Consider the following 72,089-nt stretch of genomic DNA (forward strand, 5'->3'; position numbering starts at 1 on the left):
CAACAGGGTAGCAAATACTTAATTATAACTTAAAAGAAGAAGGGAAGGAAGGCATCAAAAGTAACTATAAACACTTCAACTTAGTCACAAATGCACAACACAAAAATGAATAACTTGTGACAACAATAACTCAGAAGGAGAAGAGGAAAGGGATGGAACCTGCTTAGGCTAATGGAGATAAGAGGCTATCAGAAGATGGACTGTCTCATCTATGAGATCTTCATACAAATCTCAGAGTAACCAGCAAACAAAAAATCAGAGCAGAGCCTTGGATCATAAAAATAGAGAAAACTGCCACAGAAAACCCCCAAAATGAAATGGTAGTCAGAAACACAAAGGAAGAGGAACAATGGAAATATAGATTAGGTGGGATTAAGCCCTCATGTATCAATAATCACTCTAAATGTAAATCGATTGAATTCTCCAATCAACAGACACAGAGTGGTGGGGTGGATTAGAAAAGAAGACCCAACGATATGCTGCTGCCAGGAAACACATATCAGCTCTAAAAACAAACAGGCTCAGAATGAATGGATGGGAGACAATACTCCAAGAAAATGGCAAATAAAGGAAAGTAGGTGTTGCCATACTTATATCAGACAAAGCAGACTTCAAGATAAAAAAGACTATGAGAGACAAAGAGGGGCAGTATATAATGATAAAGGGGACTTTCCACCAAGAGGACATATCCCATTCAACATAGTACTGGAGGTTTTGTCCAGAGCAATTAGGATGGAAAAAGAAATAAAAGGAATCCCAATTGGAAAGGAAGAAATGAAACTCTTGCTGTTTGCAGATGACATGATTGTAAATAGAAAAAACCATAAAGAATCCATCAGAAAACTATTAGAAATAATCAACTACTACAGCAAAGTTGCAGCGTACAAAATCAACTTACCACAATCAGTTGCATTTCTACTCTAATAATGAACTAACAGAAAGAGAACTCAAGAATACAATCCCATTTACAATTGCAACAAAAAGAAAAAAGTCTCTAGGGATAAATTTAACCAAAGAGGTTAAAGACCTATACAATGAAAACTATAAGACATTAGTGAAAGAAATCAATGATGACCTGAAGTAATGGGAAGATATTCCATGCACATGGATTGGAAAAATAAACACAGTTAAAAAGTCCATATTACCTAAAGTAATCTACAGATTCAATGCAATGCCAATCAGAATTCCAATGACATTCTTCACAGAAATAGAACACAGAATCCTAAAATATATATGGAATAACAAAAGACCTCGAACAGCCAAAGCAATCCTGAGAAGAAAGAACAAAGCTGGAGGCATCACAATCCTAACTTGAAAATATATTACATAGCTATAGTAATCAAAATGGCATGGTACTGGCACAAAAGCAGACTCATAGATCAATGGAGCAGAACTGAAAGCCCAGAAAGAAAACTAGACATCTGTGGTCAGTTAACCTCTGACGAAGGAGCCAAGATCATACAATGGAGAAAGGAAAGTCTCTTCAATAAATGCTGTTGGGAAAACTGGACAGCCACATGCAAAAGAATGAAAGTAGATCATTATCTTCCACCATACACAAAAATTAACTCGAAATGGATAAAAGACTTGAATCTAACACTTGAAACCATAAAACTCCTAGAAGAAAATATACGCAGTACAGTCTTTGACATCGATCTTAGCAGCATCTTTTCCAATACCATGTCTACTCACGCAAGGGAAAGAAAAGAAAAAATATACAAATGGGACTACATGAGACTAAAAGGCTTCTGCAAGGCAAAGGAAACGATGAACAAAACGAAAAGACAGGGCCGGGCCCGAGCTTTAGTGGTTAAGTGTGCGCGCTCTGCTACTGGCGGCCCAGGTTCGGATCCCAGACGCGCACAAACGCACCACTTTTCCCACCATGCTGCGGCCGCGTCCCACATACAGCAACTAGAAGGATGTGCAACTATGACATACAACTGTCAACTGGTATGTTGGGGGGAAAAAAAAGGAGGAGGATTGGCAATAGATGTTAGCTCAGAGCCAGTCTTCCTCAGAAAAAAAGAGGAGGATTACCATGGATGTTAGCTCAGGGCTGATCTTCTTCACCAAAAAAAAAAAAAAAAAGGAAAGACAACCCACCAACTGGGAGAAAATATTTGCAAATCATATATCTGACAAGGGGTTAATCTCCAAAATATATAAACAACTCATACAACCCAACAACAAAAAAAAACAGATAATCCAATCTAAAAATGGGCAGAGGATACAAACAGATACTTTTCCAAAGAAGATATACAGAAGGCCAACAGACAAATGAGAAGATGTAAAACATCACTAATTATTAGGGATATTCAAATCAAAACTACAATGAGAGATCACCTTATACCTGTCACAATAACTAAAATTCCCAAGACAAAAAGTACCAAATGTTGGAGAGGATAAGGAGAAAAGGGCACGCTCACACATTGCTGGTGGGAATGCAAACTGGCGCAGCCACCAGGGAAAACACTATGGAGATTTCTCAAAAAATTAAAAATAGAAATAGCATACCTTCCAGTTATCCCACCACTGGGTATTTATCCAAAGAAATTGAAATCAACAATTCAAAGAGATTTATGCACCCCTGTGTTCACTGCGGCATTATTCACAATAGCCAAAACATGGAAGCAATCCAAGCGCCCTGCTACAGATGAATGCTTAAAGAAGACGTGGTATGTATTATATACAATGGAATACTACTCAGCCAGAAAAAAAAGACAAGATCATCATGTTTGCAACAACCTGGATGGACCTTGAGGGTAGGATGTTAAATGAAATAAGCCAGACAAAATCAAATATGCATGATTTCACTCATACGCAGAAGATAAACATACACAGGGATAAAGAGAACAGATTAGTGGTTACCAGAGGGGACGGGGGCTGGGCATTGAGTGAAAGAGTTAAAGGGGCACATATGCATGGTGATGGATAATAGTTAGACTACTGGTGGTGAGCATGATGCAGTCTATACAGAAATTCACAAATAATAATGAACACCCGATATTACACAATGTTAACACCCTTTATAATTTCAATAAAATAATTAAAAAAGAAAAAAAATAATTCATTCTTTTTTATGGTTGAACAGTATTGCACCGTGGGGATATACCACACTTTGTGTATCTGTTCACCAGTAGATGGACATTTTGGTTGTTTTCCGTTTTTGTCTAGAATAAATAGGTTGTTATCAACATGTATGTAGAAGTCTGTGTATAGACATATGAGTTTATTTCCCTTGGATGGATTCCTAGGAGAGGAATGGCTGGATAGACGTATGTAATTATTAAAGACGCATCCAAGCTATTTTTCACCAGCACTCGATGAGAGTTTCAGTGACTTGACATCTTCAACAACACTTGCTATAGTCAGTCTTTTTAATTTTAGCCATTCTCAAGTGTGGTAGAATCTCATGATGACTGTCACTTATATTTCCCCAATGACTCATGTTGTGAAGGAGAAGGCAAGCCACGCACAGACTGGGAGAAAACATCTGCAAAACATATCCCTAGAAAAGGACGTGTACTTATAATATATAAAGAGCGATTACAACCCAATGGTAAGAAGACAATCAACACGTCATGGCTTACCAGGAGACAGCAGATCAGGCCTGTGATGAGCACAAGGAGGCCTGTCGAGCAGATGAGGATGAGGGTCCAGAAGGGGAGGTCTGGGGAGACAAGTGGTGGGGTGAGCCACCTCCTGTCATCGCCCCAGGGCTCCTGCTGACCCCACTGTGCCTCAACCGTCCTTGACAAGGGTTGGCCAACTTTCCTCATCATCCAAGACCCTGTGCGCATGGTTCTCTTCAATGAGGCACAGCATCAAGATACTCGCCCCCTACCATGGGCTGGGGTTTCCCGCAGGTTTACTATGCTTCTCAGTCAAGGTGTCATCTCTGTTGGGAGAATATTCTGGAAGTGAATGAAATGAAGAATGCATGTGAGTGTGTTTCACTCTTTTTAATAAAACTTTTTAGACACAGAAAAATAGAAAAATAAAGGGAACAGTCTCATAAACATCCATCATCTAGATTTAACAATGTACATTCCATCCAATTAAAACAATATTTCATCAATGTATAAATTATTAACACTTGCCACCCTTGATTCATCCCATGTTTTCAATGAAATATTAAAGTCAAGTATACATCATGATGTTTCACCCCATTTTACTTTCCATCTCTAAAAAGTGAGCACACTTTGCTACAAAATCCAAGGCCATTATCACAGAACAAAAGTGTAATAAATTAAACCAAATTAATACCTCTGGGCACAGAGGACTGAATTTGGGTTGGACTATCTTATGACGGCCGGGGAGAGAATGGGTCATCACAGTTGGCAAGCCTATGTGATCTCTCTAAATTCGTAAATTCCCACTCAAAATTGTTCTTCCGTGCCTAGAAACACATCATCCCCTTCTCCTTTACCTATTTGCTTAATATTCATTTCCTAGGATTAACCTACAATGTAATTTCCTGCAGGAAGTCTTCTCTGGTTACCCCCTAAAAATATGAGTTTGTTCAGATCAAATAATTGATAAGTTTCAATTCTCTATTCTTGTTATTGCCAGCTACAACATAAACTCCAGGAGGGAGTGGGCATGGGGAGAGGGGTGCAGGTCACCCTACTTGTGCCTCTACCCAGACAACCTCTTAGAGGTGTGCTGTCTGATATGCAGCAGCAACAAGTCTCTTTTTGAATTAAAATTAATTTTAGTTAAATAAAATAAAAATTCTAACCTCAGTAACATTAAAAATCAGTAACAATAAAGACCAGTCACAATACCATCTTTCGAGCACTCAACAGCCACATGCAGCTATGCACTGGACAGCACAGATATAGAACATTCCACCACTGCAGAAAGTTCTAGTGCATTGGTGCTCACCTAGAGCGGGACTTGGCAAACTATAGCCTGTGGATCAGAAACCACATCCACCCCCAAACCTGTAAGTCTGCTTCACACACAGCTGGAGGCCCTCACTGACCATCTGGCCCAGTGGCTCTCAGTGCAGAGATAAGGAAACAAAAGTCCATAGAGGGAAGGTGACTAGCTTGAGGTCACTGAGCTGTCTAGGAGAAGGTGAGGGCCTCCCATACTACACTGGTGTCCTTTTCTCTCTCTCAATGGTGGGTAAAGACTGGGGGACTATGCCACCTCCTGCCAGCCTGAGCAAGTTCAGTGTTCTCTCAGCCCCAGGCCTCCAGAGTCCCTAGAAAGGCCTCACTTTCTTCCCCAATGACCAGGGAGCCTTACCATCCCCAAGGGCATTCTTTCCGTCCAGGGTAAAGTTCTGCAGCTGGGTACCCTTCTGGTCAGCCGCAGGAATTCCTCATAGATGGCAACTCTGTCCAGTCTCTGTGCCAAGGCGGCTGGGTACACAGTGAGTCCACCCAGTGTGGTTACCATGGGAGACCGAGCTGGAAGGACACAAGGGATGAACAAGGGTGTCTGGAATTCTACCCTGATTCTAGATTCCCTGCTTCTGGGTCCTGTCCAAGAGAACTTTCAGCAATAATGTCAACATTTGCCTGCACTACCAAATACACTCATTATTAGCCCCATGTTGTTATCAAGCACTTAAAATGTGGCTAGTGTGTGTGAGTGAGGAACTGAATTTCTCATGTAATTTCATTTAAAGCTTGGTGACCTAGAACAAACACAAGGGAGAGTGGGTGAGAAAATGGAGGTCTCCTGGAGATGCAGGGGGCCACTGGAGCCAGTGAAAGATCACAGACCTTGGGGCAAGGGAGACCTGACTTCAACTCTTGGCTCTGCCCCTAACTCACTGTGTGAACTTAGGCACAATAATCCCCTTTCTGAGCTTCAGTTTACCCATGTGAGAAATGGGGAAGGCAGCTAGGACATCACCTCTGGACACTGAGAGAACCCAGGCACGCAGGGAAAGTGAAGGGTTGAAACAATCACGTAACAGATGTAAGTCAGACGGAGGAATGACGGTGCCCTCAGGGCAAGGAGAGACGGGACAGGGGAGACCCCACCTGGTCCTGGGTGTCCCTCAGCAGGGCGGTGTATTCCGAGGATGTGGGCTCCGGGTTGCTGAGGTTCCAGCTGATGATGTGGAAATGTAGCTGGTGCTCTCTCTGGATGGATAAACTCTGGGCTGCAGAGCCTGGAGCCACCGAGAGGAAGAGCAGACAGGTGGAGACTCTCCGTTCCCAGCACAGAGGCATGGTGGCCCACGGGGTCAGGATGGTAGGTGCAGACAGCGTCCACACTGCTGGCTTCCCCATCCTTTTCAGGCCTGGGGAGAGAGGGACGTGGGGACTCTAGAGAGAGGTCCTGAAACCTCTGGGGTGGGGGTCAGAACAGGAAGGAGGAAATGGGAGGACAGGGGCGAGACAGAGAGGGGTGGTGGCAAAAGTGGTCATTAGGGGCAACTAATCAGGGGAGGGTCTCACCTGAGGGAGATCAGTCTGCAACTCAAGGAGAAGAGGCCCAGGCTGCTCTTCTTGAACAAGGATCCAGCTGGGGAGGAAGGAGGAGGAGGAGGAGCAGGAGGGACAGGGATTGGGGTAGGGGCTGGGTGGGATTTAACCCACCAGGAGCTGCTGGGACCAGGGTCTCACCAGGCTCTGCAGGACCATCTCAGTGGAGTGGAACGTGGCTGAGCCGTTGCTCCTGTCTGATGAATACTTGAGGGTGGAGATGGGGAAGGTGACTGTGAGGGACTTCAGGTTGTGCCCCAAAGCTGTAAGACGAGAGGGAGAGCGATGGCCATCACTGAGAGCTGGCCTGAGACCACACCAGAGTCCTGCACTCATTATCATCTGTCGTCTTCTCTCCCAGTGGCACCACCACCCACCCGTGTGGTCACCCAAGTCAGAACCAGCACATCTGCTCAGCTCCTCCTCCCTCCCAGTAACACCAATTCCAGTTGCACACTGGTCCTCACATACACTCCCTCTCTCCATGCCTGTCCCAGCTTAGGTGTTAACTTCCTTCACCCGGACCAACACCCCAGCAGGCTCACTGGATGCTCTGTCTAAAGAATGTTCTACATGCACCACTAGAAGAATCTTTCTGAAATGAATACCTCACTAGGGCCACCACTGCTCTAGTACCACCCGTGGCTCCCTATGGCCTTCAGTGTTTAGTTCAACCTTCTTGACCTGGCACTCAAGGCTCTACTCAATCTGGCTCCTGCTGACCTTTCAGTCTCATTTTATCCATCTACTGCGGGTTAAACATTATGCTTCACGCAACCCAAATTCATTTCAATTCTCCCCATAGGGCATGTTGTTTCTGGCCGGAGCCTTTGATCATGGAATCCTCTGGGCCAGGAAAACCCTTCATCCTCTAGTTGCCAGGGTCCCTACTACTTATTCTTAAAGACTCCATTCTGGTGAAACTTTCTCTAGCAAGCTCTTCCCCTCCAAATGATGCCAGGCGCGTCTCCCCGAAACCTCCCACATTGTACTATAATGGTGTGTTAATTTCACAAGACTCGGGGCTCTCTGAGGGCTGGCCTTAGACTGAACCGTCGGTATAATCTTTGTGATCAGCATGATTGCCCTAAAACCAGAATTTCACACCCTGGCTTCCCAGCTCCTGGATCACAACCGGCTGGTGGAGGAGTGGGGCCGGAGAGCTTCTCTTGGGAAGGAAAAGGGGCCCCCAGATACCTGTGGTGGCTTCTGGTGGCACAGGTGATGATCAAGTATGCAGGGACGTGGTGGCCGGCTCGGGAGCTGTGGCGAGGGCTGTCTCAGGGAGGGACAGAGTGGGAGGAGCCCCCAGGCTCACCCGGGCTCCAGCAGTGGCTGTGCCAGGACCACCATTCACAGGTGAAGCATAAATGAGAGTGAGGGGACGGGTGACTGTGTGAGTAGAGGGATGAGCAAGCCTGTGGATGAGAGGAGCCCAAGAGAGAGAGATAGGTGAACAAGAGAGACTGAACTCGGAGGAGAGGCAGATGGACGGGCAGAAAACTGGACAGACGGATGGGACACCTGGAAAAGGAGGACCAAGGGCGGGGCTTTAGGAGAATTAAAGTGAAAACCACGTGGGGTCAGAATGTGGTGGAGAACATGTCTGTGTCTAAGGCTTTCTCACCCTGGGCTGGGACTCTCCACCAGAACCCGGGAGGGAGAGAAGGGATGAATTAGGGCCCTTCCAGGTGCTTCCCTCACCAAGGACAGCGGGTGAAGGAGAACAAGTGCTCCCCAACCCCAAATGCGGACGGGACCCAGGAGATGAGGGCCAGGAATACTCACTGGTGGTAGTCGGGGCTGCGGCTCCATAGGTGTAATCTGTGGAGAGAAGGCGAGAGGAGCTGAGCAAGAGCTGGGGTGAACATAAAGGATTAAGGGAGAGGGTGGATGTAGGGAGCTTTGTGGGGAAAGCAGAGGGGAAAGCAGAGGGGAAGAGGGGAGGGGTGATCAGGGGGTAGGCAACGAGATGGAAGGTGGCTGGACCCAGTGATCACACAGTGATGAGAAGACTGATCCCAGACCAGGAGCATAGAGAGATGGATCATAGCTCACTTTAGAGCAACGGAGGCAACACAGAACTCTGACTGGGAGAGAGAGTGTGGCTGTAGCCCAGCCCCTCACCACTGACGTAGAGGCTGTCCCCGTCCAGGGTGAGGGAGCCCAGGTGGGTGACGCCCTGGGTCTCAGGGCTCAGCTCACAGTAGAGTCACTCTCTGTTCAGCCCGGGACCAGTGGGGGTCAGAATGGAAGGTGCAGACGATGTCCTCCCTAGTGGCTGCCCCACCCTTCTCAAGCCTGGGGGAGGGAGAACCTGGGGACATGGAATACTGAGCAGGGGTCCTTCTGGGTGTGGAAAGCGAGAGAGGGGAAGGGAGGAGGCTGAGGGAGAGGCTGAAGGGGCTGCTCTGATGTCTGGAGAGGCTCTCCTCGGTGTCTCCCATGTGAGACAACCCCCTCACAAATAAGGCCTGACTTCCTTTAGGATGTGGAGGGGGGCCTGTGAGTGACAAAGATGGGTGAACACACAGACCTGGGTGAGGGGGCGCCTGCAGGTCTGCACGGACAGCAGCGAGGAGCACAGTCACTGCCCTGTGCCATCTGACACATCCAGGCAAGAAAGTACCGTTACGTTCTCTCGGTTCTCCACTCCGAGGTCTTTTCTTTCTACTTCTTTCCTACTCCACAGCCATCACCCAGGCCTAGGGAACAATCATCTTATTCCTAATCTTATTCCCAGCACCTCCCATCTTGCCTCTTAAGTCTACATTCTTAACCATGAAGTCCATTTGAACCAACGTGCTTAGACCAAACGCTAATCACATCCTCCTTCTACTCGCATCTCTCCAGAGTCTTCCCACTGGTCTTAGAACAGAATCCCAAGTCACCCCTGATCTGGTCCTGCCTGTCCCCCCTCGCCGGCGTGGCTCACACCCCTCCCCCTGTGTTGACTCGGCTCAGCCATCCCTCTTCTCAGTTCATGGACACACCAGGCTCTCTGCTTCAAGGGTGTCCTCATGCGGGTCCCTCTGTCTGAAACGCTCTCTTGAACACACTCCCACACCCTCACTCCAGTCTAACCCTCCAGACGCGGATAAGACCCCTGGGGACAAAATCACACGGAGGACGGTGACGGAGACTCTGAGGAGGGGCCGGCGGCGCCCGGAGCCGGGAGGAACAGCAGCCTCGGGCGCCCTGACGAACAGCCCGGGGGACACGGGGCTCCGGGGGGACAGAGGGACGCCGGGCCGTGACGGGGCTGCCCGCGGCCCAGGCCCCTCCCTGGACCGCGACCGGAGACGGGACCGCCCGCAACTCACCGCGCCTCGCCCCTTCGGCCGAAGGGCCACGGGAATGCGGTCGGCGCCGAGAAGACTGGACACACCGCGCAGACCTCCCGCTCCATCCACGGCGCCGCCCGCGCTTCCGCTTCCGGTCTCGGGTGGGCGTTCTGGGAGGAGGGAAGTTCGGGGAGGACGGACGTTTGGGGGCTCCGGGTTGAGGCGGCGTGAGGGGCGGGGCAGGGCGGGGCCGCGCACCCCAGCCTCGGGGGAGGTGTCTAGTTTCTAGAGTTAATGTGAGGCCGGGCCTCGGGCTGGGTCAGCACCAGGGACAGGGACCAGGTCTAGGGGCGGGGCTGTGGGTGGAAACCAGTTAAAGAGGCGGGGCTGTGGGCGGGACCAGGCTGTGGGCGGAGCCCGGGACCTGGCGGGGAGAGACGGAAAGAGCCGAACTGTGGCCGCGAAATCGGAGAGAGACGAACCCGAACCGCTGAGCCGAGGAGCGGCTGAAGATAATGTCAGTTTTATTTCATCCTTTCCAATAAATCATTCCTTTTGTATCATTTCCTGCCAATATTGCATCAAGCAGGGCCTCCAGTGTGTGTTTCGTAGTAGCAATGATAATGAACGTTCTTCTCTTATCCTTGATTTCAACACTGCACCATAAAGTTTGACTCTGTAAATACTCTTTATGAGATTGACAGAGTTCCCTTCTATTCCTGATTTTGTAAGAGTTGTTTTTGTTGTTGCTGTTTATTTTTTAATACACGAATGGTGTTGAATTTAATTAAATGTCCTTTTCTGCAGTTATCGAGGTTATTATTTCTCCCTTTTCAGGGACTAGAGTACTGAATTACATGGCATGACCCAAGCTTAGTCATGATATGGCCTTCTTATAAAATATATCTGGATTTGGAATGCTGATTTGATTTTTATTTAGGATACATGAACTTAATTCAAGAAGGAGAGTGGCCTGTTATAATAGTCAATTACTAAATTGACTAAGGAAGCATTTCAACTCTGCAGTTCTCATCCAGAATATTTCCTCGGATGAATAACGGACATAACAGAGAGGTAGAGAAAGTCTCTGTAAGGCATATACTCACCTGTCTCATTGGAAATCTCATTCTCTGGGCAGGGAGTGCAGTGAAAACAACAGAAAGCCTCTCTCTCCTGAGGGCTCTTCCTAAATCCAGGACTACAATTCTCCCTGCATAAGGAGCATGAAGTCTGGAGATAATCAGATACCTGTTGGTAACAGCTGTGACTTTTAACTAATTTTCTAATAACTAGAATGTTTTAGATTATTGGGCATTTAACAAATATATATATATATATTTTCATTTTCTGAGGAAGATTCACCCTGAGCTAACATCTGTTGCCAATCTTCCTGTATTTTGTTTGTGGATTGCTTCACTCCTTTCCATGGCTGCATAATATTCAAATATATAGCTATGTCACATTTTGATTATTCATTCATCCATTGATAGACATCTAGGCTCTGTTTACCTTTTGGCTATTGGGAATAGTGCTTCTGTGAATGGTTTTTACATTTTTAAATGGTGAAAGAAAGTCAAAAGAAAAATAATATTCCATGACACATGAGAAGTGTATGAAATTCAAATTTTGTTGTCCACAGATAAAGTTTTATTGGCACCCAGCCACATCCATTCACAACATCTATGGCTGCTTTCACATTATAACACTGGAGTTGCAACAGTGACCCTATGGCTTGCAAAGCTGAAAATATTTACTACCTGGCCCTTTACAGAAACAGTTGCTGAACCTTCGGTGAAGGAATCAGAAGGTTCATTATTAGTCACCTCCTTTGCAAGCTCTGCTTGGATGAAATATTAATGCTCTCTTGTTTCCTCTTATTATGTTCTCCCACATTTGCGGGCTGCAGACAAATTAAGAGAGAGCCTCATTGTAATATCCTGTAAAAATAATATATGTACATATTTGTATGCAGTGTATAGTAATAGTGATAGTAGCTGATAGATATTTACTGTGTACATCCTACTCTGCCAAATGCTTTCCGTGCATTGTTTCATTTAGTCCTCAAGATAACTGTGTGAAGTAGACAAATATTTTTTAGTAGATGAGAAAACTGAGGGTCAAAGAGACTGTCAATTGTTAAGGTCACATATTACATGGTTGGATCTGGAATGCGGATGTTATGGCTGAATTGCATCTCCCCAAATTGGTATGTTGCCGCCCTAACCCCCCGGGACCTTAGAATGTGACTGCATTTGGAGACAAGGCATTTAAAGTGGTGATTAAGGTAAAATGAGGTCATTAGGGTGGGTCCTAATCCAATATGAGTGGTGTCCTCATAAGAAGAGGAGATTAGGACACAGACATGCACAGAAGGGAGACCATATGAGGACACAGGGAGAAGGTGACCGTCTGTAAGCCAAGAAGAGAGGCCTCGGGAGAAACCAACCCCACTGACACCTTATCTCAGAATTCCAGACTCCAGCACGGTGAGACGATAAATGTCTGTTGTTTAAACCACGTAGACTGTCATATTTTGTTACAGCAGCCCTAGCAAACTAATACTGTGAAACTCATGCTATCTGCCAGAAAAGCCAGTCCTCTAAGCTCACAGAATTTATTGTCCCTGATTTGGGCTGTACCCTTCAGACGTCCCTCTCCTTCTAGAAGTTCTTCCTTCTCAGAGGCTTAGGCCTGGAGGCTCATGTTTTTTCTTCTCTAGATTCTTGCAGATCCACTTCCCTGAAATTCTGGCCCATGGGCCCTGTGCTTGGGGAGCAAATGTGATGATGTATTATTTTCCTCTCCAAGCTTCTGCACTTTCACATCTTCCTCTGGTTCTACTTCTGGGAGTGTCTGAAGGTCTAGGGTGACAGTTCTTCTAGCTGTTCCTTCTGCCTTTGAGATGGAATGATAAGTAAGAGCATTCGTGGATCTGAGTTTCTGCAGTAATCTGCAGAGGGAGCGTGTGTGTCCAGCAGGGCTTGCAAACACCAGGAATCTGCTCCAAGGGGGTGGGAAAGCAAATTGTGACACATTCACAGAACAGCACACAATGTAGATTGAAAAGAGTGTGGCCGAGCTCTAATTATTGCTAAGGAAGGGGTTTCCAAGAAATATTTCTTATCAGTCAGTGTGCAATTAGGAAATAGAAACTGTACACATTTTTATTGTTTTATCTTGATTTTTAAGGAAGTATAGCTAGAGGTTGTATCTTAGCTTTCTAAGGTCAAATGTATTTATCTTTGTGAAATGAGATCAAGCCCCATATGAAAACAAATTTAAGAGACCGCGATTCTCTGGAGAAACTCAAAACTCATGTCTTTTGGTCCCTTTGTATAGCATAAAATAATTTTGTCCCTTTATATAGAATGGGCAATAAAATAACTTGGCAGAATGGTGGGCACTCTTTATTTTGGAGCCAATCTTATCAACTTTTGGAGGGATGATTCACATACAACACACGGCTTCCTTTCACAATGTAAAATTTGCTGTGTTTTGACAACCTCTGTCACAATCAAGATAACATTTCCATCATCCCCCTCACTTTCCTCGAGGCTTTTTCTGATACATCCCTCCCTCTGCTTCACCCTAGGCCACCATTGATTTGTTCCTCCTCTCTCCCCTATATATGGTTTGCAACCTCTAAAATTTCCTATTGTTGGACTGTGTGATGGCTAACTTTATGTGTCAGTTTGGCTAGACTGTGGGGACTAGTTGTTTGGTCAAACACCAGTCTAGGTGTTGCCGTGAAGGTATCTTTCAGATGTGATTAACACTTAAATCAGTAGATTTTGAGAAAACCAGATGGCCCTCCATAATGTGGGTGGGCCTCATCCAGTCAGTTGAAGGACTTAAGAGCAAAGATTGAGGTTTCCCAGAGTGGAAGGAATTCTTCTTCCAGACAGTAATGTAGAAATATAGAAATTCTGCCTGAGTGTCTGGCCTTCAGCCTCAAGACTAGAGCATCAACTCTCACCTGAGTCTCCAGCCTGCTGGCTTGTCCTACAGATTTTGGACTTGCCAACCCCCACAACTGCATGAGCCAATTCCTTAAGATCTCTCTCTCTCTCTTCTATTGGTTTTGTTTCTCTGGAGAACCCTGACTAGTACAGAACTATTCCAGCATTTACTCTTTTGTGTCTTTTACGTCAGATTTCTTTTCCTCAGCATAATGTCTTAGAGATTCATCCACATCATTGAGCAAGTCAGCGCTTCATAGTGTAGATATATCACCTATCAATGGACGTTTGGGTTCTTTCCAGTGTTCAGTGATTGTGAATAAAGCTGCTGTGAACATTTGTGTGTGAGTCATTCTGTGGAGGTATGTTTTTATTTCTCTTGGATAAATACCATATGATCCAGTAATCCAACTTCTGGGTACATATGCAAAGGAAATGAGAACAGGATATTGAAAAGATATCTGCACCCCCATGTTTATTGCATCATTATTCACAATAGCCAAGATGTGGGGACAACCTGTCTGTCAACAGAAGAATGGATAAGGCAGATGTGACATATATATGATGGAATATTATTCAACCATGAGAAAGAAGGAAATCCTGCAATTTGTGACAATATGGATGGACCTTGAGGGCATTATGCTAAGTGAGATAAGTCAGACAGAGAAAGACAAGTACTGTATGACCTCACTTATAGGTGGAATCTAAGAAAAGCTGAACTTGTAAAAACAGAGAGTAGAATGGTGGTTTCCAGGTGCTGGGGTGTTGGTGCAATGGGGAGATGTTGTCCAAAGGGTACAAACTTGCAGTTATAAGATGAATAAGTTCTTGGGATCTCAAGCACAGCATAGTGATTATAGTCAACAATACCGTATTGTTTACTTTAATGTTGCAAAGAGACTAGATTTTAAATGTTCTCACCACAAAAAAGGATTGATAATCATGTGACATGATGGAGATGTTAACTGATGCTGCAGTGGTAATCATGTTACAATATGTAAATATATCAAATCAACCCATTGTACATCTTAAACTTAAAAAAGTGTATGGATATATTTCCATTCTAGTTGGTAAATCACGACTTCAGTCCAGCTGCATATCTAGCCTTTACCATAAGATATCCCACAATCCAGCTACTGATGAGTTAGTGGCTGGCACCAGGGGTGGCCCCTAGGATCTTGTCTGAGGCTCATAGCCAGTGTCCGTTCTGTATGGTCAGTGCCCTGCCCAGACCAGGAATCCTATACTTTGAATATCACCTGTGCAGAAAAATATTAACATAATTGGCCATTGGTTGGGGTCTGGGAACTTGGACCCTGCCATGAGGATTCTTGTGCACTGGGTTTATTGAGGGAGGACATTTAGCAGAGGAGGAGTGAGGGGAGCAGGTAGGACAGAGGGAGGAGCTGAGCAAGGAGGTGGTCTCAGTTGGAATCTAGCCTCAGCCTAATCCCATGGAGAGCCCTGTAGCCTGAACAACACCACCGAATTGATCTCACCTTGGGGCGAGGGCTGGCTTTTTGTACTTCTGTGACCACCAGTTATTGGCTGTGGGCTGGGTCAGAGGGCTTGTGCAGCTGTTGGACTGGAAAGCAGTCCTCTGGGGAAGCGGAAGCTGTGAGCTGTGAGCAGGCGACACCCCCGGAAGCTGGGGGATGGGTGCACCAGCTGCTCAAGGGTGGCTGGACAGGGAGGCATCAACAGTGTCTGCTACAGGGGGCTTCAATTAGTTTAAGATGACTGGGGTTTTGGGGGAGTGGGGAGGCTAGAGGGGGAGACCAGTGTAAGATGAGGGAGGGTCTCGAGTGCCATATTAATGAGCATGGACTTCATCCTGAAGGTAATAGGGAGCCATGGGAGGGTTTAGAACACAGAAGGAGCATAGTCAAGGTGGGCAGGGCTTCCCTGGAGCCCCCCACACACAGTGTGAGGATGAGTGACATCTCTGGCGCCCCTCCAGGCTGACCTCTTCCGTCTTGAGTGTCCTTAGATTTCCCCTTTGCTGGGAAAGTCACAAGGGGTTAGGTTTCTGCAATCGCTTGACTAGAATGGTTCATTTCCTCCATCCCATCTTTCCCCTTTTTCTCCCCTTATGACTTCCCTCATCCTTGCAGGACCTCTGTGGTCCAGCTATTATAGCCTTGGTCACCTCTTTTGGGTTTGAAGGGTGAATGGCATCTTGTGTGCTCAATCACTCACTAAGACCCCAGACCCCATCTGTGGTAGGTAGAATAATGTGGCTCCCCACCCCAAGTTGCCCACATCCTAATCCCTAGAATCTGTGAATATATGACCTTACACAGAAAAAGGGACTTTGCAGATGTGATTAAGTGAAGGATCTTGAGATGGGGAGATTTTTCTGGATTATCCAGGCGGGTCCAACGTAATCACAAGGGTCCTTTTAAGAGGGAGGCACAAGGGTCAGAGAGAGAGAATAAGAGAAGGAGATGGAGGGGGAGAGAGAGAGAGAGAGAGAGAGAGAGATTGGGATCTATGTGTCTGTGTATCTATATATGTATCTATGTTTCTATGTATTTATGTATCTATATATGTATGTACGTATGTATGTATGTGTGTATCTATCTATCTGTCTATCTATCGAGAGGGTGAGAGAGAGAAAGAGGAAAAGGTAGAAGAAGAAGAGAGAGAGAGAGATTTGAAGCGAGAGATTTGAGGAGGCTACACTGCTGGCTTTGAAGCTGGAGGAAGGGGTCTTGAGCCAAAGAATGCAGGTGGCCTCCAGAAGCTGGAAAAGGCAAGGAATGGATTCTCCTCTGGAGCTTCCAGAAGGAGCACAGACCAGCTGCCATCTTGATTTCGGCCTCATAAGACTCATGTGGGACTCTGACTTCCAGCCCTGTGACATAATAAATTTGTGTTGTGTCAAGCCTCTAAGTTTGTGGTGATTCATTATGGCAGCAGCAGAAGACTCATTCATCACCTCATCCCATTCCCATCCCCAGGAGGAATCTGGGCTTGATCAGAAAACCTTCCAATTCCTTAATGCAACCTCCAAAAGTCAACTCTTCCTTCTGTCTCAGACTCCCCACCCACATCCTGATGTTACCCCAATTCTCTTCCTACTTCCCAAATTCCTCTCCATCTCCACAGCCCCTGTCCTAGACCAGACCACCACCACTCTTTTCTCTCTCTTGGATCAGCCTCACTTTCTCCCTGTCTCCCCACCCATGACCACATCCTGTGCAACACCCACTCTACACAGCACAAGTGTTGTAAAACACCAACCTGCCCATTACTCCCTTCCTGAACTTCCTTAAATTGTCCTGAGGATAAAGCCTCAACCCTTTCACCCACTTCAGAAGATACTGGATGAAATGATCTTTGGCGACCTCTTCAATTCAATTGTGGCTGGTACCATGCCTCCTATGAGTAGCTGTAGCCATTTGGCATAGTGGGATAATGATATTGACAACAGTAACTAATACTCTTGAGCATTTAATCTGTCACGCAGGATTTTTTGATTTTATCACATGAAACCTCAAACCTTATGAAGTTATTATCGTCATTTTACTGATGGGGAAACGTTGCTTCTCAGTGTGTTAGTTACTTCTTGCTGTGTAACAAATTACTCCAAAACTTAACAGCTTTAAACAACATATTTTTATTTTCTTATACTGTATCAGGGTCAGGTATCTGGAGGTGGCCTAGCTCGGTGGTTCTAGATTGGGGTCTCTAATGAGGTGGCAGTCAAACAGATGGCTGGAGATCTCAGTTCCTCCTCACAGGGGCTTCGCCACTGCGCTGCTTGAGTGTCATAACAGCATGGTGACTGGCTCCCCCTCAGTGAGTGATCCTGGAAAGAGAGAGCACGGAGGAAGCCACAATGACTCTTACAACCTCAGGTGTCTCAGATGTCACACCATGTCACATCCTCCTTTTCCTGTTCATTAGAAGCAAGTCACTAAATCCAGCTCACACTCAAGGAGAGAGGAATTAGGCTCCCCCTCTTGAACGCAGGAGTATCAAAGAATTTGTGGACATCTGTTAAAGCTACCCCGTTGGTCTTTTTGCCTCTAGGGTCCACACTCCTGGATGCATTGAACAAGGATTATAGAAGAAAGTGCAAGTCCCAGCATCCCCTCCCAGGTAGCAATGTTACCAGACATTACTGCATCCCTTCCACAGCGATCCTTTGGGACAGGGCCTATTGCTATTCCTATTCTCCAGATGAAGAAACTGAGGCCCAGACAGGCAAGTCATCTCCCAAGGTCACTTTGGGAATATCTTGCAGAGTCAGCATTTGATCCCAGGTCTGTCTGACCTCAGACCCTATCACTGTGATAGCCAACGCTGGGGGATTTCCTGTGTGCCAGGCTCTGTTCCAGGCACGTCACATATGACCACTCCTCGGATGTTCATGTCAGCCACATGGAGTAGATCCTACCATTACTGGGCCCATCTCATAGATGGGAATGTTGGGGCATAGAGAGATTGAGAAGTTGCCCAGGACAACACATGACTGGCAAGCGGTGGAAATGGGATTTGAACCCCCCAGCAAGCTGGTTCCAGAGCCTGCTTTTACCCTCCAGTGCTTCTCAAACACAACACAGCTCTGTTTATCCTCCTTCTTGGTGGAATTTGCTGCATTTTCATGCTGGCTCTTAACTGCAGCCTCACTGGGGCAGGGTCCCTTGATGAATCTGCTTCAGTGATCATAACTCCAGGATGGGTATCTTGCCTTGCACAGATCAAAAGGGAGAATGCAAAGACAAGTGGGGCTTTTCTTCCCAAGAACTTGGGGCTGGTCTTTCCATCTCATTTTTTAGCTTGTAGCAGATACTCTTGGTGCCTGCCCACCCCCGTGACCCTCAACCCCTCAGGACACACTAGAGTGACATCTGCCAGCCACTGCATTTTGTTATCAAGAGGGTTACACTCTGGAGCCTCAATCTGTGAGTGACAGGAGCTGGTGGATAAACACCCCAGTTCCCTCGCCCCTCAGTTGGGATAACTCTGAAGAGTGCACTCTATGCTGCCTTCCAGAGGTGCCAGGGAGATTAAGATCCAGTTTCTCACTGTGTAACCTGCTTGATAACACACCTACTGTGGGCTCTTTCCCTTCCGTATCTCACTTCCCCCCTCACTAGCTAGAGTTTTGGTGGCCCTCTTTGCAGAACTACCCTTACCAGAATTCTTGTCTCAGCTTCTGCTTCTGGAGGACCCGAACTAAGGTGGTACTAGACCTCCATATTTATGAGATTGTGCATGTGTGTGTGTTGGGTTGGCTTGGGGAGCTGGGAATGGGATGGGAGCGTTGTTGTGCATTGAGGTGATGATGGATATGATCAGATATAGTGGAGAGCTGAAGGCAGATGAAATGAGTAAACTCTAGACTTTGGATTCAGAGGGTCCTGGATTCAAATCTCAGGTCCAAGTAATCTTGGACAAGTCACATCTCTTCTCCAACCCTCAGTTTCCTTTTGTAATTTTTGGTAAAATAGGAGGGGGTGGGAATCCCTACTTTACGATGTTGACATGATGATGAAATTAAATTTTGTTGGCAATGTGTCTACACAGTGCCTGGTACATGATGGCTATGGTGCTTATTTTTATGGAGCAGGCTGGGAAGAGTCACTTGAGTTGGGACTTGCCTCATTGGAGTCAAGTGGTGGAAGCCCATTTATCATTGGGTGCAATGGAGGAAGGTGATGAGAGATGGGAGGTAAATGTTGGTGGGGAAAGGAAAAAGAGAGCAGGAGGGAAGGAGAGAGAGAACATGGTGACACAGCAGCCAGACCAATTTTTCTTCACGGTGATGAGAGGAGAATATAAGGGGTTTGCCACACTGTCCTCATTTAGTGGGAGCAACTCAGCAAAAAGGGTCATGATATTCTCACAGTGTTGAGCAATTCCAGCTCCACCCCTGCAGTCTTCCCACACTTCCTGTAATTGAAAACTCGGAGAACAGAGAAAAGTTTCCCCTCTTTGAGTGACAGAAACGCAGCACGATGTGGACCTTCAGCTTGCTCCTCTTCTGGGGTGAGTGTGAGGCTGAATGGGGTACTCAGGGAAGCCTGGGCTGGAAACAGGCTGTAGGAAAAAGGGAGGGCCATGGACTGTCCAGCCAAGAGGTCATAAATGTAGGTTGGACACTGCAAACACCTTTATTGGGGGACCGTCGACAAAAATCACTCTAGCTCAGGGAATTCTATCCGTCAGAGCAGAATTCCTTTATAGCCATTCACTTGACATGTATTTCCTGAGTACCTACTATGTATCAGGAGCTGTTCTAGGTAGTGAGGATAGAGAAGTGAATAAACAGACGAGGTTCCTACTCTCGTGGGGCTAACATCCTAGTGAGAGGGGGTGGGCAGAAAAGAATCTACTAACAGTAACAGCAACCACCCACTTACCATCATTCTAAGTTCCTCAAATATAGAATGCATTCAACCTCCACAGAATTTCTCTGATATTGGGTCATCAATAGCTCCATTTTACAAAGGAGAAAACTGAGGCAAAAGAGATTAAATATCTTGCCCAAGACCACTTAGCTGGTAAGGGGTGGAGCCAGGATTTAAAACCAGGCAGTCTGGTCCAGAGTCTGTATGCTTTATCGCTACACTATGCTACCCCAAATAATAAACAAAAGCATTTCAGGTAATAATAAGTGCTATGAAAGAAGTTGTTATAGAGTGTGACTGGGGGTTGTATTGAAGGCGGAAGTCAGGAAAGACATTTCTGAGGGGGTGATATTTGTGCTGAGATCAGAACAATGAGATGGAGACTTTCTGTCTGTCCTCTTATTGCTTCTTCTTTAGGCGTCAGTTTTTCTTGGTATTGTTTATCTTCTATGTTGTGGTTTCCTTGACATGTCTTGTGAGTTTGGGTCATGGGTTCAAATCTAAGAATGAGGGATCTTTTCTAAGTGACAAGTGTGGGTTTCCTCTGCTGTTGTAGAGTTTCTCCTATTTTATGAAGGAGGAAACTTAGGTATGATGATATTAAATAACTTCCCTGAGGCCACATGGTCTGTAATTGGTTAAGCCAGATTTTTAAACCCGCATATTTTGATGCCAGATTTGGTATGCTTAAATACGATACTCGGTTGCCTCTAAGATAATTCATGAGCAAGAGAATTTCAGTTAGTGATGGTGAGTTGGAGTGTTGGGAGTTTGGGTCTGTGGAACTGGTTGACTGGAAGGCTTCATCAGAAGAAGCAGATAAGTCATGGACTCCAAACGCAGGAATGCAGAGTTGTTGCTTTGGGGTGTCAGCACTGGTATTAGCCATTAGCACCCCTCGTTATGCTCTGAAGTCAACCAGCAAAGAGTAGTTATGATGACTTTGATGATGTTGATGGTGAGGGTGATGATAATGGTGGTGGTGGTGGTGGTGGTGATGACGGTGATGGTGATGATGAAGATGATGGTGGTGGTGATGATGATGATGGTGGTGGTGGTGGTGATGATGAAGAGGATGATGATGGTAGTGATGGTGGTGGCAGTGGTGCTGATGAAGATGATGATGGTGGTGGTGATGAAGGTGATGATGGTGGTGATGATAGCGATGATGATGGTGGTGAGGGATAATGATGATGATGATGATGATGATGTTGGAGAAGAGCTAAATGCTGGAGGACTACACTGCCTTTTAGATATTTAAAAAAACTAATTGCCCTACCATTTCATGAAATTTTAATACCACAGATAGACTGTACATCTATTTGTGTATTATATGTATATCTATATGTGTATTATACATAAAAGAGTAAGATTTTTTTCATCTTTCCCAAAAGAACCAAGTTTTGCCCTTTTGGGGGAGATGTCATTCCTTTTGAGAATGTGTGTTTTATTGTACATCTTTGAAAACCGCTTGGAGCTATTTTTGTAATTGAGAAGAAAATGAATACAATCAAAATGAAAAACCAAAATAAAGTGCAGAAAGGCAGGAATGGTGGCTGTGAAGATTATGTGCAATAATGTATGTTTCTCACTCAATTGGGTCTCTCATGTAAGCTCATCAAACCTGAGGCCATGCCAGGAGTAATTTTTAAGGTTGAGCCCAAAAAGCTTCTTGCTGCTTCACGGTATTTTTCTTTTCTTTCTACACAGGGTGTTGTGGTATATGTAGCTGCGAAACAGTCACATTAACCCCACCGGAATCAGTGGCATGGCGTAAGTTGGTCCAAGAGAATCCATATGTCCAATGTGGTGGGAGGACGTCTTCTGGAGAGGAGATTCTTTTGTTCAGAGGCTGACAGCTGGTCACTTGCTGAGAGCTAGTTAGTGGCAGAACAAGGGATAACTTCCAGGTCTCCTGGTTCCCACTCCAGGCTCTTTCCTTTGTGCCTTGGACTTGCTGTGTGACCTCAGGCAAGTCACATTACCTCTCTGATCTTCAGTTTCCTCAGCTATGAAGTACAGATAACAAGGTTCCTATCCCACAGGGATGTTGTGAAGCTTGAGTCAAAAGGGGTAACTTTCTAAACCACCTGGTGTGTGTGACAAGAGCTTCATAAATGGTAGCGTGGTGGGAATGGGCATGAAATTTACTCAAACTACAACTCAATGTGGAAAAAAATGCATTTTTTTAATGTTTCATTAAGTATTCTCATCTTCCATATAAGCTCCTACTGGATAGAGGAGGAAAACAGTGTTAGTTTTCTCAGTGTTCTCAGTGTCTCAGTTTCTTCGTTTAGTCTTATTTGGGAAACCCCGTTTATATTGTATGAAGACTTAATCTTTCAAAATTTCTCACCCTACCCTTGTTCCTCCCAAGATGGTGTCTGGGTATTGGCATAGGGGCAGCTTATGGGATCTTGTAGCTGTGAAGTGTGGACTCCAGGTGCGGTGTTTTGTCTACAGATGGAGCATGGCCCCATCTTGGTTCTTGCTTGTCCATCAATCCTCTCAGAAGCTCAGCATCTCCAAGGGGTCCATGCAGTAGCTCCTGGTTTCCATGTCCAGGCTACAGAAACCATAAGAGTTTTCTTGGGTCACCTACCAGCTCTCTCCATCTGCTTGTTCTAATCCTTGGCTCCCACACCGCGTTGGATGTGGCAACAGCAGAAAGAAAGCTTTTGTTGGGAGAAGTTAACCTTTAGCCTTGATGCCTCTAAATTCACCCACTCCTATCTGGAAATCTCTCAGGTGACCCATCACCACTTACATTTAGCCTTGAGGGGAGATGGCAGAGAAGCAGGAATCCTGGTGAGTCTTCTTCGTCTTAGCTCTCTTTTAGCTTCCTTCAGTTTTCACCCTTCCTATATAATAGGTATTTCCCTTACATCATATCCTGAGTCCTCTCTACGCCACAGCTTAATGAAATCTCTATCTTCCAGTCCTCCAAGCCTGGCTATTGAAAAAAACATTTATTGACATAGAATTGAGATATAACATTGTGCAAGTGTAAGGCATGCAACATGTTGATTTGATACACTTATATATTGCACAATGGTTACCACCATAACATTAGCTAACACCTTCATCACCTCACATAACTACCATTTTTTTTTTTTTGTGGTGAGAACATTCAAGATCTACTCTTAGCAACTTTCAAGTATATAGTACACTATTGTTAACTATAGTTACCATTTTGTACATTAGACTCCCAAAATATATGCATCTTGTAAGGCTTTGCTTTCAAGACTATTGTCTTCTTGGGAACCCAAAAACCCAATTTGATAATGAAAATCTGAACATTACCTTTGGCTGTCATTGTGTGTCTGCAGCTAAGACATCTTAAATTTTCCTGAATGAGATGAAATCTTTTGGCAGGATGGGTTTGAGCGGGGGTGGGGGGGTTCACATCCCTATAAGTGGAAAAGAGAAAGTTACATCAATATATGCCCAAAAAGGTCATCCTTGATTTAAAAAAACTATTGTTTTTTAAATAATAAAAAATATTTAATAAAATTTTTTAATAAACCTGAGCCCAGAAAGCCTTTGCTTGGTGAGAAAGAGATTGTATTAATCTCCATAGCTCTGGGACCCAGTCCAAGCCTGGCAGAGTGTGGGCAAGTTAGATGGATAAATGAAGAATATGTGCGCCACATAGAGAGTGTGAGAAATGTATGGTAGAGGGTTGTACAAGGAATTTATAAATGGGAATTCAAAAGGCTTAACGTTTGAGAAAATTCTGTACTATCAGGATTAAAAATGCATAAACACAGGTGTGTTAACTTTGTGAGAGTTCATCCAAGTGTACACTTATGATACTTGCACTTTTCTATATATATTACACTTAATAAAATGTTATAAAAATGGACATACACTTGACACAGCAACCGCTCATCCAGAAATTTACTCCAAAGAGATAGTCATATAACATACAGAGATACCTTGCTATATACTCAAGAATGGGCACTCAGGGACTGATTGGGTAAATTGTTGTGTTTGTTAGAGTAACTCCAGCTACTGTAACAAATAAACCCAAAACTGTCAGTGGCTTAATAAAAAGAAATTTAATTCTTGTTTGTTTAAGAGTCCAACGCAGATATTTCTGGCTAGTGAGTGGCTTTCCTCCATGGGATGATTCAGGGACCCAGATCCTTCTGTATTGGGGCTCAGCCAAGCTAGGGTCTCAGAGACTTCTGCAGACAGTGGCAGAAGGGGAAAGAAACAGTGGAGAAGGCACACCCACTTGATAAAAGCCTAGGCCTGGCCTAGGCCGTGACACGTCACTTCTGCTCACGGTCACATGACCATACCTGGATGCAAGGTGAGCTGGGAAATGTAGTCCATGGTTGGGCGGCTGCCTCCTAGTGACAATTCCACACCACGGAAAGGGGAGTGTGGAGTTTTTGTTTGATCTTTGGCTACCTAGCTATTTCTGGCGCAGCTATAGCTCATGGATACAATGGAATACTATGCAGCTGTTAAAAAGCATGAGTTAGGTCTATATGGACTGACATGGAAAGTCGCCCAAAATGTATTATTTTCTTAAATTTCTATTACAGAAATATTTAAACACTCAGAGGCAGCAAAGACAGTATAACAAACACCCATGTGCCCATTGTACAGCTTCAATGCCTGACAAATTTTGCTCCTCTTGGTTTGCAAGACATACTGTTGAGTGAAAAAGCAAGTAGAAATAGAACAGAGCTGTCCAACAGAACTTTCCATGATGATGGAATGTTCTAGATCCACAGCAGCCACTAGTCACATGTGGTTATTGAGTAGCTGAAAAATGGCTGATATACTGAGGAATGGCATGTTTCATTTTATTTAATTTTAATAGATTTAAGTGTAAATAGTAGCTACTGTATTAGAGAGCACAGCGGATTGTAGATTGCACGATCCTATTTGTGTTAAGAAAATTGTGTGAATTTATAAATTCATTTCTATTTGATAGTATATTTGCACAGTTGAGTTGTGAATAGGACCCAGCCTTGAAGGATTCACTCAAGCTTTTGACAATTGTTACCTCTGGGTATGAGGATGGGGGACGGGGAGACCTTCACTTTTAATTTTATACACTTCTGCGTTGTTCGAATTTTTTTTACAACAAGCAATTATTACCTTCTTAAAAAAAGATAAAAACAAAAGAAACAAAAATAAGGATTACCATCTGCTTTTGGTTAGTTTCCGTCGAAGCAGAGCCTGAGATGAGGATTCTGGTGTGAGTAATTCATGAAGAGAGGGCTCTCAGGAGGCACTTGCAGACTCTTGCAGGATTGAGGGAAGCAGGATAGGGCAGGGGGAGAAACCAGCCACTCAGAAGGCATTTCAGGAAAGGCTTAGCCACAGCCCATCCCGCCGGAGCTCTAGAGTGTGAATTGCACCAGAGACGTTCACCTGCTCAGAGGCAAGGCGATGGCTGCGCTGTTACACTCCTGCATCTGTCTGTCATCGCTTCTGGAGCAGTGAAACAGCTGTCAGACGAGTGTGCCAACCTGGTACAGGGGATGGGGGTGGTGCCAAGAGTGGCTACTGTCCCACCCGTCTCACCTGGCTGGGTGTGAAGAACTCCTGAGCTGATGCAGGTAAATCTCCAGGAAGAGACTGGGTTTTCTTCATCACATACCAACGCCTGCTTCCAGAACTTGCCACCGTGACCTTGGCCCCCAGGGAAATACGGAGCCTGGCTGGGTGAGCGGGTGGCTCATGGCCAGATCTCCAAGGCAGCTAATCACTTCTCTGTCCTCTGCTTGCAGGTCGGCTGCTGAATCTGACAGGGACGGCTTTTGGTAAGAAACTCCCCCAGATTGAAGGCAATCAGGCCTTGGGCAAGCACTTCCATCTCTCGGTGTCATCATCTGATTAGTGGGTATTGGGACGACCCCTACCTAATGGGATAGTTGTGAGGACTCCCCTCCATGTGGAGTTGCTAAGAGGGGGGCTCTGGAGTCACTCTTCCTGGGTTCAAATCTTGGTTCTGGTGCTCATTGCCTTGGGGACCTCAGGCATTTCAATAAATTCCCCACGACTTCAGTTTCCTTGAAAATGAGGGTAAGAGGAGTTAATTCCACAGGGTTTTGATGAGGATTAAATGAGGTGTGTACGGGCAGTGCTTAGAGTGGTACGTGGAACATGGTAAGCGCTCCATTATGTTAACACTCCCCCTCTCCTCCTCTCCTCCTCCCTCCCCTCCTCCCTCCCCCTCCTTGTCTCTCCCCTCCTCCTCCCTCCCCTCCTCCCTCCCCTCCTCCCCTCCTCCTCCCTCCCCTCCTCCCCTCCTCCTCCCTCCCCTCCTCCCTCCCCCTCCTTGTCACTCCACTCCTCCTCCCTCCCCTCCTCCTCCCTCCCCTCCTTCCCTCCTCCTCCCTCCTCTTCTCCTCCCTCCCCTCCTCCCTCCCCCCTCCCTCCCCCTCCTCCTCCCCCTCCTTTTCCCTCCCCTCCTCCCTCCCCTCCTCCTCCCTCCCCTCCTTCCCCCTCCTCCTCCCTCCCCTCCTCCCTCCCTTCCTCCCCCTCCTCCTCCCTCCCCTCCTCCCTCCCCCTCCTCCTCCCTCCCTTCCTCCCCCTCTTCCTCCCTCCCCTCTTCCCTCCTCCCTCTCCCCCTTCCTCTTCTTCCACTCCTCTTGCCTCTCTTCCTCCTCTTCCCCCTCCTCCTCTTCTCCCTCCTCCCCTCCTTCTCCCTTTTCTTCCCCCTCCTCCTCCCCCCTCCTCCCACTCCTCCCTCCTTCCCCTCCTTCTCCTCCTGCTCCTCTGCCTCCTCCTTCTCCTCCGCTCCTCCCCCACCCCCTCAGCCTCCCCCTCCCCTTCTTCCCCTCCTCCCCCTCCTCCTCTCCTCCTTCTGTTCCTCCTCCTCCTCCTTGGAGAAACGCGTATTATCTGGTTGTTAGTGGCTGGGCTGCGGCTGGGCTGAAGCTGGGAGCCAGTGAGGGGCAGAGTCAGGACCATGGCGGGTCCCCTGGACTCCCTCCCTGCACTCATCCCCTCTACTTTGCTCTCCTCTTGCGTTCGGACTTGTGGTGTGGCCTGGGGCAGGCTACGGGAACTCTCTTGGGCATCCGTTTCCACATTTGTAAAATGGAGTTGTAACGTTTACCTTGAAGCAGGGTGACTGACCATCCTGACTTGCCCCAGACTGGGATGGGGGGGGTGGATCCCAGGAATTTGGACTTTGAGGGCTAACAACAGGAAAATCCTGGGAAAGCCAGGATGACTTGGTCAACTACCTTGACACATTACTGTGGGGACTGCAGAAAATGCATGGAAGGGGCCTGGTGCACGGAAGTCACTTAGGAAATGAAAGCTCTATTTGTATTTTAATAAGTTCCTTTGTCTCTCTGAGTCTCATTTTCTGCTTAGGTCAGTTAAATGACCATTAAATTGTTTTGAAGATCATGTGTGTGTCTCAGTTGGGGTGTTGAAGTGGCCTGTGCCTTGGTATCCCCACTCCTTGCCCTTCCAAGAGCGGCCAGAGGGCACCTGTGAACCCCAGAGTCAGGGGCCATCCCTCCTCGGCCCACAGCCCTTCAGGGCTCCCACCTCCCTCTGGGTAAACTCTCAAGTCCTCCTCGTGGCTCACAAGGCCCTGCACAATCTTCCCCTATCCCCTTCCTGCCCTCCCCTCCTCCCTCTCTCCCCTTCGCTTCCTCTGCTCCAGCCACGCGGGCCTCCTCACTCTTCCTCCAACATGCCAGGCACAGTCCTGTCCCAGGGTCTTTGCACACACAGTTCCTTCTGCCCGGAAAGCTCTTGCCCTACATATACACGTGGCTCCCTCCCTCACCTTCTTTATGTTTTAGCTCATGTGTCGTCTTCTTAGTGACCTCTCTATTTTTGACATTGTATCCCTCACCCCCACATCTCCAGATTATCAGCTCTGTGAAGGTGGAGAATTTTGTGTGTCTTGTTCCGCCGCTGAATCCACAGTGCCTAGAATAGGGCCTGGTGTATAGTAGGTGTTTGTATTTGTCAAGGTTGTTCAGAGAAACAGAACTAATAGGATGGATATCTATATATCTGTATACACACACACACACACATACGTAAAGATTCATTATAGAGAATTGGCTCACACAATTATGGAGGCTGGCAAGTCTCAAGATCTGCGGGCTGAGACTGGAAGGAATTTGGAGAACTGAGTGAAAGTGAGCATGGCTGATGGGACAGGATAGGAAACGAGCTGGAGAGGTTGACAAGTGCCCAGTCAGACATGACTGGGTTGCTAGTCTGGTTTGGGGTGGATTTGAGTTGTGAGAAATTGAGTTGTGAGTAATGGGAAGCTCAGAGTTGAGAGACCACAAGTGATAACGTGCCGGAAGTCTGCAAAGAGAAATGTTGCCTTCCTAGCTGAAAGAGGAAGCTGGAAACGAGAAGCAAGATGTTATCTGAGGCATCATGCAGGGAAGGGAAATAAACAAATCATGCTGTAGGGAGCAAAGAGCCTGGGTCTCAAGACCCTAATAATGATAATCCATCTCTTACGTTTTTTTTTTTAAGATTTTATTTATTTATTTTTTTCCCTGAAAGCCCCAGTAGATAGTTGTATGTCATAGCTGCACGTCCTTCTAGTTGCTGTATGTGGGACGCGGCCTCAGCATGGCCGGAGAAGCGGTGCCTCAGTGCGCGCCCGGGATCTGAACCCGGGCCGCCAGCAGCGGAGTGCGCCCACTTAACCGCTAAGCCACGGGGCTGGCCCCATCTCTTACATTTTCGTGGCACTTTATAAAGAGTTTTCCTATGATGTCCTAGCCTACCAATTGATGCTGGCATTCTCGCTGTGTCCCTCTCTTTGTTTCACGCCCCACATCCCATCCACTGGCAAATCCTGTTAACGTTACCTTCAAAATAAATCCAGAATCCTAGCTTTCCATAGCTCCCACCTGGGTTGTGTCCACCATCATCGCTCGCCTCGACAAGTGTGGTCACCTCCTCCCTGGTCATCCGGCCTCTGTCCCTCTACAGTGCATCTTCCAACCAACGGCCAGAAGGATCATGTTAAAGTCATGCTCTGTCCTTCCTCTGCTCAAAACTCCCCCATGCTCCCCTCTTGCTCTGATAAAATGCTGAAGTCTTACAGTGGTCCAGCAGATCCTGCATGATCTGGCCATGTCACCTCCTCCCACTCTCCCTTTATCCACTGTACTCCAATGACACCGGCCTCCTTGTAGTTCCCCAAAGTCACAAGGTGTGGTCCTGCCAATGGGCCTTTGCACTTGCTGTTTCCTCTGCTTTAAATAGCTTCATAGCTCACTCACCTCCTTCAGATCTTTGCTCAAATGTTACCTTCTCAGTGAGGTCTTTATCATTGAGCACCGACTATGCACCAGGCGCTATTCTATGCACTTGGGATGCAGTAGTAAGTAAGATGGTCACACATCTCTTCTGGGGGCTCACAGTCCGTCAGGGAGAGAAACTTGAAACAACCAATTACTAAAGTTTTTATGTAGAATTATCTTAGATATTGCCTGAAAATTTACTCCATTTCCAGCCAGACCTACCTCTTGTCGTGTAGAAGTAATGAAAATCATGCACTTAGGGTTTTCACCGGCCTGATGCTGCCATTCACCAGCTGTGTGCCCTTGGGCAAGTTACTTAACCTCTCTGAGCCTCAGTTTTCCACATCCATATAATGGAAGTTGTATTAGTTTCCTATTGCTGCTGTAACAAGTCACCGAAAACTTGGTGGCTTGAAACAACAGAAGCGTATTCTTACAGTTCTGGAGGTCAGAAGTTTGAAACGGGTCCCACTGGGCTGAAATCCAGGTGTCAGCAGGGCTGCATTCCTCGCTGGAAGTTCTAGGGGAGAATCTGTTTTCTTGCCTTTTCTGGCTTCTAGAAGCCAACTGTATCCCTTTACACGTGTCCCTCTTCTTCCATCTCCAGAACCAACAGGGGCTGGTCAAGTTTTTCTCCGATTGCTTCACTCTGCCTCTGCCTCTCCTGGTTTCACTTTTCTCTTATGAAGATGCTTGTGATTGTGTTGGTCCCACCTGGATAACCCAGGCTAATCTCTCCATCTCAGGGTCAGCTGATTAACAGTCTTAATTCCATCTGCAACCTTAATATCCCTGTGCCATGTAGCATAGCATATTTGCAGGTTCCAGGGATTTGGACGTGGTCATCTTTGGGGGGGCCATTATTCTGCCAAACACAGAAATGATAGTGTCAAGTGAGTCCCTTCCCTAGCACCTGGAAGCCTGCCCCCACCTGTGGCTTTGTCCTCCTGGAACTCACAGTGTAGTAGAGGAGATGATCACTAAAAAGCTAACCACTCAAATAATCCACCAATTATAATTTTGATAAGTGCCATAAACAGGGAGCACAGGGAGCTATGGGGAAGTCAGGGAAGGCTTCTTGGAGGAAGTGACATTTAAGCAAGAACTGGAGAATGAATAGAAGCTGGCCAGGCAAAGCAGAGGAAAACAGAACAGCATGTGCAAAGGCCCTGTGGTGGGGAGGCTAGAAATGGAGAGTGAAGAGAGATGTGGTTCGGTCTGGTCACTGGGGACTTTCCAGGTCATATTAAGTAACTTGCATTTTCATTCTGAGTGCAACAGGGAGTGTTGTAGGCAGGAGTGGGGGTGGGTGATCAGATTTGCATTCAGAGATGATTGCAGGGAACAGTGGAGGGTGTAGGGGATGTAGGGGATGCAGCATCCAGAGGAAGATCCGTACCAAGCATAGCCATGGAAATGGAGAGATGTGGGTAGATGTCGAATATTTGGGAGGAAGAATCAATGGGGCTTGGGAACTCACTGGACGTGAGTTGAGGGCCAAAGAAGTAAACGGAGGTACAGAGATGTGAACTCCACTCGTCCCAGGGCTGGGGTGGCTAGGATGTAGTTTTGACTGTTTCCATAGAAACCAAATGACAACAACTTAAAATGTTTATCTCTTAGAAGTTTATTCTTCACCCTCTCATAAATCTCCACTTTGAGGATGGAACAAGGTGACAAGGCTACCTCGTCTGAGATCTTCTCAGCTCCCAGGTGCCTTCCATCTTGTTGTTTCTCCGTCCCTCGGTGTGGAGGTTTTCCAAAGCATCATCCCCACGGTTATGGACAGATCACCTCATTCTGTCCATGTTCCAGCCCAGGTGAAAGGGAAAGGAGAAGTGAAGACCATGCTCCTTCTTTTTAAGGGTGTGGCCAAAAGGTGCACATATCACTTCTGCTCATTTCCATTGGCTGGAACTTAGCCACATGGCCACATGTAGCTGCAAGAGAAGCTGAGATTGAAGCTTAAATGGGTGGTCATTTTAATAAAAGGAAGAGGGGGAGATGGGTGTGGGGGAATAGCCACCATTCCCTGCTTTGATGTTTCCTGTGGGAGCTTCAACCCAGGTGGTCCTTGCTCCAAAGGCTGCAGCTTTGACTTGCATACTCTTCTGTCTGGAGCTCTGATGCTCACAGAGTGGTCGATGGACCAGCATCATCAGCATCAGTCACAGGCTTGTTAGAAATGCAGAGACTCAGGTGCCCCAGACCAGCTTAATCAGCATCTGATTTTCCAAGGTCTCCCGGGGATCCCAGGTGAGGCAGATGTTGCTGGTCTGCGGACCACACTTGGAGAAGCAAGAGTCCAGGTCAGTACTTCTCACACTTCCTGTGCACACACATCACCTGAGGATCTTGCTAAAATGCAGATTCTCATTCAGTAGATCTGGGGCAGGGCCTGGGGTTTTCTGTTTCCATCAAAATGCCAGGCGATGCTGATGCTGCCCACCCACGGACCACACTTTGAGTGGCAAAGTCTAGGGTCTGTAAGGTCCTTGACTAACCAGTTTCCTAGGGCTGCTGTAACAAGTTATCACAAACCATGTGGCTTAAGACAACAGAAATTTGTTCTCTCACAGTTCTGGAGGCCAGAGGTCTGAAATTAAGGTGTCAGCAGGGCCATGCTTTCTCTGAAGGCTCTGGGAGAGAATCTGCTCTGTGTCTCTCTCAGCTTCTGGTGTTGCCAGCAATTCTCGGTGTCTCTTGACTTGTAGATGCATCACTCCCATCTCTGCCTCTGGTATCACATGGTGTTCTCCCCAAGCCTGTCTCTGTGCCTCTTCTCCTCTTCTCATAAGGACACTAATTATATCAGATTAAGGGACCATCCTTCTCCAGCATGATCCCACATTAACTTACATCTTAATTGCATCTACAAGGACCCTATTTCCAAATAAGTTCACATTCTCAGGGACCAGGTTTAGGGCCTCAACATATCTTTTTGGAGGACACAATTCAACCCACAACGGTCGCCTTTACTCTCGAACGCTGGCTTCCCTTGCAGCCCCGCTCTGGTGCACTAACCCGAACTCTTCCTTCTGTGCTGCCCAGAAACGAATGAGTGTGTGGATACCACCATCTGCCCAGCTTATGCAACCTGCACCGACACTCCAGAAAGTTACTACTGCACTTGCAGACAAGGATTCCTGTCCAGCACCGGAGAGACAGAGTTCAGGGGCTCAGGTGTGGAATGCAAAGGTGAGTTCATACCCCCTCAAAGGTGGTAGGAAAAGCAAATAGAAGCTAGCTGGGTAGTAGATGTGGGTGCTTTTTGTTTTTTCCCCAAATATGATTTCCTCCATCCCTCCCTGCCTCTCTCTCTTTCTTCCTTCCTTCCTTCCTTCCTTCCTTCCTTCCTTCCTTCCTTCCTCCCTCCCTCCCTCCCTCCCTCCCCCCCCTTCTCTCTTTCTTTCTTTTCATTCTTCATTTCTCTCTCTCTCTCTCTTTTTCTTTCTTTCTTTCATCATGAGAATTATTCCTGGTCACAAAAATTTCCAATGGTTAGAGGCTAGCACTAGGACGAAAATGAAAATAAAAATCCTACTATCTGTCAACATCCAGAAATAACCACTGATTTCATTTTTGGGGTGTGCCTTCAGTCACCTCTCCAGTAGATAATAAGAATTTTTAACATTTATTGAGTGCCAGCCTGCGTGAGAAAGGCTTTATGTGCATCGTCACATAAAATTGACTGTAAGCATTGTGATGATCTCCAATGTCCAGATGAGAAATCTGAGGCTTGGAGAGCTGAAGTGATTTGTTTAGGGTCATGCAGTTGAACTAGGATTCAAACCCAGGTCTTTCTGACTTTACTGAGGGTCTCTCAAACACGTGGCTTAGTTGCCACACTCTAGTTAAGGGGTGTTGGGGAAGCATGTTTAATCACTCTAAACCTCAATGTTTCCATGTGTAAAACGGGTGTATAAAAGTATGTATCTCACAGGATAGTTGGGAAGATTAAATGCAACAATGTATGCAGTGTGCTAGGCACATGTCCAGTATCAGGGCTATGTTAACGTAAATAATATAAACTGACATAATTCCCAGAAAGAGCTAAGTTCTTTGTCTGCATTCCTTATATTTAGACCCTTATTCTCTTGATAGTAAAGATCTGATTATGCCTCTGAATAAGACCAGATGTTGGCAAAATTTTCTGTAAGGGAACAGAAAGTAAATATTTTGGAGACTGCAAGGCTTATGATCTCTGTTATGACTACTCAGTGCTCCAGTTGTGGTGCAAAAGCAGCCATAGATGATACAAAAATGAATGGATGTGGCTGTGTGCCAATAAAACTTTATTTACACGAACAAGTGATGGGCCGGATTTGACCTATGGGATGTAGTTTGCTGAGCTCTGAAGAAGAGAATGCATTTCTATCACTGTGGTTTCCAGGGAGCCCCAAATGTCCTTCTTTATCTTTGAGCTACAGTTCATGGGTTATTCAGTCAGCTCAGTAGTGCTGGTGGGCCCTGGTGTTTAAATTTGGTGTGAAATCAATGTTCCCCATCTAGAAAGTGATGGATACTATAGCAACGATTTTGTCCACTGTATGTCTTTGACCTCCAGCATGGTACCTGATACATTGTGAGTTAAATAGATATTTGTTGAATGAAGGAACACGAACTTTAATCTTTACTAAACTCCAATCATCCTTCTATTGACAGGCACTTAGGTTTTTCTAATGTTTTACGACTTGAAACGAAGCTGAATGAACGTCCCTGTGATCTTATGTTGATGTACAGTGGCAGCTCCAGATATCTCTCTAGGAGAGGTGCAATGATGGGGAGCGAGCTATAGGAGACTTGTCTTGAAGGTGTGCTTGCGTGACAAGTACATAGCAAGTGTTTATTTGGGGTGACTTGGCAGAGCAGGGCTGAAGGAAATTAGGGGAGGGCCCCCCACGATGGTACCATGACTGCACAATTCTGTGAGTGCTTCAGGAAGTAAATTCCTAGAATTGGCTTTGCAAGGTGTTGAACCTATGTATTGTTGGGTAACAGACCACCGGCAAACTTAGTTGCAAACAACAATCATTTATATTGCTCATGAATGAATCTGCTATTAGGGCTGAGTTTGGAGAGGATGGCTTGTCTCTCTTCCATACAGTGTCAGTTGAGCCTCAACTGGAGGCTAGAGGATCCACTTTGAAGAGGGTCTACTCACAAGGCTGGCGAGGTGGTGCTGGCTGTTGACTGGCTCCTCCCCCAGGGCTGTGGGCTGGATGTCTTAGTTCTGCCCCATGTGAGCTGCATTTTCATGGCTGGTTGGGCTTCCTCAAAGTATGGCAGCTGATTTCCAAGAATGAGCATCTCAAGAGAAGAAGGAATTACATTATATTTCTACGACCTATCATGACATTCTTCTGACTCAGCATGGTATTTTTATGACCTGGTGTCACTTCCACCATAGTCACAAGCATGCTCAGATTCCAGGGGAGGGAATATAGACCCCACTGCTTATGGATGGAGTACCAAGGTCTCACTGAAAGAAGGGCTTATGGGAGGGAAACATTGTTTCAACCATCTTTGGAAAATACAATCGGTAGCACAAGATGAAGCAACTTTGTAACTCTGACTCTTTCTCTATCCAGATATAGATGAGTGTTCTCAAAACCCGCGACAATGTGGTCACAACTCAATCTGCAAAAACCTGCCAGGGAGGTACAAGTGCAGCTGTTTGCGCGGTTTTTCATCTCCTACTGGAAACAACTGGAACCCTGGAAAGCCAGGTCGTTTCGCCTGTACAGGTAATGCTCTCAGGATCTCAGGCATGGTCTTTGGTGGAAAGCTATCACTGAGTTGGGTACATGTGTTTCTCACTGTAGACACCCAATCTTTTGTCTGCTCACTCTCCTCCACTGCTCCTCAGACATCAATGAATGCCTCTCCAGTGGAATCTGCCCAGAGCATTCTGAGTGTTCCAACTCCTTGGGAAGCTACAGGTGCAGCTGTCGTGCTGGGCTCTTCTCTAACAACTCCGCCTGTGAAGGCACTGAGGGCCTGCCCTTCTTTATTTACCTACTTTAAGAATCACCTCATTTGATGGTCCTTTCAGGCAGGGATCATGATCCTCACTTTAGGAATGAGAAAACTGAGGCTCAGAGAGGTGAAGTGACTTGCCCAAGGATGCATAGCTGTTAAGTGGAAGAACCAGGGTTTGAACTCCTGTTGAGGCGCTACTGTGACTTAAGCAGTGGGTCAGGCAGTACTTGAGAGTAACAGGGGGCTCTGTCCCTACAGCGATTTTATCCTCAGGGGACATTGGCAATATCTAGAGACATTTTTGATTGTTGCAGCTGCTGGTGGTGTTGGGGTTGTGTGTGCTATTGTCATCTAGTGGGTAGAAGCCAGAGATGCTGTTAAATACTCTACAATGCACAGAACAGCCTCCCGGCAAATGAAAATGATCCAGTCCCAAATTTCAGTAGTGCTGAGGTAGAGAAACTCTGTCCTAGGGAGAGCTCAGATCCAAACCTCATCACTTTTTCCTAAAAGATATTTGAATTAAGACCTGAGAGTTACCCTCACCCCCCTTCCCCTTCCATATTAAATCAGTCATCATGTCTTGGGGTATCTACCTGCTAAACATGTCTTGAATCTCTCCACTCTTCTCCATCCTTGGATCAGGATTCATCCGTATTGCAGCAGCATCCCCTCTGGTCTCTCCCTTTCTGCAGTCTTGTCACCTCTATCTATCCTCCACACTGCAGCCAGAATGTTCTCACCAAGACATCAAGGCTCCATCTTCCGGAGTCTAGTGTGGTTCTATTGTTCTCCACATTCATTTATAGGAAGGGTGACTCCATCCAGCAGGGCATGGAGTGATCCAGCCCTCATCACATCCCCTTGACTTGGAGTCACAGATATTTGAAGTCATCTCTGATTTGTCTAGTCCATTTTTAGCAGTTAGCTATTGCTGAGTAACAAATCACCCTGAATGACAATGGCTGAAAAAACCTAACATTTATTTACCTCTTGATTCCATGCATTGGTGGTTTAGGTTGGGCTCTGCTGGTCAGTTCTTTGGGTCTCAAACATTCTTCGTGTGTCTGTGGTCAGCTGTGGTTGGGCTGGGCTGTCGCACATGACTGGGGCTCATCTGGGATGATCCATGTCTTCCATCCTTCATTAGGCTAGTTTAGGGCTTGTTCATGTGGCAGAATCAGGAGGCCCAAAGCATGAACAGAAGCAAAGAAGCCTCTAGAGGTCAAAGTTAGGAACTGCGCCACATCACTTCTGCTGCATTCAATTGGCCAATGGAAGTCATAGGGCCAGCTGGATTCAGCGGTGGGAAACAAACTCCACATTTAAAGAGAGGAGTGTCAAAGTTACATCATACTGCATAACCTGCATCCTGAGGTGTGGATACAGGGGTATATATGGGGCCATTGAAGTATCACACTCGTGGCAGATATCTTTTGGATGGATGAATAGACGGAAAGCTGGATGCATAGATAGATGGATAGCTGCTTGGATAGATGGATGGATGGGTGGATGGATGGATGGATGGATGGATGGATGGATGGATGGATGGATGAATAGATGGATGAATAGACGGATGAACAGATGGATAGAAAGATGGATGAAAAGATGGAAAGCTGGATGGATAGATAGGTGGACAGCTGCTTGGATAGATGGCTGGATGGCTGGCTGGCTGGCTGGCTGGCTGGATGGATGGATGGATGGATGGATGGAAGGATGGAAGGATGGATGGATGGATGGATGGATGGATGGATGGATGGATGGATGGAAGGATGGATGGATGGATGGATGGATGGATGGATGGATGGATGGATGGATGGGTGGATGGATGTATGTATGACACAAATAAATGAACAACAACAAAGAAATAAACAGTGTACTTTTTTTGTCTATGCTAAAAAAGAAAGACTACAGCCTTTCTGCAAGCTATGATCATTATGTTTGACATTATTGTCATCCTTTTGCTTACATACCACTGGCCAGAATTTATTTTAACCACGACACCTACCTGCAAGGGAGGTTAGGAAGAAGGGGAGAATGTGGGTATTGGGGAGCCTCAGCACTGCGTGCCACGAGCTAAGAACACGTAGAGCGAATCTCCACTTGCAGTCTCCTGTCTTCATTTCCTCCTCTGCCTTGATCTGGGTTTTCTCTTCCACTCTCTAGATGTGGATGAATGTGTGGATCCCAGAGCCTGCCCAGAGCATGCGACTTGCCACAACAGCCCTGGAAACTACTATTGTTTCTGCAACCCAGGATTTGTTTCTAGAAGTGGAAACACGAGATTCCTCGGTCCTGGAGGGACATGTGAAGGTAGGTGGAGGGATCTGTTGGGGAATCAGGTCCAATTCTGTTTGCAAAGACAGCAGTGGTGGGAGAGGAGTCGGGGGAGGTCTTGGCTGAATCATTCATTCATACATTCATTCATTGATGCACGCTTTGACCAATACTTCTTGAGCATCCACAATACACCAGGTTCTATTCTAGGGATGGCGGACACAGCAGTGACTAACATAGGCAATAATATTTGTTCTCCTGGAACTTATCATCTAGTGTGGAGGGAGATAGATAACAAAAAAAAGATGCATGAACATCTTGTGTGTTAGGAATAGTTAAAGGAGATGAAGACAAATAAGGCAGGAAAGGCAGATAAAGGGTTCTGGGGATGGGATTCTACCACTTTTAACAGAGTGGTAAGGAAAGGCCATGCTGAGAAGTTGATATTTGAGATAAGATTGAAGGAGTGAGGGAGTGAGAGATTGGGTGTCTGGGGAAGGATGTTCCAGGAGGAGGGAACAGCAGGTACAAAGGCCTGGAGGCAGGATCCCAGCTAATGCGTTAAGCTCTCTCATACATGTGCTCATTCAGTCCTCCCAGCAACCTGATGGTATTGGTTGTACTCTACACCAATTTCACAGACGAGGAAACTGAGCCTCCATTGTGGTGGAATCACCATCCCAAGGCCAAATAGAGAGGATGTAGGAGAGTCAGGATCTGAGTGTGCCTAGATGTGACTTCACACCCCATGCTCCCAACCACCATTGCCCTTCTGCCTCCAAATGAGGCTGCAACCTCTGGCAGCTCAAGGTGGGCTTGCGTAGGACACACATTGATTTAATCCGCAAGTTCACAGACTCTGAGACTCAAGACAGCCTGGGAAGCTGTCATGCAAACATTCCAGAGCCAGACAGAACCTGGATTCCAATCCTCGTTGTGCCTTTCACAAGCTATGTGACAGTGCAGAATTGTGAAGCCCCAGTTTCCTCCTCTGAAAAGTGGAAATATTAGTTTATAGCTCATAGGGGTGCTAGGAGGATTCGTGGAGCTAATGCATGTAAGAGATCTCTGTCAATGCCTGCCACAAAGAAAGCTCAACATATTAGTAGTTAATTTTTATTTTAGTTAACGTTTGCTTGCATAGTACTTACTGTGCTCCAGGCTTTGTGGTAGGTGCTTTACAGAGGTCACCTTATTTAGTCCTCTGAATGACCCTATGGGGTGGGTACTATTATCCTCATCTGACAGATGGGGAAACTGAGACACACAGAGATGAATTGTCTTGCACATTGTGTTAGGCAGCTTGGGCTGCATCACCAAGTATTATAGACTGGCGGCCTTAAACAGCAGAGATTTATTTTCTCACATCTCTGGAGGTCAGAGGTCTGAAATCGAGGTGTCAGCAGGGCCGTGGTTTCTCTGAAGGCTCTAGGAGAGAATCTGCTCTGTGTCTCTCTCCCAGCACCTGGTGTTGCCGTCAATCCTTGGGATTCCTTGAGCTGTAGACGCATCACTCCAATCTCTGCCTTTGTCATCACATGGTGTTCTCCCCAAGCCTGCCTCTGTGCCCCTTCTCCTCTACTTATAAAGACACCAATCAGATAAGATTAAGATTAACCATCCTACTCCAGCATGATCCCATGTTAACTTACATCTTAATTGCAACTAGAAAGACCCTGTTTCCAAATAAGGTCACATTCTCAGAGACCCGGTTTCGCACTTCAACATATCTTTTTTCTCTATGCCAAGAAAAAAAGAATACGGCCATTTGTGCAATCTGTGATCATTACGTTTTGAAATTATTCATCACCCTTTTCCTTACATATTATTGGCCAGAATTTATTCTCATGGTCCCACCTAACAGCAAGGGAGGTTAGGGAGAAGGGGAGAATGTGGGTAGTGGGGAGCCTCAGTGCTGTGTGCCACAAGATAAGAACATGTAGAGCAAGTCTGCACTTGCAGTCTCCTGCTCTCATTTCCTCGTCTGCCTCAACCCGGGTTTTCTCTTTCACTCTCTAGATGTGGATGAATGTGTGGATTCCAGAGCCTGCCCAGAGCATGCGACTTGCCACAACAGTCCTGGAAGCTACTATTGTGTCTGCAACCCAGGATTTGTTTCTAGCAGTGGAAACATGAGATTCCGCGGTCCAGGAGAGACGTGTGAAAGTAGGTGGAGGGATCTGTTGGGGAATCAGGTCCAATTCTGTTTGCAAATTCAGCAGTGGTGGGTGATGAGTAGGGGCATGTCTCGGCTGAGTTCAAAGACTTTTCTGCAAAGCTGATGCTAATAATCATTCATTCATACATTCACTCATTGATTCATTCATTCCTGCACCTTTCGACCAATACTACTTGAGCATCTACAATACAGCAGCTTCTATTCTAGGAATGGTGAATACAGCAGTGAATAACACAGGCAATAATATTTGTCCCCCTGGAAATTATCATCTTGTTTGCAGGGAGATAGATAAAAAATAGAAGCACGAACATATTGTGTGTTAGGGATACCTAAAGGAGATGAAGACAAATAAGGCAGGAAATGTAGATATAAAGTTCCGGAGGTGGGTTTCTAATTTTAACACGGTGGTAAGAAGAGGCCGTGCTGAGAAGCTGATATTTGAGACAATATCTAAAGGAAGTGAGGGAGTGAGAGATTGGGTATCTGGGGAAGGATGTTCCAGGAGGAGGGAACACCAGGTACAAAAGGCTGGAGGCAGGATCCCAGTCAAGGCACTAAGCTCTCTGTTTCGTGTGCTCATTCAGTCCTCCCAACAACCTGACGGTATTGGTCATATTCTACACCCATTTCACAGACAAGGACTGTGAGCCTCCACTGTGGTGGAATCACCCTCCCAAGGCCATATAATAGATAGGAGGTAGGAGAGTCAGGATCTGAGTGTGCCCAAGAGTGACTTCACACCCCATGCTCACAACCACCATGACATTCTGCCTCCAAATGAGGCTGCAACCTCTGGCAGCTCAAGGAGGGCTTGCGTAGGACAGACATTGATTTAATCACCAAATTTCCAGACTCTGGCACTCAAGACAGCCTGAGAAGCTGTCATGCAAATATTCCAGAGACAGACAGAACCCGGATTCCAATCCTCGTGCCTTTCACAATCTATGCGACGTTGCACAATTTTTGAGTTTCAGTTTCCTCCTCTGAAAAGTGGAAATATTAGTTTATAGCTCATAGGGCTGCTATGAGCATTCATGGAGCTAACACATGTAAGGGGTCTATGGCAATACCTGCCACAAAGAAAGCTCGACATGTTAGTGGTTAATTTTTATTTTAGTTAAGATTTGCTTGCCTAGTACTTACTGTGTTCCAGGCTCTGTGGTGAGCGCTTTCCAGAGGTCACCTTATTTAATCCTCTGAATGACCTTGTGGGGTGGGTATTATTATCCTCGTCTGACAGATGGGGAAATTGAGACACACAGAGATGAATTCTCTTGTCCATTGTGTTAGGAAGCTCGGGCTGCATAACAGAATATTGTAGACTGGCGGCCTTAAATAACAGAGAATTATTGTCCCACATTCTGGAGGCCAGAGGTCTGGAATCAAGGTGTCAGCAGGGCCGTGCTTTCTTTGAAGGCTCTGGGAGAGAATCTGCTCTGTCTCTCTCTCCTAGCTTCTGGTGTTGCCCGCAATCTTAGGTGTTCCTTGACTTGTAAATGCATCACTCCCATCTCTGCCTCTGTCATCACATGGTGTTCTCCCCAAGCCTGTCTCTGTGCCTCTTGTCCTCTTCTTATATGGACACCAATTATATCAGATTAAGGGACCATCCTTCTCCAGCATGATCCCACATTAACTTGCATCTTAATTGCATCTACAAGGACCCTATTTCCAAATAAGGTCACATTCTAAGGGACCAGGTTTAGGAACTCAACACTTCTTTTTGGAGGACACAATTCAACCCACAGTGGTCTCCTTCACTCTCAAATGCTGCCTTCCCTTGCAGCCCTGCTCTGGGGCGCTAACGCAACCTTTTCCTTCTACGCTGCCTAGATGTGAATGAGTGTGCGAGTTCCACCATCTGCCCAGCTCATGCAACCTGCACCAACACTTTGGACAGTTACTACTGCACTTGTGAACAAGGCTTCCTGTCCAGCACCGGAGAGACACAGTTCGTGGGCCCAGGAGTGGAATGCAAGGGTGAGTTCACATCCCCTCAAAGGTGGTCGGAAAAGCAGGTGGAATCTAGCTGGGTAGCAGATACAGATGCTTTTTGTTTTTGCCCCAAATATTAATTATTTATTTCCTTCCTTCCTTCCTGCTTTCCTTCCTCCCTCGCTTCTCTCTCTTTCTTTCTTTCTCTCTCTCTCTTTCCCTTTCTTTTCTTTCTTTCTTTCTCTTCTTTCTTTCTTCCTTCCTTCCTTCCTCCCTTCCTTTCTTTCCTTCCTTCCTTCCTTCCTTCCTCCCTCCCTCCCTCCCTCCTCCCTTCCTTTCTTTCTTTCTTCTTTGCATTCTTCCTTTCTCTCTCTCTCGCTCTTACTTTCTATTTCTTTCATCATGAGAATTATTCCTGGCCACTAAAATTTCCAATGATTATAGACTAGCATTAGGAAGAAAATTAAAATTAAAATCATGCTCCCTGTCAATATCCAGAAATACCCACTGATTTCATTGTGAGGGCCCACTGTTTGGCCGCCTTTCCATGGAGATAGATAGAATTTCCAACATTTACAGAGTGCCAGGTCCTGTGTGAAGTGCTTTATGTGCAATGTCACATTAAACGGACTATAGGCATTTTGATGATCTCCATTGTCCAGATGAGAAAACTGAGGCTTGGAGAGCTGAAATGACTTTTTTAGGGTCATGCAGTTGAACTGGGATTCAAACCCAGGTCTTTCTGACTCTACTGAGGGTGTCTCAACCATGTTACTTAGCTGCCACACTCTAGTTAAGAGATGTTGGTGAAATATATTTCATCTCTATAAGCCTCAATGGTTCCATTTGTAAAACGGGCGTATAAGAGTATCCAACTCCAAGGATAGTTGGGAAGATTAAATGCAATAATGTATGCAGTGTGCTAGGCACATGTGCAGTATTAAGAGCTATATTAACATAAATAATATAAAGTAACATAATTCCCAGAAGGAGCTAAGTTCTCTGTCAGCATTCCTTATATTTAAACCCCAGTTCTCCTCTTGACAGTAAAAATCTGATTATTCCTCTGAAAAAGACCATAGGTTGGCAATTTTTCTGTAAGGGGCCACATAATAAACATTCTGGAAGTTGCAAGTCGTATGATCTCTGTCATGACCACTCAGTGGTGGTGCAAACACAGCCAGAGATGATACAAAAATGAATGGATGTGTCTGTGTGCCAATAAAGCTTTATGTACACAAACAGATGGTGGGCTGGATTTGACCCATGGGATGTAGTTTGCTGAGCTCTGAAGAAGATGATGCATTTCTATCACTTTTGCAGTTAGTTTCCAGGGATCCCCAAACATCGTTCTTTATCTTTGGCCTACAGTTCATGGGTTATTCAGTCAGCTCAGTAGTGCTGATGAACCCTGGTGTTTAAATTTGGGGTGAAATCAATATTAACCATATAGAAAATGATGGATACTACAGCAACTATTTTGTCTACTCTATGTCTTTGACCCCCAGTATGGTGACTGATACATTGTGAGTATTTAATATGTATTTGTTGAATGAAGGAATATGTACCTTATTCTTTATGTCAACTCCAAATTGAGTCATCCTTCTATTGGCAGGCACTTAGGTTTTTCTAATGTTTTACAACTTGAAACAAAGCTGAATGAGCATCCCTGTGATCTGGGAGGGAGCTATAGGAGACTTGCCTTGAAGTTGTGCTTCTATAACAAGTACCTAGCAAGGGTTTATTTCGAGTAACTTGTCAGAGCAGGGTTGAAATAGATTTGTGGAGAGCCACCCCATGGTTCCACGACTGCACGATTCCATGGGTCCTTCAATGAGTAAATTCCTAGAATTTGCTTTGCAAGTGTCCGAGTTATCTGTTGCCGGGTAACAGACCACCTGCAAATTTAGTTGCAAATAGTAATCATTCATTATGCTCATGAATGAATCTGCTATTAGGGCTGAGTTTGGAGAGGATGGCTTGTCCCTATTCCACACAGTGTCAGTTGAGTTGGCTCAACTGGAGGCTAGAGGATCCACTTTGAAGAGGGTCTACTCACAAGGCTGGCAAGGTGGTGCTGGCTGTTTGACTGGCTGCTCCCCCAGGGCTGCGGGCTGGATGTCTTAGTTCTTCCCCATTGAGCTGCATTTTCATGGCTGGTTGGGCTTCCTCAAAGTATGGCAGCTGATTTCCAAGAATGAGCATCTCAAGAGAAGAAGGAATTACATTATATTTCTACGACCTATCATGACATTCTTCTGACTCAGCATGGTATTTTTATGACCTGGTGTCACTTCCACCATAGTCACAAGCATGCTCAGATTCCAGGGGAGGGAATATAGACCCCAATACTTGATGGGTGGAGTACCAAGGTCTCACTGAATGAAGGACATATGGGAGGGAAACACTGTTTCAACCATCTTTGGAAAATACAATGGGCTTCACAAGATGAGGCAACTTTGTAACTCTGACTCTTTCTCTATCCAGATATAGATGAGTGTTCTCAAAACCCGCGACAATGTGGTCTTAACTCAATCTGCCAAAACCTGCCAGGGAGGTACAAGTGCAGCTGTTTGCGCGGTTTCTCTTCTCCTACTGGAACCAACTGGAACCTGGGAAATCCAGGTCATTTTGCCTGTACACGTAATGCTCTCAGGCTCTCAGGCATGGTCTTTGGTGGAAAGCTATCATTGAGTTGGGTACGTGTTTCTCACTGTAGACACCCAATCTTTTGTCTGCTCACTCTCCTCCACTGCTCCTAGACATCAATGAATGCCTCTCCAGTGGGATCTTCGCAGAGCGTTCTGAGTGTTCCTACTCCTTAGGAAGCTATAGGTGCAGCTGTCGAGATGGGCTCTTCTCTAACAACTCCACCTGTGAAGGCACAGAGGGCCTGCCCTTCTTTATTTACCTACTTAATTAAGAAAAACCTCATTTCATGATCCTATTAGGTAGTGATCATGATCCTTATTTTAGGAATGAGAACACGGAGGCTCAGAGAGGTGAAGTGACTTGCCAAGGGATGCACAGCTATTCGGTGGAAGAATCATGATTTGAACTCCCGTTGAGGGCCTACTGTGACTTAAGCAGTGGGTCAGGCAGTTCCTGCGAATAATGCGGGGGCTCCATCTCTATAGCGATTTTCTCTCCAGTGGACATTGGCAATGTCTAGAGACATTTTTGATTGCCACAGCTGTTGTTATTGGATTGTGTGTGCTACTGTCCTCTAGTGGGTAGAGGCCAGAGATGTTGTTAACCATCTTACAATGCACAGAACAGCCTCCCCACGACCAAATGTGATCCAGTCCCAAATGCCAGTAATGCTGAGGTAGAGATACTGTGTTATAGGGAGAGCTCAGACTCAAACTTCAGCACTTTTTCCTAAAAGGTATTTGAATTAAGACCTGAGAGTTACCCTCATCCTCCCTCCCCTTCCATATTAAATCGGTCATCAAGTCTCAGAGAATCTAACTGCTAGATATGTCTTGAATCTCTCCACTCTTCTCCATCCTTTATTCAGGCTGCATCCGTACCGTAACAGCATCCTCACTGGTCTCTCCCTTTCTCCAGTCTTCCCCTCTCAAATCCATCCTCCACACTGCAGCCAGGATATTCTCACAAAGACACCATGGCTCCATCTTCCTAAGTCTAGGGTGGTTCTATTGTTTTCCTCCTTCATTTATAGGGAGGATGACTTCATTCAGCAGGGCATGGAGTGATCAAGCCCTTATCACATTCCCTTGGCTTGGAGTCAGAGATATTCGAAGTCATCTCTGATTTTTCTGGTCCATTTGTAGCAGTTAGCTATTGCTGAGTAACAAATCACCCTGAAAGTCAATGGGTAAAAACTAGCACCATTCATTTAGCTCTTGATTTCATGCATTGGTGGTTTAGGTTGGGCTCTGCTGGTCAGTTCTTTGGGTCTCAACCATTCTTCTTCATGTGAGGAGATAATGAGCCTTCATGAATTCACAGGTAATCAATGAATCTGGATCGTGAATTATGAAGGGTTTAGAGGCAAAAGATGAGCGTAGGTGAGAACAAACTCTCAGGGTCTTGCCTGTTCTAATGAGGAGTTTGGATTTTATCCTGAGCTGCGAGGACCCTCATCAGAAGATTTGCCTGGGTCATAAACTTGCCTCTAAATGCTTCCTTTCTGTAACAACAAAAATGTGTTTAAGAAGGTGGGACCAGAGCCAGGGAAACCCATTGGCTTCAGTCAGTGGTGGGGCTGTGCACTGCAGCTGCAGCCTCAGCATCCTTCATCCTTTTGACTTAGACCAGTTTTCTGCTTAGATATGGATGAATGTTCCAGGAGCTTGACTCTTTGTGGTCCCAATTCCACCTGCACCAATATCCCGGGAGAACACAGTTGCTCCTGCCTGCCTGGGTTCTTTTTGCCTGATGTTTGGACCCCTGAGAAACCAGAGGCTTTCAAATGTACCAGTCATTCTCCCAGCCATGCTGAGGACTTCTCAATGCATGTCAAACTACTCTGAAATGCAGCAGCTTATAACAACAACCATCTGTTCTTGCTCATGATTCCATGGGTTGACCACATGGTTTTTCTGGGGCACTAAGATGGCTGGCCGGTCCAAAGTAGGCTCGCTTACGTGACTGGTAGTTGGTGCTGATCTCTGGCAGGGCCCTCAGTGGGCCTTTCCACATGGCTTCTTGGGCTTCCTCAGAGCATGGCAGTTGGTTTCCAAGAAGGAAAGTTCCAAGAAGAAGAAAGCAGAAACTGCCAGTTCTCATAAGGCCTGGGCTTGGAAGTCCCCAAGTGTTACTTCTACCACATTCTATTGGTCACAGTCACAGGGCCAGCCTAGATCCAAAAGGAGGGGAAATAAACTCTCCATCTCACTGGGACAGCAACATGTGCATACAGGAAATGGAAGAACTGATGGCTCCATCTTCGGAGGGTCTACCATACAGCAGAACACATTTTATAGTCTTCAATCCCCGGGGAAATGCATGCTTCTTTTCATTAGAAATATTATATTTCTTCTCATTCGTTGATCTTTACTAGCTGCTGACATTGTTAGAAGCAGAACAATAGAGGCATAAAGAGGAAAGGGATCTTAGAGAGATTAACACAGCTCTAAGGGCTCTAGGAACCTTTCAGAATCCCCATCTAGGGCCAGAAAACAAGGCCATGGTCTTCCACTCTCCTTTCAGTCAAATTATCACCTCTTTTATTTGTCTTACCTATTCGGGTTTCACTTCACAAGAAGGAAGGTTTCTTGGGCCAAAAAGTTTTGAAAGCCATGCCCCTAGTCCAGCTCTATATGCAAAATATAAATTGCACCTGTGGTATGTCTGACAAGAGCTCACTTAGTCAATGCTTAAATATTTCTGGAAGTGGGCAGCCTGCGGTGAAAAGAAACCCACTCCTTGGTTAGAGATGTTTTCTGTGATACCAAGAAAAAAACCACTTCCCCATGCCTTCCAACCATGTCGTTTGAGACCTCCAAATTAGTCTACGTTCCTATCACAAAGACTTCTCGTACCAACTCTCCATGGTATCGCCTGGTGCAATATACCATATACTTGTGTAAGCCCCTAGTGTGGACAGTGCCTATTTATCCCTCATGTTTTTTGAGATGACATAGAAATATGAAAGGTTTTGTCCTTACCTCCCTCCTATTCATTTTTTTATTACTTTTATTTCTCTCTTTTTTTTTTTTTGGTGAGGAAGATTGGCTCAGAGCTAATGTCTGTTGCCAATCTTCCTCGTTTTGCTGGAGGAAGAGTGGTCCTGAGCTAACATTTATGCCCATCTTCCTCTACTTTATATGTGGGATGCTGACCTAGCATGGCTTGATGAGCGGCGTGTAGGTCCACGCCTGGGATCTGAACCCACCAGCCCTGGGCTGCTGAAGCAGAGTGTGTGAACTTACACCACAGGGCCAGACCCCTCCTATTTATTTTTTTCTGAGACATTCTATTCCATATATCCTCTGTGGATCAGAAACCTTCAGAGGGAGAAGTAACCTCTTGTTGCCACAGTGACCATACATCACCCTGTATTGGTTAAGCTGGGGTTTCTCAACTTTTGCACTATTAACATTTTGGGCTGGATAGTTCTTTGTTGTGTGTAGGGCTATTCTGTGCATTAGTGGATTGGCAGTATGTTTGGCATCTACCCCCAGATCCCAGTGACCACGAAAAATGTCTCCAGACATTGCCCAACGTCCCCTGGAGGGGCAAATTGCCCTCAGTTGAGAACCACTAGCTTAACGTAATAGAAATTTCTTACTCCCTTAACCATCCAGTATGGATATCCTTGGTCAATAGGCAGCTTTCCTCCACAAGGTGATACAGGGATCCAGTCCTCTTGCATCTCTGGTTTTCCTATGGTTAGGAACTTGGAATCCTTGGTTTCAGCCAGTGGCAGGGAAAGAGGGAGAAGACACACTCACTTCTTAACCACGTGGGCCCAGGAGTGATATGCCATACCCTCTCCCATTCTATGAGTGAAAGCTAACCACATGGCCCCACCTAGATGCAGGGGGCTCTGGGAAATGTAGTCCCTTGTTGTGCCGCCATTTTTCAGTGACAAGGCTATGCTTTGGAAGGGGAAGCATGACTTTGTTGGATTGTTGGCCAACTCTGCCTCACTCCACAGATATTGATGAGTGCCTTGATATGTAACCTTTCGGCCAAAGGCAGTGAAAAGTGCCTTTTCAATGCAACGTGCACCAACACGCACCAGGAGCTACTTTTGTACCTGCCACCATGGCTTTGCACCAAGCAATGGACAGCTGAACTTCACAGACCAAGCAGTGGGATGCAGAGGAGAGCAGAGGGTTTGCTGGTCAACCCTGGAAAGAAGGCTATCCCTGTTCCTCTGGGTTTTTTGATCTTTTTGAGTTCTTTGCAGATATTGATGAGTGCTCCCAAGATCCATCACGGTGTGGTCCCGATTCTGTCTGCACCAACGCCCCAGGCTCCTACAGCTGTAGCTGCGTTGTGGGCTTCCGTCCCAATCCAGAAGGCTCCTGGAAACATGGCAACTTCAGCTGCGAAAGTAATCCTCTCCTTATGTGTCTTGGCAATGGAATCTGTGTCTTTCTTTGGTTGTAAAATCCTCACTCTACCCAAGCTCTGGATCCTCTTCTTACTTTCATTCATTCTCCCTTTTTATATTCTTTCACTAATACATTAATTTGATAAATTATTTTTGAAGCATTAATTAATTAACTAATTAGTCAAACAGGCCCCTGCACTAGGTACTGGGGATTCAATCCTGGATGTGATGGACATGATATTTGCCCTCATGTAGCTTATAGTCTAGGGAAGGAAGTAGAGAGCACACACATAATTATTTAATAATTGAAAAACTGTCACGCCCTTTGGCATATTATATACCCCATTAGTGAGATATATAATATGCTCCAGGCAAGTGACATTTAAGCTGAAGCTTGAAGGAAGAGTAGGGATTATGCAGATGAAGAGTGGAGATCACAGCGTGACAGGTTATAGCATGTGCAAAGGCCCTGAGGCTAACAAAGACTGAGGACAAAGAGAATGGCATTAGCTGCATCTGAGCAGGTGGGCAGAGGTCAGATTCTGCAGGACCTTGTGTGCTGTGTGAAGAACTTTAGTCTTTCTGCTGAGAACAGTGGGGAACCGTGAAAGGTTTATGTTTTTAAAATTATGGATTATTTGATACATTAAAAATATAAGTAATTTATATGGAGGCAATGAAGTATAATAATAAAATGGATATATCCGAGGCCCTTGCCAACATAAGAACCAGAATATCATCAATGCCATTGCATTTTCTGCATGCTTCTTCTCCACTCCGTATATCCTTGTCTTCTCCCCAGAGGGAACCACTCGGAATTTTGTGTTTATAATTCCCCTACTTAAAAAAAACCCTGCCATTTACGTATCCCTAAACAATATCTTGCTTAGTTTTGTTTGCTTTGGAGCTTTACAAAAATGGTATCATACCACATATGATCTTTTTTTATTGAGATATAATTGACATATAACATTCTATTAGTTTCAGGTGTACAACATAATGATTGATATTTGGATATATTGCAAAATAATCACAATAAGTCTAGTTAACATTCGTCACCCTACATAGTTACAAAATTTCTTTTGCTTGTGATGAGAACTTTTAAGATCTACTCTCTTAGCAACTTTCAAATATGCAATACAGTATTATTCACTATTGTCCCCATGCTGTATATTACATCCCCAGGACTTATTTATTTTATAACTGGAAGTTTGTTCCTCCTGACGACCGTCATCCATTTTGCCCACCCTCCACCCCCACCTCTGGCAACCACCAATCTGTTCTCTTATCTATGAGCTTGGCTTTTTTTTTTTTTTTAATATTCCACATATAAGTGAGATCATATGATATTTTCCAGAGTTGCTCTTTTTCACTCAATAATCACACTTCCCAAAGCCCCTGATGTTGTAGCGTGTAGCTGTAGCTTGTTCACTTCCACTGTTGTATAACATGGCAATGGATGCATTTACAGCATGGGGTATGATTGTGTAAATAATAATATCTTTCTGTGGTTGACATTTGATTTGCTTGCTTTTGTTTTCGTCCTAGTGGTTCCCTTCAAGTGTAAAGAAGATATGTTACCCAACAATGAGCAGGTCCAGCTATGCCAAGAGAGAGCAGCGGTGGAGCCTGAATATGTAAGTATTTTTGAAGGTTCCTAGCTCTTGAAGTTGTCCTAGAAGCCACTTAGGTAGGATGTTGCTTTGCAGTTTTAACGAAGACAAAAATATACAATGGCTTAAACCAGATAACAGTTTATTTCTCTCTTTGTAACAGTCTGAGTGTAAGCTGCTGAGAGCCGATGTGATGGCTCCATAATGCTCTGTCATCATGAACACAAGACTCCCTTGTTGTGGTCGAACATGGCTGCTCCAGCCCCTGCCATCACATCTGCATTTCAGCTTGTGGGCAAGGGAGAAGGGGAGGTGACAGGCACTGTCCTTCCCTTCAAGAGTATGACCCAGTATCACTTCTGCTTATACCTCATTGGCCAGAAATTAGTCATGTGGTCACACCTAGCTACAAGGAAAGCTGGGAAGGGAGGACATTTGCTCATCTAAAACTTGGGAATTCTCTTACTAAAAGAAGAAAGGATGTTGGAGTCTCATTACTAGTGAAGATGTTGGTGCTGCGTCTGTGTGATATGGGATGCATGTGTGATACATAGCCCCCAGGCCAGGCAAAGAGGAATCTGGACATCTGATTCTCTAATGGAGTCACTCCAGTGAGTAAAGGCTCCATGAGCATCTTCAGGAATTGGTGTAACTATTTTAAATATCAGCTTATAAACTAGCTTTGGAATTGCCATGCACTTTGGACCATTGTCATGTCTTTTTTTCATTGTGGTGAAATACACCTAAAAAATCACCATTGTAAATTATACAATTCAGTGTTATTTAGTACTCACAATGATGTGTAACCACCACCTCTATCTATCTCTAAAACATTTTCATCACCCCCAAAGGAAACCCTGTACCCACTAGCAGTCACTGCCCATTCCCCCCACCCCAACCCCTGGTAAACACTCATCTACTTTCTGTCTCCACAGATGTGTCTATTCTGGACATTTCATATAAATGGAATCATACGCTATGTGGTCTTTTGTGTCTGGCTCCTTTCACTGAGCAACATGTTTTCAAGGTTCATCCATGTTGCAGCATGTGTCAATGCTTCATTCCTTTTTACGGCTGAGTACTATTCCATTTGGACCACTGTTTTTTCACACATTTCCCCATCTTTTTACCCCACTAAATGGTTTTGCTGTCTATGTTTCTTTTGTTGTTGTTGTTGTTCATGGAAGAGAAAGGAGCTGTGGTTCCAATTCTGATCAAATAGTGAGTTTTTATTTCTCCGAGAATTCGAGAGACTCACGAGACCTCAGGAATTTGGGACCACCCTGTATGGTGGGCTTGATGGCCCAATTTGTACCTTACATGCTTGGGGGATAGACTGATCAATGCTCACGAATGCTTTTCCCTCGGGGCACAGGTTTCCTTTTGTGCACTAATGAACACCACCTTCAGCATCCTGGACGATGCCTGTGAGGACAAATCCACCGTCGTTTCTCCGAAGGTAACGAGGAAGTCTTTGTAATTGTGTTTCCAGTTTCAAGCATCTTGTGGGACACTTTCGGAGCAGAAAGTCCTCTTTATAATTAATAGACTGTGAGTTAATATTTAATTTATTACAGTTGTAAGTTTTTAAAAATTAACACGCAGTAAAATTGCCCTTTTCTTTACAATCCTATGAGTTTTATCACCTGAGTAGATTTGTGTAACCACCACCACAATCAGAATACAGAACAGTTCCATCTCCCCCAAGAACTCTCTTGGGTTTTCTCTTTACAATCAGATACTCCCTCCACCACTAGCCCCTGTAAATCCCTGATCTGTTCTCTGTCATTATAGCTTTGTCTTTTCAAGAATGTGATATAAATGGAATCACATGGCCTTTTGAGTCTGGCTTCTTTCACTCAGCATAATGCCTTCGAGATTCATCAATGTTGTGTTTATCAATAGTCCCATTCCTTTTTTTCTGGTAACCATTAATGATATTTAGTACATTTACAACGTTGTCTAACCATCACCACTATCTAGTTCCAGAACATTTTCATCACCCCAAAAGGAAATTCCCTACCCGTTAACAGCCACACCTCATCCTTCCCTTGACTGCAACCCATTCTCTTGATGAGAGAGGACAGCTGCTATTTCATTGACGAGAGAGAGAGACCAAATACACCTTTCTTTGCAGAATACGGCTGAGAGTGTTACCTCTGTGCTTAAGCAAACGTCCACGTGGTCCACCTTCACCAAAGAAGAAACGTCCACCCTGGCCATAGTCTTACTGGAGACCGTGGAGAACACCACGTTGGCAGCGTTCCTGAAATCCTCAGAGAATGTCAGTCAGTCTATTCAGACGGAACGCCTAGGTAGGCTATATCCTCCACGGCAAGCTCACACCTGGGCGCTGATTTTGAGGGGTGACTTCAGCAATGTGATTCTCCATGTCTTTTCCATATACCGTTTCCCTGACTGTTTCTAACCTCTGAACTCACACAAAGCAAGCCTATTATAGTAATGACATCTCTCATTTATTGAGCATCAGGCATTGTGTTAAGAGTTTGTGGCCAGGCACTGTTTGGAGGGCGTCGTTAATTCATTCAATAAATATTCGTTGACTGCCTACTGTGTGCCAGGTGTTAAGATATGATAGTCGTTTGCTGTGTTCAAATATTTCGAGCTCTTTCTTCTGGGCCCACGTTAGGATTGTACTCCCTGGCTTGGGGTTAGGTGGAATTTTGTGATGAGTTTAAGCCAGTGAATTGTGAATGGAATAGTTGCTGGTGTGAGACCTTCCAGAGCCTTCTTTCCCTCTACTCTAGGGACAGGCAGTGTTTCAGATCACAATGTCTCCATCTGTGTGGGTCCCAGGGCAAGGAGAACACAAAGCACAGCCCCAAGTCAATTCACGATGGACACAAAGCATGAATGAGAAATCAATAATTATTTATAACCCACTAAGATTTGGGGTTGTGTGTTACTGCTGCATGCCCAATCCTCTCCTGACTGATACAGCTATGGATTTACCACCCTGAACGTGCTTGGTGGGTGACTGCGTGGGAATTTCGGGTACTGTACGCCTTAACGGCAGCACCCCACTCCTGGTGTAGCTCCAGTATCAGTCACATAATCCCGGGTAGTTCCATCCTCATGGGTGCCCAGGAGGCCAAGAGGTGGAAATAGAGTGTTTGGTGAACTGCCACCAGAATTGAACAAAACTAGCCTCGTGAATTTTATATTTTAGTGATAGACCTATGGCATACCAGATAGAGCTAGTGCTACTGAGAAAAATACAGCACGCTAAGGAGGCTCGAGAGGGTCAAGATTAGTGGGAGCGTTGCTATTGTATATAGTGCGGTTAGGGGAAGTCTCACTGGGGCAGAGACCTGAGGGAAGGGAGCCGTGTAAATATTGGGAGACAGAGCAAGTGTGTTCCTTGGAACACTTGGTGAGTTCAAGGAACAATGAGCAGGCCGGTGAAAGCTGCAGCAGAAGGGGTCAGAACAGAAAGGGAGTGCAGATTTTGTAGACGAAGGTAGGGACTCAGGATTTTATTTGAGGTAAGATGGGGGGTGGGATTGGAGAGTTTGAGAAAATGCATGGCATTATCTGGCTGATATTTTTCGAGGGTACCTCTGGTAGAATTATCTATTTTGTTTTCAATAAGAGTCCTTTAATCATTGCCATGCTGCAGGTGGGAAATCTGAGGCTCAGAGAGGTTAAGTCTTTGCTCAAATTTGCACAGCTGGTGAGTAGCAGGGCTGGACTCCATCTGACTGCAGAACCCAAGCCCTCATCCACCATACTGGGCTTGCCCGGGTCCCTTTCTATTCCTTTGGCTTTGGAAAACTTGCCTAAATTTGGAGTAGCCAGAGTCACAACTCTGTCGCCTTCCATCACTGTCGACTTCAATCCCATCTTTTCCCCATGCACCCCCTATGATGTGAGGGCTCACGCCTATGGATCCACCCGAGTTTCTCATATGTTTGGTGCTACCATCCTCCTACCAATCATCAGGGGCTCAAGAGGTTTCCCGTGATGAATTGGCCTTTCTGTTCTCTCCTTTGCTTGCGACTATGGATGCGTACCCTTCTTGGACAGAAACCAAATTCAGGACCCACTCTCTGGGTGACCTCATGCAAACTCTCCCTTTCTCCTTCTAGATATTAAGACCCAAGTTATCAACAAAGAATGCGCTGAGGAGAACACCATCTTTAACTTGAAAGCCAAAGGCGATGAGATGAAGATTTGGTGCTCCACAATTGAAGAATCTGAATCCACAGGTACAGACCCGCTCCTGAGAATCAAGGAGGGTGGTTGTGGTATATTCAATCAGCAAATATTTATCCATCACCTTCTAGGTCCCAAGTCCTGTGCCAGGTGGTGAGGGAATCTCTGATGGCAGAGGCAGAAATAGCCCATGCCCTCAGGGAGTTTTCCATCTGCTAGGGAAGGCAGACATTAAATAAATAATCTCACAATACTGGAGTACTGAAACCTTCCCTGTCCAATACAGCAGCCACTGGCCACACTTTGTTATTGAGCGCTTGAAATGTGGCTAGATTGTGAGCATAGAATACATACCAAATTTCAAAGGCTTGGTACAAAAAACAGAGGATGTAAAACATCTCATTAATAATTTTTCTAGGGGCCGGCCCGATGGCGCAAGTGGTTAAGTGCACGTGCTCCGCTGCGGCGGCCCAGGGTTCGCCGGTTCGGATCCCAGGCGCGCACTGACGCACCGCTTGGGAAGCCACGCTGCGGCGGCGTCCCACATAAAGTGGAGGAAGATGGGCACGGATATTAGCCCAGGGCCAGACTTCCCCAGCAAAAAAAGAGGAGGATTGGCAGATGTTAGCACAGGGCTGATCTTCCTCACACACAAAAATATAATAATAATTTTTGCTACTGATCATGTGTTGAAATGATAATATTTTGCATGTATTGAGTTAATATATTATTAAAATGAATTTTACCCGTTTTCTACTTTTCTGAAATGTGGCTACTAGAAAATTTAAAATTGCACATGTGGCTCATACTATGTTTCTAGCAGACGGCACTAATCTGTATCAAAGGTTGGCAAACTTTTCCTGTAGAGGGCAGGTTAGTAAATATTTTAGGCATTGAGGGCAATACAATTTGTGTTGCAACCATGCGACTCTACTGTTGTGGGGCAAAAGCATTCACAGGCAATATGTAAATGAACGGGTGTGGCTGCGTTGCAATAGAACTTTTATTTACAAAACACAGGCAATGGCCAGATAAGCCTGTACATTGTCCACCACCCCTGATCTACATGCTCTCTGGAGGGCACAGACCTGGGACACATCCTGGGAGACCCCCAACGTTGAAAGTGGAAGCCCACCAAAGAGATTAAACAAGAATGACCACAAATGTGGGAGGGGAACTTATTTTCCACTGCTGAGTTGAATCGTCCTTTAAAAACACAAATTCAAATTTGTTTTTAAGTATAGCCAAGATTTCTCCAGGTGATAGCACCTCAGGATTTTTTTCTATGGTTCTATGAGGGTCACCAACCAGAAGCCCACCCATGTTTTAATCCTCAGAGCAGGCCAGTGAAGGTGCAGGAATGCATGGGATATTACAGTGCATATACTAATAAATACTGAGCAAATGATTCCCTTTTTTTTTTTTTTTTTTTGCATTTGGGGCAAATCGCAGGGACCACTGGGGTGGCATTTGTCTCCTTTGCGGGTATGGAGTCTGTTTTGGATGAGAGCTTCTTCCAAGACCCTCGGACCTTCTTGGGCAACTCCAAGAGGAAGCTGAAGATGAATTCTCGCATCGCTGGGGGCATCATGACCGGGAAGAAGAAAGATGGCTTCTCCGACCCAATCATCTATACTCTGGAGAACATCAAGGTTTGTGAAGAGGTCTCCACTGAGCCCCCATCTACCCGTTGAGAACTCCCCATCCCCTAGTGGGCTTAACTTTTATTTTTGTTTATTGAGGTAACGTTGGTTTATAATATTATATAAATTTCAGGTGTACATCATTATATTTCGATTTCTGTGTAGACTATGTCATGTTCACCACCCAAAGACTAATTACTGTCCATCACCACACACAGGTACCCTGTCACCCCTTCTGCCCTCCTCCTTCCCCCTTTCCACTCTGGTAACCACTAGTCTAATCTCTGTATCTATGTGTTTGTTTATTGTTGTTGTTGTTGTCTTTATCTTCTATTTATGAGAGAGATCATACGGTATTTGACTTTCTCTCTCTGACTTATTTCTTTTAGCATAATACCCTCAAGGACCATCCATGTTGTTGCAAATGGAAAGATTTCATCTTTTTTATGGCTGAGTAGTATTCCATTGTGTATATATACCACATCTCCTTTATCCATTTGTCCATTGATGGGCACTTATGTTGTTTCCAAGTCTTGGCTATTGTGAATAACGCTGCAATGAACAAAGGGGTGCAAGTATCTTTACACATTCATGTTTTCACGTACTTTGGATAAATACCTGGCAGTGGAATAGCTTAACTCTCATTTTTAATAGGCACCCATTAAGGTGGCAAGCTTCCACAATTTCTAGCAACTTAAGCTAATCCTCAAAACCCACCTCTAGAGGAGTAAACTTTCCTATTTCTATGTGGCGTTCTTCCATTCATCAGCAGGCAAGATTTAGGTTAGGTTAAGTAACACTGACGCAGGAATATTTACAGAGAGTTTAGTTACATTAGCTATGACCAAGTCAGTGGGAGAGACAGATCTGACATCCAAGACATTTCTTCTCATGACTGCACAATGAAATGGCAGCGTTTTCCTCCATCCCCTATAGAGCATACCTGCATCTTCTTGCCCCAGATGACTTCAGGTTGGCCACACTGCATCCATTCAAGAAGGATTCTCAGGTGACCAGGGACTTTGATTTTTTCAGCCAAAGCAGAAGTCTGAGAGCCCCATCTGCGTTTCCTGGAGAACAGATGCAAAGGGTGGTAGGTGGACGCCATCTGGCTGTGTGATGCTTGAAGCTTCCGAGACGCATACTGTCTGCAGCTGTAATCGAATGGCGAACCTGGCCATCATCATGGCTTCTGGGGAGCTCACGGTCAGTACTGATGCTCTGTTTCTTGCTCCCCAAATCCAATGGGAAAATATTGACTAAACATGCATGGTGTGCCTCTCATGGCCTTGTGTGTTGTGGGAGGAGTCATGGGGGCACAGAAGGGGTGTGTGCCATACCTCTGCCCTTGGAGAATTCATGGTCTTGTTGGGAAGCCATGACGCTCATATGTCAAATAAGGAATGACCCTAAACCGGTGCAGGCACAGTAAAAATCACAGATCCCATTTACTGAGCACTTATCTTGTTCTGGACCCTTTATTTTAAGTGTTTTTAGACCCATTGCACAGGATACGAGACTGAGGCTCAGTAGCCTTCTAGTAATTGGAAGGTGGGATTCTATTCCAGGACAGTCTGGCTCCAGAAGTCTCTTTCCACTGAACCATACAAATGGTGCAAGAGGTTGCGCTGTAGGAATTCAGAGGTGTTTCAGTGAGATCTGGTGACAGATCAGGGAAGAAATGAAGAACAAAGTGAGCCTTGGTGAGCAGGCAGATTTGGGAGAGAGGAAAGACATCCTCATTAGTGCTGTGGTGAGTTTCCTTACCTCTCATGCAAGATCTGAGGTGAATTCTCTGCCAGGGAGGCCCTAACTGCTAGTTAGAGGAATATGGGGCTTAGGACTTGAGAGACCTGGATCCAGAGCAAGACCAGCCGAGTTTCAAGTCCATCTCTGTCACTTCCTAGCTGTGTTAACCCAAGATATATATAATATAATGTTTATATATTGTATAATTATACATATAATTATTAATATTATAAAATACATATAAAATTTCATATACCTATATGTTATAGATGTATTACATATATATGCATTATAATACCTATGAATTATAATACATATATATAATTTCAGGAATATTGAAATGAACGTGCAAATGGACACAAAACTGTTTTTTCCATGGAATTATTTTGCATCTCTGTCATTTATTTAAAATTTACTGAATTGTAAAATATCTCCCACATAGATCAGAACTGGGTAACCTGGAGATGTGTGCTCTGACAATACATCGTTTTCCATGGAAGTACTCATTTTTCTCTACACCATAGATCTCATCCAGTCTCACAGCCATAAACACCATTTATTAGGAATGACCCCAAAATACTAAACAATGTGCAGTCCAGCCCCCTTCCTGAATTCTAGACTCATATAACCAACCACCTACCTAGTGCCCCCACTGAGATGTCTAATAGATGTCACAAATGTAACGTGTTCCAAACTGAGCTTCTGATCCCCCCGCCTCTCATTTCCATGGAGGGTCCCCTATCCTTCTATTGCTCAGCACAAGGCCGTGGAGTTATCCTTGACTCTGCCTTTCTTCTTACCCTTCATCTCCGATCTGACAGCAAATCCTGTTGACACTTCCTCAGAATGTATCCAGAATCTGATCGCCTGTCTGTTCCTTTGTTGCTTCTATTCTGTTCCAAGTCCTATTGTCTGTAGCCAGGATTATGGAAATAGCCTCATAAAGGGTCTTTCTGCTTCCCCTCTTGCCTTTTCCCTGCCCCACCTTTGGTCTGTTCTCCTTGCAGCAGCCAGAGGGCGCCTGTGAACTCCTGAGTCGGGTCACATGCCTTCTCTGCCTACAAACCTCTATGGCTCCCACCTTACTCAGTAAAAGCCAAAGTCACCTGATGGCCCACAAGGCCCTGTACGATCTGACCCTCTTTTCCTCCTTGACCTCATCTTCTGTTAATCTCACTTCCCTCTGCTCCACCCATGCTGGCCTGCTCAGGATTCTTCAGACACGCCAAGCTCACTTCCTCTTTAGGAATCTTGACCTGGATGCTCACTCTGCCTTGAATGTTCTTGTCCTGATACCCACATGGCCAACTCCCTCACCTCCTTCAAATCTTTGTTCCAATCATTTGTTATCAATAGTATTTCCTCTGGCAACTCGATTTCGTACTGCCTCCTTTTCTCCTACCCTGACATTCATGCTTCTCCTGCCCCTAATCCTGATTTTCTTTTCATAGCGCTTACCAATTCCTAACATGCTATAACTTCCTTATTTATTTATGGTCTTCCATCTCACACTAGAATGTCTTATTTTTTCACTGACATATTCCAAACTCAATTAACTAAGATCCAGTGGCTTAATTAAATAGGGAATTATTTTTTTTGCAAGAATAGAAGCCCAGAGTTAGGTGTTGCTGGTATTGGTTCTATTGCTCAGTGGTATTGTAAAGGATTTAGGCTCTTCCCGGTTTTCCAATCTGCTAGCAGCATGTTGGCTTTTCATCAAAATGTTTTTTATGGTTGCAAGGTGGGTGCCATAGCTTCAGACATCACGACCATGTTCAAGGCAGAAAGAAGAGGGATGGGGCAGAAACAGCAGCCTCTCCTTTCATGCCTCTCCCTTTAACAGGAAACAGAAGCTTTTCCCAGAAACCCCTCAGCAGATTTCCCTCTCACCTATTTGGTCAGAACTGTGTCACATGACCACTCCTAGTTACAAAAGAATTTGACAAAACAAGTATTTGGCTTTCTAGCTTCTAGAGCGAGAGCTATCAGTGGTGAAGAGGTTAAGAATGGCTTTGGAGTTTGCCTGCAGTGCCTGCCATGCTAGTGATAATCACTGTTAACATTTTAAGGTTTATCCTTCTAGTCTGTGTTGCCATATTTCTCTCTCTCTGTATTTATAAGACCCATGCCCCTATAGATATGACCCCTGGGATCATGTTTGTACTAATCTTGGTACTGATTCCAGTTCTGATTTCTCTCTCACAGGGTTAAAGCTCTTTCTTGCTTTCAAATACGCTATGAAGCAACATTTGAGGACAGCAGGTGCCGGCAGGAGCTGACGCTGAAATCTTCTCTTCATGGCTTAATGTGGAATTGCAGATCTCACCAGCCCCAGGACTCTCTGGGTGATTCAGAGCACTGATGGGTGGGGCGCTCTTCCCACGTTCCATGCGCTGGTGAGAAACAAGACTTTCTGTTCCAGATTAAGATTTTATCTTCTATGTTCTGCAGCCCTTTGAATTTCCAGAGTGTTGAGGAAATAATAGATCCTAGTGCAATGGCATGACCAAGAACATCTGGCTACCGTTTTGTTTTCTCCTAAGTTCTTTGGCGTGTGGCTGCAAGCCTGCCTCTCCAGCGCCTGTCACAGAGTATGGAAACGGCTTCAGGAAATGGCTTGTCTTCTGACCGACTGGCTTACCCTTTAACAAAGACTCCTCCTGCCTGTAAAGAAATGGCCAGTAAGACTGTAACGAGAGCCCCAGGGGATAAACAAAGCTCACTGACATGGACGCCACTTTGGCACAAACACTTAAAAGAGTTATGTTGGTAAGCAGGAGCGGTCGATGGAGCAGAATTCCAGCGTTTCACAGAGAGTTGAAGGACTTGATGACAAAGCCTTTGGAAATATTTTGGTTTCCTGGAAACTTTCCGGGAACCAACGTCTCCTTTCCTTCCAGGAACTGTTTTGTGACTTGGCTAGGATTCGCACTGCTCACAAAGACATCACCATCCTGCCTTGCTCTTCGTCTCCCATAAAGTGTTGAGTGCCAAGGAGAGAAGAAGGAAAATTTAAAATGTACATATCCTCCCTTCCATGGCCACTCTCCAGCCTGCCTCCTCAAAGTGTGGTCCGTGGACCAGAAGCATCAGCATCCCTTTGTTAGAAAAACAGGATCTCAGGCCCCACTCCAGTTCTGCTGAACCAGAACCTGTGGTTTAATGAGATCCCCGGGGGATTTGTGTTGTGCGTGAGTGAATGCTCTAGAATATTCTTCTGTTTTCCATGCTTATACCAGAGCTTGTTTTTAAAACTAGAAAGGAAAACATATTCTTGGCTTTAGGACTTTGCATCTGCCATTCTCTCTTCCTAGGACACCTTTCCTCAAAATTGGGCTAATTTTTGCCCTCTCTTTGAGTCTCAGCTTAGTCGTCACTTCCACCAGGAAGCACTCTTTAGATCTCTTCAAGTAGGATTAGATGTCACCTCTGCGTGTCCTCTGAGGCTTCATGCTTTCTAGCTCTGTATTATAATTTCTTTTCTTCTTGAGTGTCTCCAATTAGATTCTGAGCTCCCTAAGTGCAGGGAAGTATAGTCAGTGGATTCTTCATAAATATTTTGAATGAAAGCGTGAATGAATGGTTACTCTCCATTTTGAAGATGAGCAAACTGAGGCTCAGAGAGGTTAAGTAACTTTCCCATCATTACACAGCTGTAGCGGGCTGAGCTGGGCTTTGAACTCTTGACCAGAGAGCTCCTCTTCCAGGCCACTAGTCCTTCTCCTTCTCTTTCTTTGACCCTAGGAATTCTTAGTTTGGGGATACAGAGAAAAGACTAACTATTTACTTTGAGTCAACTTATCATTTAGGATTCAGTTTGCTCGGTAATGATCTTGTGTTGAACAATTTGATCACAACATTAAACTTGATTGATGGAGGCTCAGTCTTTGTTATTTGTGGCAGCCACAATTTGGGAGAGGGGCTGACATCTGTTTACAAACAAGAGTTCATTTATGATAGGTTGGTCTTCAATGTTTGGCTTGTCCAGAGGGTTCAATATAGAGGTGACAATTCTAAGGGATATTGAAGGCATGATTTTTACCCATTGCCAATTGTGGTAGGTTAATTGCATCAATGCCTTCAAGAATGGTTTCCATGCCTCCACATCCCTTCCCTGTAACTTTGTAACCCTTCCTTCTCTGACTCTGGCTTGGCCTTGAAAGTTTATTTGGCCAACGGAATGTTAGCAAGCATGACTCAGAGGTTTCAAAATTGGGTGTGCATCCCTTCTTGCCCTTTGCATGATTTGTCTTGCTCGCTCTTGCACCCCTGTCTCCGCCATAAGAACGTGCCCAGTCTAACCCGCTGGAGGGATGTGAGAAACATATGGAGGAGAGTTAAGTCATCCCGTTACACCAGCTGAGGCTGTCCTTAATCAGCCACCTAACCAACTTGTAGCTGACTGCAGTCACATCAGTGAGCCAAGTCAAGATCAGCAGACCTGCCCACCCAACCCATCAACTCAGGAGCAACAATCAGGTATCATTATTTTAGGGCACTGAGTTTCAGGAGTGGTTTGTTATGAAGTGTTATTTGTGGCAATTGCTAACTGATACAGCAGCCAATGGATTGTCAACATTTTGCATTTGATTACAACAATTTGGAATATACAAAGAGGAGGATTTGCATCTATATTTCCTCTTAGCTATCAAGGTCTATAAATCTATAATGCTTGAATAAAGTTCTTTCTGACAGAAGACTTGCACAAGGCATTGTCTATCTCTATTACAGTGTTACATGTTGGTTTAAAATACAATCGTGTTAAGGAACTCTATGTTTCTAAGGTAAGTGAAAGCTGTAACCTCCAAAATAAGGATCTTTCTTAATATAAACATCAAGCTATGCTTGGTACGTTCCTTTACCCCCATGGCCTCATATGCCTCCACTAGAGACAGAAAAGACACTTAGAATAAAAACTGCATGGTTCTCAAATCCCATAAATATAAAGTGAAATAACTCTGTCCTCTTATAATCCAAATAATTTATGGTGTCCAAAAAAAGACAGATCCATTCATTCAAGAACTATTTATTGACCACCTAAAATGTACTTTTCCTTCCTAAACCATTAAAGATCATTGAAAAAAAATTAAAAAATTGAAAAGTAAGGATATTAGAACATAAAATATTATTTTAAATTTAAATATTTTATTTTTCCCCAAACCAGAATTTATTAAAATTTGACTTTCTTGATTTTAATGGAAGAAAACTCATCAATAATTTTTCAAAATCAATTTCTAGAAAAAAATTAACCATTAAAAGTACATTGAAAAAGTATATGTAGGGGCTCACATTTTTCCTTTTGTATCAGGTTCCATTATGACCCCAGCATAGCACTGTCAGATCTTGGATTTGGATATTTTGCTTATCATGGATTTTTCTTGCATTGATTTTGATATTTTTAAAAATTGCATTTACATGGTATTTATCTTGATTTTTTTTGATGCACACTTAAATTTTGTGCCTGAGACGAGTGCTTCCCTCCCCTCCCCCCAGTGCTGGCCCTGATCGTGATCTTTTGCTTTACTGAGGAAGATTCTCCGAGCTAGCAACTGCTGCCAATCTTCCTTGTTTTGTATGTGAGCTGCCACCACAGCATGACCACTGACAGACGAGTGGTGTAGGTCTGCACCTGGGAACCAAACCAAGGCCACCGAAACAGAGCACGCCAAACTTAACCACTAGGCCACTGGGGCGGGCCCTGGTCATGATTTTTGGGGGGCAGATTCATACTGGTTTTTCAGGAAGTGGGACAACATCCTTGGCACCCCTTGCTTAAAAACACTTGAGTATTAATAATGCTGTATTAGTCACACCCGTCTACATGGAAAGAGAAAACCATAACATAGTGCCAGATATCTCATGGCTACACAGAAAGTTATCCTCAGGGTGACACAGAACAAGTATGCCCATGTTATTTTAAAACCTTTATTTTTCCCACTTATATTGTGAACATCTTTTCAACTCATCGAACCTCTTAGAACTTCAGTTTTTTCTCGAGAGCTGCACGGTATACATGTGTCATAATGTATTTAGCCTGTTTTTGCATCATTTTCAACTTTTTAGTACTATAAACTATACCGTAATGAACATCTTTGAGCTAAATTTTAAGCACTCTTCTAGTTAAATGCTTTTAAAATTAGTGGTAGGTTATCAATGAGAGGAAGCTTATATGTCTTCCTTAATGTCTGGTTGAAGAAAAACATTAGTAACTGCACAAATCTATCAAACTTTCACAAACTGTCCAAAAGTAAATCATTAGAAATATAGTAATTTGAAGTTTACTTAAGCTCTACTCATAGAAAATCTTTCCATCCTCAGTTCTAAGTCATCTGGTTGCCTCCCTGCCTTAACATTTCTGTTCTGTTGTGCCTAAAGTTATCAATCTTTTATTTGTGATACTCAGCATGTTGGATTATAATCAGATGCTCATGTGTTTTTGTGCCCCGCTATCCTATGAGTTCCTTGTCATTTATCTCTACACGCTTATGACCCAAGAGAAGATTAGGTTCACGGATCAATAATGTTTACTTAATGAATGCATCAAGGAAAGAGTATGTCAATCTACCACACAGCAACAGGACACTGTTCTCTATTCTGCCCCCTGAAGGACACCCCTTGATTTTACAGATAATGTCATGCTCTTGCAGAGTCACCCAAAGACCCTTTTTTCTTAATATACCTTAATTTTATCTATTTATTTATTTTTCCCCCACAGCACCAATAGATAGTTTATGTCATAGCTGCACATCCTTCTAGTTGCTGTATGTGGGGCGTGGCCTCAGTATGGCTGGAGAAAGTGGTGCGCGCCTGGGATCCGAACCCTGGCCGCCAGCAGCAGAGCACGAGCACTTAACCACTAAGCCACAGGGCCGGCCCAAGACCCTTTTGTTTAAGTTTCCAATAACAATAAGTCTGTGCTAATTCCATTATGAACACTGCTATTTCTAAAACGACAATAACCAACTTAGGTCAGCTTCCCTAAAAGCAGAGCCTGAGACAGGGATTTTGGTGCCCATGATTTACTGAGGGAGTGCTCTGAGAAGAGAGAAAGTACGGGAAGAAGAAGGAGCGGAGCAAGGCTGTGGTCTCAGCTGGAACCTACTTGCAGCCTGACCTCACTGTGAGCTCTGGAGCATGAATTGTACCTCAGCGTTGGTCCCATTTTGAGGCACAGGGAGCAGCCTGTTTTGTCCCTGTGTCAGTTAATTATTGGCTGCGTGCTGCCCCCATGGTGGTGGGAAGATGTATAACAACTCCCCTTTGGCTGAGGCCAATTTTCTGGAGAAGGGGACAGCTGGCCCAAAAAGGGGACTAGGGAGAGCCACCAACAATATTGACTATTTCGCCCCATCCTTGTGACCACCAAATATGAAAAAGTCAGTTGTATCAATAATTCAGATACTTGCTTGAAGCTCATTGTAACGAGATTTCGAACTGCATTAAAACAACTTGTTTCAAGTGATGCTGCAAACATCTTAGGCATTCCAGTAAAACCTTCCTCTTACTAAAGATCTTAAAGATTATTTACTGTTACCATTTGGCTTTATTGAGTCTAGAATGCAATGGTTTTTATATTTCCAAATATACCTCTAATAAAGTACTTCCATCTTTAAAAAATATGAAAAGTGTCAGAAAGAGACATTTCTAATTCTTATCTTGGGAGGGGGCATACCTTCTATTTGAAATCCTATAATGTACAACACCCAATAGTACTTGCCATTACTTCCCTGAACATTACATCGCTTTATTATCGATATTTAATCTTTGTTACGTCCCACTTCTGTGACCCTACTTCATGGGTAATTCCCAGCTTTAATAAAAGTATCCACTGTATGTGCAATTTGAAACTCTCAAGCTGCGTCTGCCAGTGCTACAGATATGGGCTGGCTCAATTTGCCCGGCTAGCTTTTGACCATGGGATCTCAGACTGTCTTCCTTCCTCTTCCCTATTTCTCATAAAAATCCCTCTTTGGGAGTTTGTGGGTTTTGCTGAAGTAGCATCTGGTCTCTGCTCCCCATCTTCCTCTTCTCTGACATCCTTGTCAAAGTCCCTCATATGCCTTCCCCAAGTTTCTGCCCAGCTCAGCACAGCGATATTTGCTTGTGGCCAGGTCAAGCCCACAGAGTGCCGAGAGTCATCCTGAACTGTGCCGGAAGAAGCAGGTTCTCTCCCCAGCTTGGGGCTGCCATTGTCTCCCGAGCTTGAAAGCAGCTGCCCTTGGGCATGGAATCACTTCTGACTCATAAACACCATGGTGCCATCTCTCATTCTATCCCTTCACTTAAGGGGCCACCAAATAACCACTTAGGTCTGCTGGACACATGGACATTCTCCACCCTTCTGTCTTCTCTCTCTTTTCCTTCCAGTGGAATCTTCTCAAAACCTCCATGCATATCGACTCATGCAGGTAGGTGTTTTGGAGGCGTTATAAGGGTGTATCTCAATCGTTTGCCAGAAGCATCTAAATTCTACCTCTTGTCCAGCCCAAACACCCTGTGACAAACAGAGGAGAAACCCAGGAGGCTTGGAGATGTTAAGGAATCGTCCCGATGTCATTTATTCATCCTGTGAATATTTATGAAGTATCTATTGTCTAGAAACTGGGGCTGTGATACTAAACAAGACATACATCGTCTTTCCTTTCATGGAACTTACATTCTAATGGTGGGGGGAGACCCAATAAACAAGTAAATAGATAGTAAAGTGAGCTGGATGTCTTCCACTGACCCCTCCAAATCCATCCAGTTGGATGCTGGAATGCTGACACCTTTGGAGTATGACAATGGACTTTCTTGACCTCTGCCTTTCAGTTGGTTTTGGCCAGTGGGAAACACCAACAGGATATCAGAAAAATAGAGGAGAGAGAGGTCAGAGTATTTATTCTCTTAGCTCCTTCCCTGTGAGTCACCATGAGCTGTCTGTCCCTTGAATGAAGACCACAGCTCCAAGATGTGGTGCACCAAATCTTATCAATTACAATTTCTTATCCTTGTCCATTCTGATATTTTCTCAATAGCATTACATGCAGTTCCTAAACATCTTCAGCCTATCCTGTGATTTTATTTCCACATAGAATAAAAAGAAAATTTAGAAAGCTTCAGTTAGGACATTTGCACAATTAACATCCATACTTTCTGTATGAATTACATCATGTCGTGCTCTCCCCACCAGCATTTTGCATGATCACCACAGAGATAAAAAAAAAAAAAGCCAATGTTGTCTGGATTTTATGAAAAATAATGTTCATCAAAATCCAATCCCTGGGTAACGGATATGATTTTGCCAAAACCCAAACTGATTAACTAGGTTCCCTGTTTAAACCCGTATGGGACCAGTAATTTATTTATTTTTTAATAAAAGTCACATAACATAAAATTCACCATTTTAGCCATTTTAAATTAATATCCAGTGGCTTTTAGAACACACAAAATGTTGTGCAACCATCACCCTGTGGGGCCATGTTTTAAGGCATCTCAGGTACCAAGCACACTTGGCATGAGAGGTTTGTTTGAAACAAAAGTGACAGTATATTCTAAGGGCAAGATTCAGTTGATTTCCAGCGAGCCGGGTGAGAAAGAACGTTTGTATGAGCAACTAACCAGGACCACTTTGGCATCAAGTCTAGGCTGCCGTTCTGATGGGGCAGAAATACTGGGCTCTACTTGATACTTGTGTCCTGTTCTTTGCAGGGCAGAACACCTTCACCTTATTTCCAGCCAATCCTCCTAACCAAATATCACTGCTTCAAGGCGTGGGAAGTTTGCTGAGAAATAATTGTGTTCAAACGATAGGCAAAGGAGGAAGTGGCTTTTGTGTTTTGTGCTTCAAGCTCCTATATTGGCAAAGGGTGACGTTTCCTTCTTTTCTTGAGATGTGGCTTCCTCTTCTGTGACAGTGAATAAGAAAGATTTGGCTTCTGGTTAGAATGTGTAGAGCCCATATAGTGCCAGGGTGTATGTTAGTTGGCAACTTGTCGAGAAGCGGCTGCCCAGTCAAACGGATTAAATGAAGAGGGTTTAATGAAGATACTATTTATATAAGTGTGAGCAGGTAGAACAAGTTCTGAATCCAATGCCACAGCATGAGGTGGGGGGGTTTCCCCACACATTCAAGCAATTCTCTGACACCATCTGTGTGTTCTACAATGCATCTCAATTGTGACACTATCTACCCAGAGACAGCGTCAGATCCCATAGGTTAATGGCTCAGTCCCACAAGACTGCCTCCCTTCCTACTTCAGAAACCAGTCGAAAGCCTAGATTGTCACTTGTGCTTCTGACTGACCGGCTATAGATTGGAGGTTCCCAGGACCCCCTCCTCAAGTCCCATTGATTTGCTAGGGTGGCTCATGGAACTCAGAGAAACATTTTACTTACTAGATTACTGGTTTATTATGAAAGGATGTAACTCAGGAATAGCCAGATGGAAGAGATGCATAGGGCAAGGTATGGAGACGGGGCTTGGAGCTTCCATGCCCTCTCCAGGTGTGCCACTTCCCAAATTTCCATGTCTTCACCAACCTGGAAGCTCTCCGAACCCACCTTTTTGTATTTTTCTAGAGGCTTCCTTGCATAAGCATTGATTGATTGGATTGATTAAATTATTTGCCATTGGTGATTGAACTCAATCTCCATCCCCTCTCCCCTCCCTGGATATCAGGGGGTGGGACTGAAAATTCCAAATCTCTAATCTCTTGGCTGGCTCCACTGGCAACCAGCCCCCTTAGGTGCTCTCCAAAAGTCACCTCATTAGCATAAACCCACTTATGCTGGAATGGGGCTTGTTATGAATAGCAGGTCACCCATTTCACCTTTATGGCTCAGGCACTGAGGAGGAGAGACCAAATACAACAAAAGATGCTCCCATGGCTCCTATTGCTCAGGAAATTCCAAGGGTCTTAGGATCTTTGTGCCAGAAACAGGATGAAGACCAAATATATATTTTTTATTATAAATCACAACATCACAGCAGGGCTAAGAGAAACCAACAGAGGATGGTGGGACACCCTGGGAGTAGCAATATGAGGGATCGCTTATCATTCCTTGGATTAAAGGAGATACCCTTTGATCCAAGGGGATGGAGCAGTTACAGGAACCTGGAAAGGGGCTTAGCCTGTGACAGAAGAATTGAACCACTGCCCAAATGTGCAGTCTCTGCAGGGAAGGGGGAGTTTCTTCATCTCTCTCTTCTCTAGCCCTCTTCTCTCCTTCCACAGCTACCATTTTCAAACTCATTTGGAAGAAAGAGCACAAGAGTGGGCTGATAATACAATCCATACAGGACAACCTATCAGTGCACAGAGCAGGGTAGAGAGGGATGGAGAGCAGATTCTTTCCCAGTTACCCAAAGTGAATTGTTATAAACTTGTTAAAATTTGAGAGGCAGCCACACCCCATTGAATTTTTTTCCTCCTCCTTCCTCCCATTGAGATAAAATGAGTGCATGAGGAAGGGCTGTCTGCTCTGGCTGAAGCAGAGGCAACTCCTTCTGTTTATACCAGGAACACGACTGTCTCTTCCAGGCCGAATTTTTCCCACCACGAGTCCACTGTTTAAGGAAACCAACATTCCCTCTCTTTCATGGGTCTGGTTTCCCCAAGAACACAGTGAACCATCCCCTCTCCCTGTGCTGCATCACCATAAACCCACAGCCAGAACATAAGCACCAGGTTAAAATACCACCAGATCCTGAATTCAGTCACTGCTGAGACCCTCCCATCAATGTTGTCATTCAATGGTGATTCCTGAGGACACCTTTCCACTGAGACCCACTCCCAGCCTGTCCTCAGCTTCTTACAGTAACACTAAGATTTCCTCAGAGTCCTCCCAACTTGGGCAAGAAACATTCTGAAATGTTCTCTGTATTAATTTTCAGGGACTGGGGACATTGGTAGATGTAATTTGAGTGTGTATGTGCAGTAGTTTCTACGCAGGTATTCTATTTTTTAGACACAGATAAAATAGTGTGGCTACTCAATGCACCAAGAAAATGGATAACTGATCAAATTTTTTCATGATGTGAAGTCTTTAGAGAGTAAATGTCATGGTTAAGAGCACAGACTATGGAGCTAACTCCTCACATCCAAATTCCAGCTCAATCCCTTCCTAGATATTTGTATTGACCGAGTTATTTACCTGATTGGTCCCTCAGTTTCTTCATCACTCAGTTGGCAATAATGATCAGCATACCTACTTTGTAGGTTTATGGAGAGTATTAAAGGAGTTCATGTTTGAAAAATGCTTGGAACACCTAGTGTATTGCCAGTGCTGTACCTATATATTAGAAATAAAATTTAGAAATTCTTCTGACACTGCCTGTGAGCCCCAGAGGGTAAGACTGTTGCCTGGATGTATGTAGAAAGCACTCCATGACATACGATGAATAAATGAGTGAACAACATTGGCGAATGCATTACCAATGTCACCTATGTCACCCTACAGGCATTCCCCAGCCGAACCACCCACAGACCTTCCTGCTCTGTCCTGCATCACATTCCCTGGAGGAATCACTGGGGCTTCTTGGACCCTGGTAACCATGCCCACTAAGGGTTCTTTTCTGTCAGCAACCCCAGTCTTTGTCGAAGTGCTTCAGCTCACAGGGTCTGCGCTCTGATCCTTGTCTTCACTCGAGGGAGAAGTGACATCCCCAGAGCTGGGCACACGCAGAGCCTGAGGCTTGGAGAAAATGATTTCCTGGCCCTGAGGCAGGTAGAAGAGCACAGGGACATAGTGGGATTCGGGGAAAAACCTCCAGGTGTTGTCAGAAGGGATGGAGGCAGGGGATGTGTCAGCAAGGACTGGTCAGGGTGGTGGGCCTTGGTGGTTAAATAGTAGGGGGGCTGGGAAGTTTCATAGGTTCTAGCATAATACAATCAATATGACGGTCATGAAATCAGAATCAGCCTAATTTAGGCCAAATTAACCCAATGTCAGCTGTTCCCTGTCTCTCTAATCCAGTAGTGACTTATAATAAGGGTATTCGTGTTCTATCATCTCCTTTTCATTGATTGGCTAGAGTAATTCTTCTTCACATAGCCTGTCTATTTTTACATAGTAAAGAAAAAGTGAGTTTTAAAACAACCCTCCTTGGAAAAGTCTCCCTAACATATTGGATTAATAACAGAAGCCACGACAGGAAATTCACCACATATCTTGAGCTTTAATCTCTGGTTTTAGATCTTCCTAACTGGTAAATTATTTTGACTTTTGCCTTCTTTCTTGAGATTAGTCCACTTAGGACTAAGTAGGAGTGCAACCTCATGCCATGTGAGAAGTGGTGGGACGCTAGGAAGAGGTTTGTTTCATTCTGTCAGTGTGTGTGTGTGTGTGTGTGTGTGTGTGTGTGTGTGTGACAGTTTTTATTGCATCTTGCAGTGTGGGCCAGTGTAGACTCCTTTTCTAGGGAAAAAATTTCCCTAACCACTTTCTCTGGACTTTATTTTCACTGATGGCTTCCTCAGCACTGTCCAATAGTAACATTAAGCATTCTATATTATAGAATTTAATTTTTTTCTAGTAGCCACATTTTAAAAAATGAAAGCAAACAGGTGAAACTAATTTTAATAGTATATTTAACCCACTATAACCAAGAGATCATCAATGTGGGTGCAGTCTATACAAAACTTAATAATGAGAAAGTTTACATTTTTTTCCTGTGTTTCATAAATCCAGTGTGTATTTCCCACTTACAGTACAATCTCCATTTATAAGTTGAGTTTTTTTAGACCTACATTCTCTGTACTGAGATTTAATGTTCACAGTTGTGAAATAAGAGTCACTAGGAGTGGGGTGGATGATAATTTCACTACTGATTTAAGCTCTAATGGAGCTATGAACACCAACTGGTCAATGGGTTAATCAAATGAATAATCATATAGTACAGAAGAATGGTACGATTTGGGATTTAGAAAAAGACTGGGGACCGTGTGTCCTGACAGGGAGCACCAGGGATTTTGTTGTTGAGAGTGACAAGGACAAAAAGAGAATAAAGTCATACTCATAAGTGTCTAAGAACATGGAGGAGAAGAAATGACCTGCCGTAGTCCTGAGTTTTGACCTCGAGCTTTCTGTTCTTGACCCAAATCTCTTTGATGATGTCACAGGACACAGGTCAGATTAATCCCCACAGGGAGGGTAGGAGGGTAGAAGCACAAGGCATCTGACATAATTGTCCTGGGAAGGC

At 44.9% G+C, this 72,089-nt stretch overlaps 1 protein-coding gene and 1 long non-coding RNA gene across 2 annotated transcripts; both read left to right on the top strand.

Moving 5' to 3' along the window:
- Window positions 1-19,644: 19,644 nt before the first annotated feature.
- On the top strand, window positions 19,645-32,393 carry LOC131401627 (uncharacterized). Its single transcript, XR_009217810.1, has 4 exons — window positions 19,645-19,695; window positions 21,768-21,830; window positions 25,811-25,843; window positions 32,375-32,393. It is a non-coding gene; the product is annotated as an uncharacterized LOC131401627 (long non-coding RNA).
- A 1-nt stretch (window position 32,394) lies between these two features.
- Window positions 32,395-57,364, top strand: LOC131401602 (adhesion G protein-coupled receptor E1-like; the record flags this gene model as incomplete). The annotated part of the gene is made up of 13 exons (XM_058536883.1): window positions 32,395-32,521; window positions 34,915-35,070; window positions 35,193-35,312; window positions 37,472-37,618; window positions 44,184-44,253; window positions 48,415-48,505; window positions 48,570-48,726; window positions 50,275-50,363; window positions 51,715-51,798; window positions 52,477-52,654; window positions 54,449-54,568; window positions 55,968-56,167; window positions 57,194-57,364. Coding segments are annotated over 13 exons (1,710 nt in total), but the record flags the coding sequence as incomplete, so codon positions are not given.
- Between the last annotated feature and the right edge of the window lie 14,725 nt (window positions 57,365-72,089).

The sequence above is a fragment of the Diceros bicornis genome (genome assembly GCF_020826845.1).
Source record: "Diceros bicornis minor isolate mBicDic1 chromosome 12 unlocalized genomic scaffold, mDicBic1.mat.cur SUPER_12_unloc_1, whole genome shotgun sequence".
In the NCBI taxonomy this organism is placed as follows: domain Eukaryota; kingdom Metazoa; phylum Chordata; class Mammalia; order Perissodactyla; family Rhinocerotidae; genus Diceros; species Diceros bicornis.